Source organism: Leopardus geoffroyi, chromosome B4 (assembly GCF_018350155.1).
Source record: "Leopardus geoffroyi isolate Oge1 chromosome B4, O.geoffroyi_Oge1_pat1.0, whole genome shotgun sequence".
NCBI lineage: Eukaryota > Metazoa > Chordata > Mammalia > Carnivora > Felidae > Leopardus > Leopardus geoffroyi.
Genome location: NC_059341.1, coordinates 115,555,099 through 115,611,755, shown reverse-complemented (window position 1 = coordinate 115,611,755; position 56,657 = coordinate 115,555,099). Strand labels below are relative to the sequence as shown.

Sequence of the window (56,657 nt, the reverse complement as noted above, 5' to 3'; positions counted from 1 at the left end):
TTGTTGATGACATTGCTATAAACATTGGGGTACATGTGCCCCTTCGAATCAGCATTTTTGTATCCTGTGGATAATTACCTAGCAGTGCAATTGCTGGGTCATAGGGTAATTTTTTAAGTTTTTTGAGGAACCTCCATACTGTTTTCCAGAGAGGTTACACCAGTTTGCATTCCCAACAGCAGTTAAAAAGGGTTCCTCTTTCTCTGTATCCTCACAAACATCTGTTGTTTCCTGAGTTGTTAATTTTAGCCATTCTGACAGGTGTGAGGTGATATCTCATTGTGGTTTTGATTTGTATTTCCCTGATGATGAGTGATGTTGAGCATCTTTTCATGGGTCTGTTACCATCTGGATGTCTTTGGAAAAGTGTGTATTCATGTCTTTTGCCCATTTCTTCAGTACATTATTTGTTTTTTGGGTGTTCAGTTTGGTAAGTTCTCTATAGATTTTGGATACCAACCAATATGTCATTTGCAAATATCTTCTCCCATTCCATCAGGTGACTTTTAGCTTTGTTGAATGTTTCCTTTGCTGTTCAGAAGCTTTTTATCTTTTTTTTATGTTTCTTTTTTTTTAACCATTTTTTAATTTATTTTTTTAATTTACATCCTAGTTAGTTAGCATATGGTACAACAATGATTTCAGGAGTAGATTCCTTAATGCCCCTTACCCACTTAGCCCATCCCCCCCACAACCTTTCCAGTAACCCTCTTTTTGTTCTCCATATTTAAGAGTCTCTTATGTTTTGTCCCCCTCCCTGTTTTTATATTATTTTTGAGAAGCTTTTTATCTTGATGAGGTCCCAATAGTTCATTTTTGCTTTTATTTCCCTTGCCTCCACAGGTATGTCAAGCAAGAAGTTGCTGTGGCCAAGGTCAAAGAGGTTGCTGCCTGTTTTCTCCTGTGGGATTAAGTGTCTGACTCCTGATTTCAGCTCAGCCCATGATCTCACAGTTTGTGAGACTGAGCCCTGTGATGATCAGAAGCCCCCTTGGGATTCCTCTCTCTCTCTCTGTCTTTCTCTCTCCCTCTCTCTCTGCCTGTCCTCCACTCGTTCTCTCTCTCTGTCAAGATAAATAAATAAGTTTAAAAAAAAAAAAAAGATTCTTTTGGTTATAAGTAACAGAAAGATTCATTCAGATGGGCTTGAGCACAAAGTTAATTTTTGGTTCAAGTAATTAGGCGTGGGTTCCTCTTTCTCTTTCAGCTCTGTGTCTTTCAGGCTGGCTCCGTCCTCAGACAGAGAATCCCTTCATGCTTATGAGATGGCTGCAGAAATCCCAGCCTCACAGACCCTTAAGTTCATATTCAAGGGAGAAGAAAAATATATCTGCCGGTAGCATTAACAAATATCCCGAAACGTGCTCGGACTGTACTGGGTTAGGTGAAGTACTTACCTCCGGAACACATGTGCAGATTGTCTTGGGCCTGGGTCATGGCTCAGGGATCTTGAACTTGGGCTCTGATACAGGGATCATAGTGCACTGAGATCTCATAGACTCAAAGTGGGGGAAAGGTCAATCCCCAGAAGAAAACTAGAGGATAATTCTGTAAGGAGGGGCTGGCAAAGAAAAACTATGGAATGCAATGACTAACAATGCATCGAATGCATTGAGTGATTATAAGCACTGAACCCTAACCAGATTCTTTTTAAAGTACAAAGCCATTAGCCAACTTGGATAGCTGTCCTTGAATTCTGCAAATGCCTGGGTAAACATAAGGATTAAGGCTTCTACTTATCCTTACGGACTAGAAAAGCTAAAGAGTAGATAGTAAAACCTGTCAAAATAACTCTTCAGTTATGGAAAGTGTAAGTTTGAGTAAGCACTTGGTAGGTTGTAACTAAAGGGGTGAAAGATAAGAAAGTATACATACTTTCTCTTACAAATCATTTATTTCTTGTTGCTTTAGAAATGGGAGATTTAGGGGCACCTGGGTGGCTCAGTCGGTTAAGCTTCCAACTTCGGCTCAGGTCATCATCTCACAGTTTGTGGGTTCGAGCCCAGCATCGGGCTCTGTGCTGACAGCTCAGAACCCGGAGCCTGCTTCAGATTCTGTGTCTCTCCATCTCTTGGCCCCTCCCCTGCTCATGCTCTGTGTGTCTCTCTCAATAATAAATGTTAAAAAAAAATTTTTAAATGGGATATCTAACAAAGTAACAAGATAATATACAATCAGTACAATAAAGTGCAGAAAGTGAAAAATAGAAAATACAATTTAAATTAAGGTTGTTAATAAGAAAAAGATCCTTGGGAGACCACCTGGGATAGAGGTTCTACTATTAGGCATAAGTAGGAAAAAAAATCATTTTGAACAACTTCTGGGATGCACAAGTACGGGAGGGGCAGAGAGAGACGGAAAGAGAAAGAATCCCAAGCAGGCTCTGCACTCTCAGCAGGGCTCAAACTCCCTATTGTGAGCTCATGACCTGAGCCAAAGTCAAAGTTGGATGCTTAATGGACTGAGCCACCCAGATGCCCCCCAACTGCTGCTTTTATTAGGAAAAACGCAATAGCCATTTGTGGTTACTTTACTTCTTACTATTTGAGTGGGTTGTTTGAAATCCTTGTCAGAATGAAGTTAACTTCATTTTAAATGATAAAGGATAAAGGATTAAAGACCTAAATGTGAGACCTGAAATCATAAAAATCCCAGAAGAAAACATAGGCAATAATTTCTTTGATATCAGCCATAGAAACATTTTTCTAGGTAAGTCTCCTCAGGCAAGGAAAACAAAAGCAAAACTAAGTTATTTGGACTATACCAAAACAAAAGGCTTTTGCACAGCAAAGGAAACCATCAACAAAACAAAAAGAAAACCTACTGAATAAAGAAGGTATTTGCAAATGACATATCCATTAATAGGTTAATATCCAAAATATATAAAGAACTTATACAACTGAACACCAAAAAAAAAAAAAAAAAAAAAAAAGATACAATTAAAAAATGGGCAGAGGACCTGAACAGACATTTTTCCAAAGAAGACCTACAGATGGCCAACAGATGCTTGAAAAGATGCTCAACATCACTCATTATCAGGAAAATGCAAATCAAAACCACAATGAGATATCACCTCACACATGTCAGAATGGCTAAAATCAAAAATAGAAGAAACGACAAGTGTTGACAAGGATGTAGAGAAAAAGGAACCCTCATGCACTTTGATGGGAATACAAATTGGTGCAGCCACTGTGGGAAACAGTATGGAGTTTCCTCAAAAAGTTAAAAATAGAACTACCCCATGACCCAGTAATTCTACTACTGGGTATTTATTCAAGGAAAACAAAAACACTAATTTGAAAAGATATATGCACCCCTATGTTTACTGCAGCATTATTTACAATAGCCAAGATATGGCAAGATATGGAAGCAACCCAAGTATCCATCGATAGATAAGTGAATAAAGATGTGGAAAAAGATGAATGGATAAAGATAGATATAAGTATAGATATAGATAGATATAGATATAAATATAGATATACACACACATATATATAATAGTGGAATATTACTCAGCCATAAAAAAGAATGAGCTCTTGCCATTTGTAACAACAAAGATGGACCTAGAGGGTATACTGCTAAGTGAAATAAGTCATACAGAAAAAGAAACATACCATATGATTTCACTCATATGTGGAATGTAAGAGACAAAACAAATTAAAAAAAGACAAACTAAAAACATACTCTTAAATACAGAGAACAAACTGGTGGTTGCCAGAGAGGAGGTAGGTAGGGGGAGGAGTAAAATAGATAAAGGAGATCAAGAGTACACTTACTTTTGATGAGTACTAAGAAATGTACAGAATTGTTGAATCATTATATTGTACACCTGACACTAATATAACACTGTATGTTAATATACTTCAATTTAAAAAAAGGGGTGGGGGATGAAGTTAACTCTTGACAGTATCAATGAAGTCATAAGCTTCTGACAATACAAATTCAAATGAGACTTATTTGAAATCGTTGTATGAGTGAGATCTCTCTCTTTTGGTGAAAAGTGACTGAAACTCGAGTCAAAACTAGCTTAGGCAAAAAGGAATCTGTGTTAGCAGGCTCCTCCAGTTCTGAGATGGCAAGAGTGCACCTGGGCCTCACAGACAAGGGATCAGAGAGATTCAAATGCCACTCAGAGTGGCATCTCGCATCTCTGTTTCTCTTACACTGGCTTCTTCCTGGGAATTTTACCACAAACAAATTCATGCTCCACCTCTCTGTCTGACAGGGGGAGTAAGCCTCTTTCCCAGCATCAGTTTTTCAACCCCCAAGAAAGGACTCTCATTGACCTGGTTCAGGTCACCTGCTCACTCAGGACCAAAACACAGTATTTTGATCAGCCCTACTTGTTGTGGTTACTCATCTTTAGTCCAATAACTTCAGCCAGGAGTTGGGATTCCCTATGTTTGTGGTAAGAAAATGGATATTTTCTGGAAGAAAGAGAGGTGCAATACTTGGTCAACAAAACCAGAGATGTTTATACCAATGTCCAATCCTTTTCTTAATGATAAAGAATATCTAAAGTCAATAAACATAATTATCACCTTAATAATTAGAGAGCTACAATTGCACCACTAAAGCCCATATGCCAGGAAAAATGGTTGGCACAGGAGATAACCCAAATATTTCACAGGTGGCTTCAAGCTTTGTTTTGGTGTGCAACCCTGGCAGATGGCCTCTCTTAATGCATGTTGAAAGGCAGAGCTCCACGCAGATTCCTAAAATGAATCCTAACCTTTGGAGTTCTATATGCCACTCCGGGACTCAAGGTCAAATCATCCTTATCTTGCTTCTCACCTTAAGCTTCAGGTCTGATAATCAGATCTCTGGTTTGCTCATCCTTACTTAAGCCAAGTTTCCCCCTCTCTCCATCCTTTCATTCCCCCATGTGACCACCATATAGCCATTGGCCTTCACAGACAAGCTTCTTAAAAGGAATAATATCCCAGATCATGGTTTCTAAATACCATTTTCCACTCAAAGGAAACAGGAGTTCTTAGACAAATGGTTGATGCTAGGGTTAGGGTAGGGAAGAATAAGAGGAACGTGAGACATCTTATTGTGCCAGAAAGTAAAGAGGTGCTCAAAAAAATAATGGAACATGTCAGATGGCTTGAAGGGCTCCTTATTTCACTTGTCTTCTTAGCAGCATATAGAACTAATCTCATTGTTCTTCTTAAAACTCTCTCCTTCTCTAACTTCTGGTCTTTTTCCACTTCTGATTCTCTTCTTAATGGCAGCTTCCCCCAAGAGTCTTTCTGGGCATCTCATTTTCTGCTCACCTCATAAATATAGGTGTTCCTCAGGGTTCAGTCCTCAGGCTTTTCTCTTTTCATTTTCTCCCTCCCTGCTGACCTTGGCTAACCCCACAGCTTCAATTGTTATATAAACAATGGCTCTCAAATATATATTTCTGAGTATACTTATGTATGGGTAGAGATGAGAAATAGATACATTCAGCACAGGCATCTCACTTAGGGGCACCTGGCTGGCTCAGTCAGTAGAGCACGCGACTCTTGATCTCAGTGTTGTGAGTTCAAGCCCCACACTGGGTGTAGAGATTATTTAAAAATAAAATCTTGGGGTGCCTAAGTGGCTTAGTTGGTTAAGCATCTTGACTTCAGCTCAGGTCATGATCTCACGATTTGTGAGTTCAAGCCCCACGTTGGGCTCTGTGCTGACAGGTCAGAGCCTGGAGCCTGCTTCAGATTCTATGTCTCCCTCTCTCTATGCCCCTCCCTCCCCCGCTTGTGCGCTCGCTCTCTCTCCCTCTCTCTCTCTCTCTCAAAAGTGAATAAACATTAAAATAATAATAATAATTAGTAAAACCTTTAAGATGAGCCTGGGTGGCTCACTCAGTCACTTAAGCATCCAATTGTTGATTTCGGCTCAGGTCATGATCTCACAGTTTCTGAGACCGAGCCCTGAGTCGGGGTCTGCGCTGATTGTGTGGAGCATGCTTGGGATTCTCTCTCTCCAATCTCTCTTCCCCTTCCCCACTCACACCTACCCCCTCAAAATAAATAGGTAAACTTAAAAAAAAAAAAAAAAAGAAAAATATTTTTTTAAAAAGACATCTTTCTTAAGCCCCAGAGCCATATATCCAACCAAAAGCCTCCTAGATATCCCCACTGAGATTAAACCACTATTATTTCAAAGATAAGCTGTTAAAAATTGAAGACATTACCTTCCTCTCATCTAGTATTCTTTATTTCTATACTAAATAAAGTATACTTTATTTCTATACCTATTGTCCAAGCAAGAAACTCTGGAATTGTTCTTAATGCCCTTCAGCTGGAGACAACCAGGAACCCATCTCTAGTTGAATGAGGTGAGTTTATGGCTCCTTTGCAGTAAAGAATGCACAGCATAGGGAACCATAGAACTCAGTATGAGAGCATCAAAAAGAACCCATTATAGGATTTGCTATTTGCTTGAGTAATTTGAGAAAGAGTCTAAGGAAGCATATTCTAGATTGAATGCTGTCAGAAAGGGGAAATTTTATGATAGTGATCTCAACACATCTTCTGTACAGGAAGGAGAGCCCAGAGCAAGGACAATGCTATAATTGGTAAAAAGTACCATCACTCATTTCAGTCAAAAGAAGCGGGTGTTTGGAATTTTGTAGATGGCACAGTGACTGCTTTTGTCTACACTTAGACAAAAGCATGGAGTGGACCTGTTTTGTCTCATGTTATTATGGCCTCAGAATAATCTCATCGGATAGTATTCTGTGAAGTTCTTACGCCCGACAGGAAATAACATGGCTTACCTGTAAATGCCAGGTCAGCTTCTAAATGTCAGGAGCTGCCATTTCCCCCTTCCTCACTCATTACTCTGTCATTTCCATATAAATTAGTTATCAAGTCCTATTAATTTTTATTACTCACATATCTCTGGGTTCTGTTCCCTTCTCTACATCTTCTTTGTTTCTTCTCTAACTAAGGCCATTGTCATTTGTCATCTGAGTTTCTATATCAGTCACTGAACAGTTTGTCCAACATTTCATCTCCCTCCTGTTCCAGTTCATCTGCTACCCTCCACCCTTTACCCACAATGATGTTTCTAAATATAGCACCCCTGCTTAAAATCTGCTGTTACGTTACCAGCCATGTTGCTAATATTTAAATGGAAAAATTAAAAATCAGTGAGGTTAGAAATGAAAATTAACTTTTTTCTTTCCTCCCGAAAAGGAATCAAAAAAGGCAGACAAGTGTATTTACACAAGGAATCAGCTGAATATGGAGACTATTTTGAAGTTCTGATTCCCTCTTAAGAAATTATGACTCATTGTGAATCAACAGAGTGACAGGACTGCTAAAAAAACTTACTGCATTATTGGCACCATTAGCAGAAGTATATTTATTGTCCAGAACAAGAAATTCATGATCCATTTAGTTCTGGGTAATACATTTTAAGAAAGACAGTATTAAAAGAGTATGTCCAGAAAAGGGCAATCAGGACAAGGAGGTTCTGGAAACTGTCATATGGATAATCAGAAAAAGTGAGGCTTAAAGAAAACTAAAGAGGGATATGACAAGTGTTTTTGAATATCCAAAGATCTGTCATACATTAAAAGGGAGTAAATTTATGTTGTATAGTTCCAGGGGCAGGATCAAGTCTTAGGATTACAAATCATAGGAAGGTTGATTTCTACTCAGTCTAAGAAAACATTTTCTAATAATCAGAACAGTCCAATAATGAATTAGCTTCCTAGAAAGGTAATGAGCTCCTAGTTACTAGAATGGTTCAAGCCAAAGCTGAATAATTGTCTGGAAAGTATACTATAAAACACGAGTTGTCAAATCTTCTGCTAAAGGGACAGTTCCTTCATCTCTTGTGGTCTAATACTTTTATAAATTACAATAAAATGAAATAAGTAGAAATGAAAAAAATTAGAAGTCCAAGCTTTATTTTTTTTTATTATCTGACTCAATGAACATTACATTTCAGCAACTAGAATTGGAACAAAGATAAAAGGGAAAAAGAGTGATTGATAAAAACTTGCTCATTGTTCCACTCTAACCACTGTTATTCAACATAGTGTTGGAAGTCCTAGCCTCAGCGATCAGACAACAAAAAGAAATAAAAGGCATCCAAACCAGCAAGGAGGAAGTCAAACTTTCACTCTTTACAGACGACATTATATTCTATGTGGAAAACCCAAAGGACTCCACCAAAAAACTGCTAGAACTGATACATGAATTCAGCAAAGTCTCAGGTTATAAAATCAATGTACAGAAATTGGTTGTATTTCTATACACCAATAATGAAGCAGCAGAAAGAGAAATCAAGGTATCGATCCCATTTACAATTGCACCAAAACCATAAAATACCTAAGAATAAACTTGACCAAAGAGGTGAAAAATCTATATGCTGAAAACTATAGAAAGCTTATGAGAGAAACTGAAGAAGACACACATTAAAAAAGGAAAAATATTCCATGGTCATGGTTTGGAAAAAGAACTATGCTAAAATGTCGATACTACCCAAAGCAATCTACATATTCAATGCAATCTGTATCAAAATAACACCAGCATTCTTCACAGAACTAGAACAAACATCCTAAAATTTGTATGGAACCAAGAAAGACCCCAAATAGCCAAAGCAATCTTGAAAAGGAAAACCAAAGCTGGAGGCATCACAATGCCGGGCTTCAAGCTGTACTACAAAGCTGTAATCATCAAGACAGCACGGTACTGGCACAAAAACAGACACTCAGATCAATGGAAGAGAATAGAGAACCCGGAAATGGACCCACAAACGTATGGCCAACTAATCTTTGACAAAGTAGGAAAGAATATCCAACGGAATAAAGACAGTCTCTTCAGCAAGTGGTACTGGGAAAACTGGACAGCGACATGCAGAAGAATGAACCTGGATCACTTTCTTACACCAGACACAAAAATAAACTCGAAATGGATGAAAGACCTAAACATAAGACAGGAAGCCATCAAAATCCTAGAGGAGAAAACAGGTAACAACCTTTTTGACCTCGGCCACAGCAACTACTTACTTAACATGGCTCCAGAGGCGAGGGAAATAAAAGCATCAAGATAAAAATCTGCACAGTGAAGGAAACAATCAGCAAAACTAAAAGGCAACCAAGGGAATAGGAGAAGATGACATATCAGATAAAGGGTTAGTATCCAAAAATCTATAAAGAACTTATCAAACAACACCCAAAAAACAAATAATCCACTGAAGAAATGGGCAAAATATATGAATACACACTTTTCCAAAGAAGACATTCAGATGGTAACAGACCCATGAAAAGATGCTCAACATCACTCATCATCAGGGAAATACAAATCAAAATCACAATGAGATACCACCTCACACCTGTCAGAATGGCTAAAATTAATGACTCAGGAAACAATAGATGTTGGTGAGGATACAGAGAAAGAGGAACCCTTTTGCACTGCTGGTGAGAATGCAAACTGGTGCAGCCTCTCTGGAAAACAGTACGGAGGTTCCTCAAAATATTAAAGATAAAAGTACCCAATTGCACTACTAGGTATTTATCCAAAGGATATAGGAGTGCTGATTTGAAGGGGCACATGTACCCCAATGTTTACAGCAACACTATTGACAATAGCAAAAGTATAGAAAGAGCCCAAATATTCATCAACTGACAAATGGATAAAGAAGATGTGGTATTTACACACAATGGAATATGATTTGATGATCAAAAAGAAAAAATCTTGCCATTTGCAGCAACGTGGATAGAACTAGAATGTATTATCTAAGCGAAATAAGTCAGTCAGAGAAAGGCATCATATGATTTCACTCATGTGGAATTTAAGAAACAAAACAGATGAACATAGGAGAAGAGAAGGAAAAGTAAAATAAAAACAGAGAGGGAAGCAAACCATTAGACACTTTTAATACAGAGAACTGAGGGTTGCTGATGGGGTGTTGGGTGGAGGGATGGGCTAAATGGGTGATGGGTATTAAGGAAGGCACTTGTTGGGATGAGCATTGGGTGTTATATGTAAGTAATCAATCACTAAATTCTATTCCTGAAATCATTATTACAATATATGTTAACCAACTTGGATTTAAATTAAAAAAAATAAATACATAAATAAATAAAAAGTGGTTCTCTATGAAGCAATCTTCCCCAACTAATCTCTTCTCCAGTGACTGTTTCTTTTCCTGAACCTGAATGATGGTATAAAATTTATCAATTGATTACTTAATGTCTTATATTGGTCTCCAATTGTTAGGCAGACAATACTGCCTTATTGTTTAGTTCTGCCCCCCTCCCAACCCTTAGCTACCTAGTGTGTGCAGAAGAGAGTGTTAAAATATATGAATTAAACTAATAAGGAAATTATTAGTTGTTGAGTGTATCAATGAGTGATCATTCAAGTAGAGATGGTTTATAAGTAAGGGTTATTAATTTCCTTTAAACACTGGAAAAGAAAACTCTAATCAATTTCTTTTTTAAAATTTTTATTATAAATTTTTTTAACGTTTATTTTTGAGAGAGAGACAGAGACAGAGTGCGAGCGGGAGAGGGGCAGAGAGAGAGAGAGGAGGAGACACAGAATCCGAAGCAGGTTCCAGGCTCTGAGCTGCCAGCACAGAGCCCAGTGTGGGACTTGAACCCATGAACTGTGAGATCATGACCTAAGCTGAAATCAGACGCTTAACCTGAGCCGAAGTCAGATGCTTAACCGACTGAGCCACCCAGGCCCCCCTAATCAATTTCTGATTGAAGGTCAACCAGGCCATGTACACTCATCTCTGTCCCATGGACGTAACGATCTAAACCTTAAAACAAATCAGTAATGGAATGGCCACACTATTTGGTGTTTCTCCCTTCAAAAGGTAGAGTCTATTTCCCCACTCCCTGAACTGGGATGGACTTGTGGAAGTAATGTACCAGTTTGGAGACTAGGCCTTAAGAGACCTTGTAGTTTTCACTCTGTACCCTTGAAACCCTGAAGCCATGTGAACAGGCCAGGTCTGACTCACTGGATAGTGAGAAACACAAAGTTCCCCTTATGGCTTCAGCCAACAGCCACTCTATCACTGGACATATGGGTGACACCAGCAAAGACCAGCCAGCCTCATCAACCCAATTAATGGGTTGCATTAACAACCTCAGATGCATGGACAAACCCTGTCAGGATCAGGTGAGCCCAACCTAGACAAGATTTAGCCAGAACCGTAAACTATAGGGTTTTTTTTTTAATTTCTTTAAAAAAAATTTTTTTAATGTTTACTTATTTGAGAGAGCGTGCTTGTGTGAGCGGAGGAGGGGCAGAGAGAGAGGAAGACAGAATCGGAAGCAGGCTCTACATTATCAGTGCAAAGCCCGACATGGGGCTTGAACTCACAAACCATAAGATCATGACCTGAGCCGAAGTTGGACACTCAACCAACCGAGCTGCCTAGGCACGCCAGGTTGTTGTTTTAAGCTAATAAGTATTTGGGGAGATTTGTAACCTAACAATAGATAACTGATACTCAGGGATTCATCCAAAGTTCTCTTAATAGACAGACCCTCAAGTAGTTTTAAACACTTACTAACAAGTTATTAAATCCTAAAAACAAAACAAACAAAACAAAAACACCTTAAAGTGAAGATTAAAGCTGACATGTGCAGGGGCACCTGGGTGGCTCAGTCGGTTGGGCGTCCGACTTCGGCTCAGGTCATGATCTTGTGGTCGCGAGTTCGAGCCCCGCGTCAGGCTCTGTGCTGACCGCTCAGAGCCTGAAGTCTGTTTCGGATTCTGTGTCTCCCTCTCTCTGACCCTCCCCCCGTTCATGCTCTGTTTCTCTCTGTCTGGAAAAATAAACAAACATTAAAAAAAAAAAAAAAAAAACTTAAAAAAAAATAAAAATAAATAAAGCTGGGGCGCCTGGGTGGCGCAGTCGGTTAAGCGTCCGACTTCAGCCAGGTCACGATCTCGCGGTCCGTGAGTTCGAGCCCCGCGTCAGGCTCTGGGCTGATGGCTCAGAGCCTGGAGCCTGTTTCCGATTCTGTGTCTCCCTCTCTCTCTGCCCCTCCCCCGTTCATGCTCTGTCTCTCTCTGTCCCAAAAATAAACAAAACGTTGAAAATAAATAAATAAATAAATAAATAAATAAATAAATAAATAAATAAAGCTGACATGAGGAATCATTTATTTCCTCATGGAAATATTAATCAGAAAATAAGGTAAAGTGTCTCTGAATGGATAACTAGAAAAAGTAAGAAAATGGTCAAATGTTTTCATTGTAAATACATGATTTCAGGGGCACATCCAGTGGAATGCTAGAGCTGGTTCATAGCAACCTGATAGCAACCTGATATCCAATTATTAAATTTTCAGAAATTTTGTGAGCCAGTTGTTAAACTTTTGGTAGATTAAATCAGCCATGATGAGAATATGTGCACCATGGAAATTGGCAAACATCACCAGGCAGAGCCAGAGTTCACAGTATATCAATGAACACATCTGTTGTTGCAGACAAATTTCATCAGTATGTGTGTGCGTAAATACACATATAAAAATATCCTTAATATTTAAAGACATTGGTTCATTCTGCCATGCTGTGATCTTGGGCAAGTCAATTAGTCTTACTGAATCTCAGTTCCCCTATCTATAAAATCAAAGTATGTGCCTCAAAATCATCTTTAAGGTGATTTTCGGGTCTACTATTTCTATCTTCTATGATCCTACTGATGGTAGTTATACCTGGGTGGCAATGATGAAAAAGAACAACAGGATTAATTAAAATTGGCACACTGACCATGTTACCAACCACAATTTTTGCTCTAATTCAAGATAAATTAAAGAGGGCAATACATTAGTAATTCAATGTGCTTTGGACTATGGAGAAGGAAGAGGTGAATTCTGACTAGAGGGAGTTAGGAAAGGTCTGGGCAAGATATTCTGTCAATCAGGAACAAGGTCTCATCTTTGAATATACAGTGGCTTGAACTCTACAAGTACTTAATAAAATGTGCTGAAGTAATTATATACCTGGAGAGAAAATTGGAAAGAAAATACAATCTTGTTGAATTAAAGACTGACTCAGGATTCTACTTGTAATTTCCATATGTAATTGTGGAACTCTGCCTCAGCTTCTCCATCTAAAAATGTTTATAAGCAACATTATAAGAATTCAGGCAATCATAACTGTGAAGCATGTCAGGAATCCTACAGGAAGATGCTACATAAATATGAAGATGATGTGACTAAATCAAAGTAGATGCCTTTGTGCCAAACTAGAAAGCACATTACATACATATTCTACCTGGGCATTTCTTCCCAGCGTGTTAAAATATCTTTTCTTTCAGAAGGTTAAACAGCATATTAAAAACTAGTAGGGGGCTGATGGCCAAACTGTAATTGGGACAGTATTTGCAAATTATTTTGCTAAGAATATTAGCAAGTCATTTTGAACTTCTGAGAAAAAAAATCTAAGAAATCATTCCCTTTCCCTGTAAGCAATGAAGACATTTATTTATGCGTTCAGCAAATAAAATAATTTGCTAACCTCTTGGGCTTATGTGCTGATACTTCAGCTGATTCCTTTCTGAAAATCATAAATACACAACTGAAAAATATTCCGTAAGTAAGGGTTTGCATACATTGCTAGAGCTTTCCAAAATGGAGGTACATGCTGTCTTGTTTTCTTCTGTTCTTAAAAATGCTTGGAATCTAACTAAGGTTGCTTTCTTAGAATATGTGGAAACCAGACTTTCTATCTTGCATATTAACAGCACTCCAGTACTAATGTTATTATGTACTTAGCTGCAGGCAAGTAAGAACTAGGGCATTATGTGCTACAGCCTTTAATGAATTGAAAAACAACAGATTCTATCCCCAGGAAAACACACAGATATATATTCTCAAAATTCTACACATAGATATCACCTGTCCCCAAATCCCATTTGTAAAATTCTTAGGTTAAAGTGCTCTGCACTACAGCAAATCTTTTACAACATCATGTTTGTGGTTATATGAATGTACCAGGCCATATTAGGCACTAAGGACACAGTGGTAAACAAAGCCAGTCAGGGACCTTGCAAATTATAGAGCTGAGTTTAGTAGGAAAGATGGATATTTATCAAATAATCACACACACACACATACACACACACACACACACACACACACACAAATGCTTAATTAAAAACTTTGATCAAGTGCAACAGAGTAAGAATTACATCCAACTTCCTTCAGATACCATGTAAGCAAGAAGAGAATAGAGGGAAATATTTAAAGCATTGAGAGCAGAAAAACCCACCAACCTAGAATTTTGTACCCTGTAATACTATCCTTCAAAAGTGAAGGAGAAATAAAGACTTTGTCAAACAAACAAAAATGTAAAGAATCTGTTGCCAATAGACCTGTCTTGTAAAAACTATTAAAAGAAGTTCTTTAGAGAGAAGGAAAACAAGACAGGTCAGAAACTCAGATCTACATAAAGAGCAGTGGTGAAGGATAAGTGAAGACAAAACCCAAACTTTTTCTTACTCTTCACTGATCTAACACAACAGTTTGTTTAAAAAAATAACAACAGTGTATCTGATTATATGTATATACGCTTATGCATGAGAAATGAATGACCACAATGATACAAGAGACAGGAGGGAGGAATTAGAATTATCTCGTTTTTATAAAATACTTGCACTGCCCATGAAGCGGTATAGTGTTGCTTGAAAGTGGACTCGGCTTATTTGCAAATGTATATATGCAACCACTCTAGGGCAACCACTAAAAAGGATTTTTAAAAAAGAAGTATATTACAACAGGGCCTGGCAAGTAGGAAGGCCTTAAGGGAAAAAAGGTGTAACAGATGTGCTAAGAAAGGAGAGAAAACAGAGTCACATAAATCAAAACCATAAAAGGCAGAAAAAGTAAAAAACAAAAATAGAATAGAAACAAAGAACAAGGGCAACAAATAGGAAACAGTAGCAAATATAGTGGAAAATAATCCAACTATCTCAACAATCATTTTGAATGTCAATGGTCTACAGGCACCAATTAAAAGACAGAGATTGTCAGATTAGATAAAAAAAACAAGACCTAACTCTATCTTGTCTGCAAGAAACCCATTTAAAATATAAAAACACATACAGATTAAAAATAAAGAAAGAAAGATATACTATAGTAACACTATTCAAAAAAAAAGGAGCAGCTATATTAATTTCAGACGTAGCACACTTCAGAGCAAAGAATGCTATCAGGGAAAAGAAGGACATTACATAATGATAAAATGATCTGGGGCGCCTGGGTGGCGCAGTCGGTTAAGCGTCCGACTTCAGCCAGGTCACGATCTCGCGGTTCCGGGAGTTCGAGCCCCGCGTCGGGCTCTGGGCTGATGGCTCAGAGCCTGGAGCCTGTTTCTGATTCTGTGTCTCCCTCTCTCTCTGCCCCTCCCCCATTCATGCTCTGTCTCTCTCTGTCCCAAAAATAAATAAACGTTGAAAAAAAAAAATTATCTATAAAATGATCAATTCTCCAAGAAGACATAACAACTGTTAACGCATATGCACCTAACAACAGAATGCCAAAATATGTGAGGCAAAAACTGATGAGACTGCAAAGAGAAATAGATGAATCCATTATTATAATTGTAGACTTTAACCCCCTCTATCAGAAATGGACAGATCCAGCAGGCAGGAAATCAGTAAAGACATACCTGAACTCAACAACACCATCAATCAAATAGATAAAATGGACATCTATAGACTACTTCAACCAACAACAGCAGAATACATATTTTTCTCAAGTTCACATGAAACATTCACTAATATAGACCACATTCTGGGTCATATAACACAACTTAACAAATTTAAAATAGAAATCATACAATGTCTATAGCCAAAGTATGGAAAGAGCCCAAATGTCCATTGATGGATGAATGGATAAAGAAGATGTTTATATTTACAACGGAGTATTACTCAGCAATCAAAAAGAATTAAACCCTGCCATTTGGAACAACATGGATAGAACTAGAGGGTATTATGCTAAGTGAAATAAGTCAGTAAAAGAAAAATATGACTTCACTCATAGGTGGAATTTAAGATACAAAACAGATGAACATAAGGGAAGGGAAGCACAAATAATATAAAAACGGAGGGGGACAAAACATAAGAGACTCTTAAATATGGAGAACAAACTGAGGGCTGCTGGAGGGGCTGTGGGTGGGGGGATGGGCTAAATGGGCAAGGGGCATTAAAGAGGACACTTGTTGCAATGAGCACTGGGTGTTATACATAGGAGATGAATCACTGGAATCTAAAAACATTATTGCACTATATGCTAACTAACTTGAATATAAATTAAAAATTAATTAATTAACTAAAAAAACCAGAAATCATGCAATGTCTGCTCTCAGATTACAGTGGGATTAAACTTGAAATCATTAATGGGAAGCCAGCTGGACAATCCCAAAATACTTGAAGATTAAACAATACACTGCTACATAACACGTGGGTCAAAAAAGAAATATCAAGAGAAATTAAACAGTACTTTTCACTAAATGAAAATGAAACACAACTTACCAAATTTGTGGGATGCAGTGTAAGCCACAAATGCTTAAAGGGAAATTTTAGCATTGAATATACATGTTAGAAAAAAAAAGAAATATCTAAAACCAACCATCTAAGCTCCCACCTTAGGAAACTAGAAAAAGAAGAGCAAATTAAATCTAAAGTACGCAGAAGAAAGGAAATAATAAGAATTAGAGTGGAAATAAATAAAATTGAAAACAGGAAATCAATAGAAAAATTGATAAGATCAAAAGCTCGTTCTTTATAAAGATAAAAAAAATTAATAAGCCACTAACCAGGCTAACTAAGAAAAAAAGAGAAGGCACAAATTGCTAATATCAGAAATGAAACAAGGGACATTTTTACAATTCCCATGGACAACTAACTCTATACCCTCAGATAACTTAGATAAAGGGCACCAATTCTTTGAAAGACACAACCTGGCAAAATTCACACAAGAAACAGACTACTTGAATAAGCCTGTATCTATTAAAGAAATTGAATCAATAATAACCTTCCAGAATATAAAGCACCAGGCCCAGATGGGTTCACTATGAATTCTACCAAACATTTAAGAGAGAAATAATACCTATTCTCTACAATCTTTTTCATAGAATAGAGCAGAGGGAATACTTCCTAACTCATTCTATGAGGCCAACATTACCCTGAGACCAAAACCAGACAAAGACATTACTAGAAAACCACTAGCTAGTATCTAAAATGAATATAGATGCAAAAATCCTCAACAAAATACTAGCAAATCAAATCTAAAAAAAAAAAAAAAAAGGTGTAAAAGAGAATTATGCATCATGATCAAATAGAACTTATGCCAGGTGTATAAGGCTAGTTCAACTTTAAAAAATCAATTAATGCAATATACTAGTATTGAAAAAGAACCAAGTGAGAGGACTGACACTGTCTGATTTCAAGACTTATTACAAAGCTACAGTCAAGGGAGTGCAGTACTAGTGAACAAGCAGACAAAATATTTCAACAGAACAGAACGGGAGAGCCTAAAAACAGAACCACATAAATACAGTCGACTGATTGTTGACAAAGGAGTAAATGCAATACAATGAAGCAAAGAGTCTTTTCAACAAATGGAGCTGGAACAACTACACATGCAAAAAATAATAATAATAATAATCTAGACAATGACTTTACATCCTTCATAAAAATTTGCTTAAAATGGATCATACACACACACACACACACACACACACACACACACACACACACACAAAGGGTCACAGACTTAAAGGTAAAATGCAAAACTATCAAACTCTTAGAAAATAACATGGGAGGAAGTTTAGATGATCTTGGGTTTGATGATAACTTTTCAGATACAGCATCAAAGGCATGATCCATGAAAGAAAAAATTAATCAGCTAGAGTTCATGAAAATTAAAAATTTCTGCTCTGTGAAATGACAGTGTGAAGAGAATGAAAAGGCGAGCCACAGATTGGGAGAAAATATATGTAAGAGGCCTACCTGATAATAGATTAATATACAAAATATAAAAAGAACTCTTAAAACTCAACAATAACCCAATTAAATAACCTGATTAAACAAATAACCCAATTAAAACAACCTGATTAAAAAATGGGCCAAAGACCTTAACAGACACTTCAATAAAGAAGATACACAGTTGGCAAATAAGTATATGAAAAGATGCTCCACAGTCATGCATCAAAGAAATGCAAATTAAAACAATCAGATACAACTACACCTATTGACCTATTAGAGTGGTCAAAATCCAAAAACACTCACATCACCAAATGCTGGTGAGGATGTGCAGCAACAGAAACTTATTCACTGTTGGTCTGAATGCAGAATGGTCCAGTCACTTTACAAACAAACGTGGCAGTTTCTTACAAAACTAAACTTACTCTTACCTTACAATCCAGTAATCATGCCCCTTGGTATTTACTCAAAGGAGATGCAAACTTATGTCCACACTTGTTTATAGCAGCTTTATTTATCATTCCCAAATTTGGGAATGACCAACAAACTATAGCAGATGTTTATAGCAGCTTTATTTATCATTCCCAAATTTGGGAGTGACCAACAAACCTTTCAGTAGGTGAGTGGATAAAGCATGGTATGTCCAGACAGTGGACTGTTGTTCAGCGCTAAAAAGAGATTAGCTACCAAGCTATAGAAAGACATACTACTAAGTGAAAGAAGCCAACCTGAAAATGCAACATTCTGTATGATTCTAACATATAACATTATGGAAAATGCGAAACTATGGAGACAAGAAAGATCAGTGGTTACCAGGGGTTAGGAAGGAAAAGAGGATAAATAGGCAGACACTAATTTTAGGGCAATAAAACTATGCTGTAGATAATATAATGGTAGAAATATGCCATTCTACATTTGTCAAAATCCACAGAATGTACAATACCAAGAGTAAACCCTAATGTAAACTATGAACTCTGGGTGATGATGTGTCAATGTAGGTACATCAATTGTAACAAATGCATCATCCTGGTGGGTGATGGTGATAACAAGAGAAGCTATGCATGTGTGGGGACATGGAAAATACCTGTACCTCCCTTTCAATTTTGCTGTGAACCTAAAACTGTTCTAAAAAATGAAGTCTTTTTAAAAAAGGAAAAATATCCACTAGAATGTTTTTTTTTTTTTTAATTTTTTTTTCAACGTTTGTTTATTTTTGGGACAGAGAGAGACAGAGCTTGAACGGGGGAGGGGCAGAGAGAGAGGGAGACACAGATTCGGAAACAGGCTCCAGGCTCTGAGCCATCAGCCCAGAGCCCGACGCGGGGCTCGAACTCACGGACCGCGAGATCGTGACCTGGCTGAAGTCGGACGCTTAACCGACTGCGCCACCCAGGCGCCCCTCCACTAGAATGTTAATAACAGCATTATTTATGTTTTATTTTATATTTGAGAGAGAGAGAGAATGCAGAGAAGGGGCAGAGAGACAGAAACAGAATCTGAAGCAGGCTCCAGGCTCTGAGCTGTCAGCACAGAGCCCAACATGGGGCTCAAACTCATGAGCAGTAAGATCATAACCTGAGCCAAAGTCAGATGCTTAATCAACTGAGTCAACCAGGAACTCCAACGGCATTATTTATAATAGGGAACAAAGAGAAACAATGATTATGTCTAAAAGCAGTGAGGAAGTTAATTATGACATCCAGATTATAGAATAATATGCATTCATTAAATCAGAGTATTTAATGATATGGCAAAAAAATTCTATTAAATGAAAAAAGCAAGTTATAAAACAGCATGCATAATTAATACTGTTTTTACTCTTTGAAATATATTTATGCAGTGAAATAAGCGGGAAGAAGGGAAGCAAAAATTGAAGTGTTATCTTTACAAGGGACAATTATGGGAAATTTTTATTTTCTATTTATTTTTTAATTAAAAAATAATAATGCATTATGTTTATGGTTTATAAACATTATAAGGGTGCCTGGGTGGCTCAGTCAGTTAAGTGTCCAACTTCGGCTCAGGTCATGATCTCACAGTTCACAAGTTCAAGCCCCGTGCCAGGCTCTGTGCTGACAGCTGAGAGCCTGGGGCCTGCTTTGGATTCTGTGTCTCCCTCTCTCTCTGCCCTTCCCCCACTCATTCTCTCTCTCTCAAAAATAAATAAAAAGTTATAAACATCATTATAAAAATTAAGTGGCTCAGTAGATACTAGTTAAGTAGATATTATCATCCTTAAGAAGGGACCATTTTTTGCTGTTGGCCTAGCAAAAAGTATAATCCCTCTTCAAATGTATTAGGGGTTTGGTAAATCCTTGACGACTAGATCAACAGAATGAATAATGGCCTCAGAATATCTCAACACATAATTTCACTACTCCCATTTATCCTACTAGACATTCTTACCTAAAGAACATCCAAATAGTCTCTGGTAATTAAGCACATTGTTACTGCCTTTGGGTAAGCAGTGTTTGAATTGAACTCTAAGAGTGCCCTCTGGTGGCTCACTGACAATGCTTTTATATCAGCTTGAGGTGTGTTAATGCACCTCATCAATGGAAACATGCGAACTGGAAAATTTTTCACGACTGAATGAATTCCCTTTAAAGGACCATCCCACCTTATGCAGTTTTTAAATTTCTAGAAAAAAGGACACAAGTAAGTGGACCTTTGCTAAAATGTTTGTGATGGTGGATAAGTTACTACCTCTGGGGTAGAGAATGGAAGGAGCAGAGAGAAAGGAGGTGATGGTGGTGATGGAATATGTACTTACTTAGCAAACTAACAGCAATCCATGAAAGCCAAAATTCTAGCATCTACAGTATTAACCTGTAGTTCCAGTACAATAAAATCAAAGTTAATTCTCCAAAGCATTGACATGTGGATGTGTGGTTTGGGCATCTTACAATCAAACAATCTCTATTTAGTACATCTTTGTACTTAGAAAAAAAGTTTTTAATTAATTTAATTATTCTTTATTCTTCCTACTTTTATAATGTGGCATATCTCAATCTTTGTAAAAATTTGGATATAAATCAACCGGAAAAAAATCTAATCATTTTTCAAAAATATGTCACTGAACATGGCTGGTAAATATTTAAAATTTCTGATTCGTAAGTTCTATCAACCTGTTTTTCTTTGCTCTTTCCCCCACATTAATATATTAATGATAAAAGGAAGCCACTTAAAAACATTTCCTTTTGGTAACAGAGGGTGGCCATTATTACTTCCTTAATCCTTTCCTATTTATTATTCCTTACATTTTTACTAAATACTTGAAACTTCAGAGAGAGTTCCTCTATTAAAAGAACTAGATTAAAGAATAGACTTTTTATTTTATTTTTTAAAAGTTTTTATTTATTTTGAGAGAGAGAGAGCACGTGTGCACATGTCGGGGAGGGGCAGAGAGAGAGGGAGACAGAAAATCTCAAGCAGCTTCATGCTGTCAGTGCAGAGCCTGATGTGGGGCTCAAACTCATAAACTGAGATTTGGGATTATGACTTGAGCCAAAATGCAGAGTCAGACACTTAACCGACCAAGCCACCCAGGCATCCCAAAATAACAGACTTTAAATGAAGTTTTCATTTCAATGAATTTCATTTCAATTTTACTTCAATGAAATCATTTTCCACATCAGATTTTAAAATATCACAAATATTTTACAAGTTTCAATAAAGCACCTTTCCACCTTCTTAAAAGATTCCTCACGTCCTAAACAGAAATCACAGGGGCAGCAATGCCATTAAGGATCACATATAAGGTGGTAGTGACAACCAACAGCAAAATAATCAATTAACATTCTCATCACACTAGTGATATTAACATTTTAACCACAGAGTTGCATGTGTTCTGAAGCTAGCATAATTTCTAAAACAGCCAGAAAAAAAAAATTTAAAACAAATTCTGTAATATCCTTTCTAGGAAAGTACATTCTTGGGTAAAAGAAAATAACCCTTTGTCACTGTAATGCACAGTAGAAAGGCTCTGGAACCAGACCATTTGGGATCCTGGCTCTCCCACTCCACTTGCTAGGTAAGTGGAGTTCTAAGTCACTTGGCCCTACCTATAAAGTAGGAATGATGATCTTTCTTCAAAGGATTATTGTGAGAATTTAATAATAATGTATATATATGTAAAGGACCTAGCAAGCAGTAGAAACTAATTAAAATGTAACTACAGTTAACCCCTGAACAAAGGGGTTAGGGGTACCAATCCCCATTGCAGTCAAAAATCCATGTCTAACTTTTGACTCCCCAAAACTTTAATTACTAATAGCCTATGATGACTGGTAGCCTCACCGATTAACATAATTGATTAACATGTATTTTGCATGTTATATGTATTTTATATTATTATATTGTTACAATAATGCTGGGGAAAAGAAAATGTTACTAAGAAAATCTTAAGAGAAAATACATTTACAGTACTGTATTATATTTATCAAAAAAAAAATTCTGTGTATAAGCAGACCAGTTCAAACTCATGTGGTTCAAGGGTCAACTAGAATTTATTTCCTAGAAGCCACAAGAAAGAAAACATCATAACATTTATTTTCTGGGTGGACCCCATGAGTTTCTTTTCAAAGACAATTAAAAAATCTCCCTGTGAAGGAGAACCATGCACATTTTTATGGATCATATTTGTACTACTAACAATATTTGGCTGATAATGTAAAAATACTTAATCACAACTAGATACATAAAAATAAATGGTATACCTTAATATCTCAAAGGCAAGATAAGATGAAGTAGGTTTCCGCATATAAGAATGTCAAATCCACAATTACCTAAGATATATAAAGAAATTGACATTCTAAGACATTCTAAGACATAAAAAGACATTTTATTATTGTTTTGCTACATAACAGTGAATGCACTCAATTGCATTTTCTCAAATGGCAAATAAGACACAAGATAACATCTCTTTGATTCCTGAAAACCTCAATATCATCTGTCTTTTGGAGGATCCAGTTTCCTTCGACGTCTATGATACCTTGAAAAGAAGAAAATATTTAAGATATTATTTTAGTAAATGTTAACTCTTCCTGATAAAAATATAAAATTTCTATGATTAGTTTGCTGTTCATTAGCACTCAATGAAATCAACAAAACCTAATACATATATATATATATATATATATATATACACACACACACACATATACGCTGTTAGATATAATTTATACATACTTAGCTAGATAAATATTTCTTTTTTTTTTTTTTAATTTTTTTTTTTTCAACGTTTATTTTGTATTTTTGGGACAGAGAGAGACAGAGCATGAACGGGGGAGGCGCAGAGAGAGAGGGAGACATAGAATCGGAAACAGGCTGCAGGCTCTGAGCCATCAGCCCAGAGCCTGACGCGGGGCTCGAACTCACGGACCGCGAGATCGTGACCTGGCTGAAGTTGGACGCTTAACCGACTGAGCCACCCAGGCGCCCCGATAAATATTTCTTAATAGGAAGCCACATTTCCCCACTGTGGGAATTGTTTTCTACTAATTAAGCATTTTGGAAAGGATTTTGCAGCTGTTGAGGTTAATTTCAATATGGTAACCTGGGTAATTAATCCTTAATTAAAAACGAATAATTGTCTTTATCGTAAAGAAACAGCACATCACGAACGTGCTGAGCATGCTCTATTAAAGTTTTATTCAAAAGGGAATGTCTTCCCCTACATGGAGCCCTCTTAAGCTACAAAATTATATTTTAATATACAATAGGATACAATCAGTAATATGTTTACAGAAAAATGTACAAGGTCACAACAAAATGAAAGAAATGCAAATTCTAAGTGAGGACACTTTTACTTGTTTTTGCAATCACAAATATTTTAAAAAATCATAATTCCCAACCCAAGCACAGGTGTGATGAAATAAGCACCATCAGACATGATTGGTTAAAGTATTAATTGGTAAAATACTCAGGGAAAAGCAGTGTGGCAATATATATATCAAAAAACTTTTTAAAATAGTCTTTACTTTTAATCTAGTAATTCCTCTTCTGGAAATCTATTCTAAAACACATAGAAAAATAGTTAAAATATTAAATATTTTAATGCTAAAATATATTAAATATTTAAATATTAAATATTAATCAGGGAGGGGGAGATACAGGATGCACATTTACATATACAGTAGGATTAAGACCATATAAAAATAGGCAAACTAACAAAACTTATTAAAAGAGAAATATGAAATGCATTGTTACCAGTGATTGAGTCATTTTACCATGAAGAATTTTTCTTTTTGCTTCTTTGCATTTCCTTATTTTCTTTCTTAAGAGAATTTCTGCATAGAGTACATGTGTTTATGGTGATGAGTTCTCTTCAAAAATTCCCTTTAGGCCAGATTTTGGCAAGTTGGCCTGAGTTATTTACTTTTTTGCTAATGTGGAAACCCAATGTAAGGATTTCTATACCATAAATAGTAAGACATGTATCTTGCACTCTTTAGCTGTGATTAAGATAAAAAAAGCATTCTTTTTGCTTATCTTATGGTTTCATATGGGTAAGTTTCCTATACGTTGTTTTTTTTATACTGATTTTTTGAAAACTGACAAAACACAGAAATTACGTTGATAAAATGAAGTGCATCTATCTACAAAAACACAGAACATTAAGTTGTAGAATAATATACATATAGTGTAATATACATATATTTTCTACATGTACTTATACTGGCACAGAAAAAAACTCACCATTTTCTTAAGCTCTCCAGTTATATGCCAGATAATCAAGGTTTTACTAGTGCCACCCTGAAAGGTGGGGTCTCTCAAAGCAACCAGTCACCAGAATAGGGGTTTGGGAAGTCACAATTTCTTAGGATGCATGAATTTCAATTTCTGCTACAATCACTAGCCAGAAGCAAGCACCTTGATTATAGGGTGCCCTTATAACTTACCATTCGGACCTGGACTCTTGAGAGAATTAAAAACCCACCCTATTAATAATTAACAAAACAACGAAACCAAGACTCTTCCTGGAAAACCAAGACATATTGTTACCCTTCTGCAACTACACAATGATTCAGTGACATCTGAAATACTTGTCCACAGTTCTTAATCGAGAGCAGAACTTTATCTCCTGGTTCACACCACAGCTGGATGTTCAAATCTGTTTCCTACTGATGGTAGTAACTAATTTTTGTGGGCTCCATGGAAAAATATTAAAATAGTTATTTAAATAAAGTAGTACTGCTATTCATATATTTATAGGATTGCCCTATATTTTGAGAAATTTCAAATTATTTTCCAAATCCTTACTTTCCCTCCAGCCTTCTTTCAATCCTTCCATCCTTCTTTCTTTCAACATAACTTGACATCTAGTAGTGCTGTTAGCTTACTATCTTCTTTTTTAAGAGGTATTATGAGAATGAGTATCATTTATTCATTCATTTATTTTTAAATATGTGGACATCTACTATGTGCCGGGCACTACTTCTAGGTGCTCAGAATTCTGTAGTACACAAAACAAGACAAAATCTCCACCCTCATAAGGCTGACATTCCAGTGCAGGAGACAGGAAAACAAGTAAGTTAGCCAGGGAAGGTTTCAGAAAGAAAAAACCCAAAGTGAGAAAGCTAGCTTTGCTGATACCAGCAAGAGAATTCTACAGAGACTGAACAGCAAGTATAAGGGCTTTGAAGGAAAGGCATGTTCAAGGAACAGCAAAAAGGCCACATGGCTGGAACAGAGTGAACAAGGAAGAGAACAAAAGAAAATGAGAATGGAGATGTAATGGAGGATCAGATCACACACGTTCTTATACGTAATAGTTAAGGCCTTTAGCTTTTTTTCTGGGTAAGATGGGAAACTGTTGGAAGGTTTTCAACAGAAAAATTATAAGAACTAAGTGAAATTTTAACAGGGTTACTCTGGCAATGTGCTAACAACAGACAGTAGGGAAGCAAAGCAGAAGCAGGGAGACTAGTTAAGAAGTGACTTCAAAAAACCACGCAATGGGGCGCCTGGGTGGCACAGTCGGTTAAGCGTCCGACTTCGGCCAGGTCACGATCTCACGGTCCGTGAGTTCGAGCCCCGCGTCAGGCTCTGGGCTGATGGCTCAGAGCCTGGAGCCTGTTTCCGATTCTGTGTCTCCCTCTCTCTCTGCCCCTCCCCCGTTCATGCCCTGTCTCTCTCTGTCCCAAAAATAAATAAACATTGAAAAAAAAAATTAAAAAAAAACAAAAAACAAAAACAGGCAAAGGGTGGTCACATGGAGCAGGATGGTGGCAGAAGGAATGGTGATAAATGGTCGAATGTGGACACATTTTGGGAGACAGAGCTAACAGGATTTGCTGAGAGACCATACGCTGGGTGTGAGACAAAGAGAAGAATCAAGAATGGCACCAAGGTTTCTGGTCCAAGCAACGAGAAGAATAGAGCTAGCATTAACTGAGATAGGGAAGGCTGCAGGAGAAGCTGGTTTGTGGCGGACCATTAGAAGCTCAGTTAGAGACATATTAAGTTAGGGTTGCCTATTAGACATGTGGATATACAGTTGGAGCTGGATATACAGTTCTGGAGATCAAGGAACAGGGCTTGGCCAGAGATTAAACTGGGAGCTATCAGGGATGCCTAGGTCACTCAGTCAGTTAAGGTCAGACTCTTGATTTCAGCTCAGGTCATGAGTCTCAGGTCTGAGTTTGTGAGATTGAGCCCTTCATTGGGCTCTGCACTGACAGCATGGAGCCTGCTTAGGATTCTCTCTCTCCTTCTCTCTGCCCCTCCCCCACACAGGTGCTGGTGCTCTCTCTAGATCTCTCTCAAAATAAATAAATAAAGTTAAAAAAAAAAAAAAAGAATTGGGGCTTTGCAGACGCCACCACCCTGGAGCCGCCCATGCTGCCCAGCCATGGTCAACCCCACCCTGTTCAACATCTCCATGGATGGTGAGCCCTTGGGCTCCATCTCCTTCAAGCTGTTTGCAGACAAAGTTCCAAAAATGGCAGAGAACTTCCATACTCTAAGCATTGGGGAGAAAGGACTTGGTTATAAAGGTTCCTGCTTTCACAGGATTATTCCGGGATTTATGTGCCAGGGTGGTGACTTCACATGCCATGATGGCACTGGCGGCAGGTCCATCTATGGGGAGAAATTTGATGATGAGAGTTTCATCATGAAGCACACAGGTCCTGGCATCTTGTCCATGGCAAATGCTGGACCCAACACAAACGGTTCCGAGTTTGTCACGTGCACTGCTAAGACTGAGTGGTTGGATGGCAAGCACGTGGTGTCTGGCAAGTTGAAGGAGGGCATGAATATTGTGGAAGCCATGAGGCATTTTGGGTCCAGAAATGGCAAGACCAGCAAGAAGATCACCACTGCTGACTGTGGACAAATCTAAAAAATTTGACTTGTGTTTTACCTTAACTACTAGACCATTCCTTCTGTAGCTTGGGAAAGCACCCCTCCACCTCCATCTGTCAAAATCTCCTATAATCTTTGTGTTCTTGCAGCAGTTTCACGGGTTCCATGTTTTCCTTATTCCCCTCCAAGTCTAGCTGGATTGCAGAGTGAAGATTATGATAATGAAATAAAAGTTAAACAACAACAACAACAACAAAAAAAAAGAGAGTTGGGAGCCATCAGCATACAGAAGGTATTTAAAGCCATGAGTCTGGATAAGATCACTATCTTGGAAAATGGGACAGAAAAGAAGAGAGAACCAAGGACTGATCTTTGGGCACTCCAAAATTTATTGATAAAGGATATGAAAAGGAATCAGTAGGAGAAACTAGGCTAGTATATGAACTTTAGATATATATAAATAGTTTCAATGAAACTATTAAGGTTGAATTAGTGAGAAAAATAACAGATAACCCAAATACAACCATTAGGGACTCTGTAACACTGCTAAAATGATGTGTTTTGGAAAGAGTTATAACAGAAAGAATGTTCCATCACTTCTGATGTTTTTCATGCCAACTGAGGAAGACTGAAAGAAAGGAAAAACATCCTGTACACAAATGCTATACATAAGGGCACAGATGACATACTTGCTTCCTGAGTACTAGCAACCCTAAAGGCCAACAGGAGATACTGCAGGGGCTGCGGTGCAGGGCAAAGCCACTCAGAATCAGGTCCTCAACAACTATTTACGAAGGAGATATCTAATGCAAACTGCTGTTGAGAATATGGAAAAAAAATGGATTTGCATAATGGGTATCCTTCAAAGAACATGTTCAAAGCCCCATGACTTCAGGTGAATATGATGTAACAGCTAAGCTAGTTTGTTTTCATACCTGTAATATTATCAAACAGGAAGTAGCAGGAACCACATGGTTATCTATTAAAATCAACCTCGGCACAAATGAATATAAAAATAGTCATTCAGGCAAAGGCAAAACATAAGGAACTAAAAGTTCGATTTAACTGCAAACCCAGTGTCCTGGGTTTCCTCATTATCTATCTCCCACACTAAAAATTTAAATAGTTCTGGCACCCAATCTCAGCATTAAGCTCACACCTAGGAAGAATCTTTGAATTGCCTTCCCAAAGTAAGTAGGATCACCAGGATCAGGAAAAGGCAAAAAGCAATTCACAAATTTCACAGTAACAATATTAACTTTAGATTTCCAGACTTGAGATAATCTAATCACCAATGTTTTTGGCCACTGGGCTATTTCGGCATCGATTGCATACAGTCACACTACCTACACTTCCAACCCACCCACTTTGGGGGAGGCCATTAATTAAATGTATGTAGGTTCAGGACTGAATGAAGTGAGGCAACACCCTGGGATCATAAAGCCACTGCTGACCTTGATTAAGAATTTGATAATAAGAAACAACTTACTCTACCTGTGACCCTATCAAATAAAATGAAAATTGAATAAACTCACATAACTTGATAGCTAAACTCTGGGAATAAAACTTCTAAGAATCACTGAGAAATTTACCAGTGGACCATCCCCAAAACTACCATAAATAAAGTACCAAAGAAAAACTGAACACCTTCAAGAAGCTGTGGACATAATTAGTAAGATATATTTCGTCAGACAGCAACTGAGTACCCACACGCTGTATTAAGAATACTGTATTATATAGATCATGTGGAAAACTACAAAAGATGTATTCCTGATGAAGAGAAAATAGTCTAGAGCAGGAGATGTAGACAAAAAATTACCCATAAATACAAATATAACATTAACATATATCCAGCCATCTATGGTTATATATAGTTGTGCTAACAGGGAAACTATTAGTTGTGTGTGTGTGTGTGTGTGTGTGTGTGTGTGTGTGTGTATAACTATGTGCTATAGTCAAAATGACTATAATCAAATTAAATTTCATGGAAAAAGTAAGCTAAGAGCAAATGGTAGAAAAATGAAAGTACCAAAAATCAAAGGAAACAGCATTTAAGATGGCTTGACTGAAATGAAAAGTCAGATTGGACAAAAAAGTAAAATCCAAAAGTAAAATTCTACTTCTAAGAAACCCACTTGAAATATAAAGACACAGGTTAAAAGTCAAAGAAAAGAGGGGCACCTGGGTGGCTCAGTCAGTTAAGCATCCAACTCTTGGTTTTGGCTCAGGTCATAATCTCATGGTTCATAAGCTGGAGCCTCACATTGGCCTCTGCTGACAGTGCAAAGCCTGCTTGAGATTCTCTCTCTTCCTCTCTCTCTCTCTCTCTCCTGCACTCTCTCTCTCTCAAAATAAATAAATAAACTTAAAAAAAAAAGTAAAGGAACAGAAACAGATCATGTAAATGATAATCAAAATAAGTCTGGATAGGCTTTATTAATACTTGACAAATTATCCTTCAGAATAAGAAATATTACCAGCAATAAATAAGAAGACTTCAGGGGTGCCTGGTTGGCTCAGTCAGTTAAGTGTCCAACTCTTGCTTTCAGCTCAGGTCATGATCTCACTGTTCATGGGTTCAAGCCCCACATAAGACTCGGCGCTGAAAGTACGGAGCCTGCTTGGGATTCTCTGTCTCCCTCTCTCTCTGCCCCTCCTCTGCTCTCCCTCTCTCTCTCAAAAATAAGTAAACATTAAAAAAAAAAAAAAAAGACTTCATAAAGATAAAGGTGTCAATTCATCAAGAAGCTATAATAATTACAAATGTATATACAATTAATAACACAGTTTCAAAATATATGAAGACAAACAGAACTGCATGAAGAAACAGAAGAATCCACATATATAGCTGTAGATTTCCATATCATTCTAATAATAACTGATTAAATAGAAAATTAGTAAGGGTATAGAAAACTTGAACCACTTTCCCAGCCAAGTAGACCTAACTGATATTTTTAGAATACTACCAGAGGCAATGGCAGAATATACACCTACTTTTCAAATGTATGTGAAACATTCACCAAGACAGACCATAATCTGGGCCATAAAACAAATCTTAATCAATTTAAAGACTGAAATCATATAAAGTATGTTTTGTGATCACAACAGAATTAAACTAGAAACCACTAACAGAAAAGTAACCCATGGTTCAAAGAAGAAATCATAAGAGAAATTAGAAAACATTTTGAACTAAATGAAAGTGAAAACTATCAAAATTTGTGGGATGCAGCTAACGCAGTACTTAACAGGAAATTTATAGCATTAAAAGATTAAATTAAAAAAGAAGACAGGTGGGGCGCCTGGGTGGCTCAGTTGGTTAAGCATCCGACTTCAGCTCAGGTCATGATCTCACGGGTCTGTGAGTTCAAGCCCTGTGTCAGGATCTGTGCTGACAGCTCAGAGCCTGGAGCCTGCTTTGGATTCTATGTCTCCCTGTCTCTCTGCCCCTCCCCCGTTCATGCTCTGTTTCTCTCTGTCTCAAAAATAAATAAACATTAAAAAAAAATTTATAAAAAAGAAGACAGGTTTCTAAACAACAAGCCTTTAGAAACTAAAAAAGGAACTAATTACATCCAGGGTAAGCAGAAGGAAGGAAATAACAAGGGTCAAAAATAGAAAACAGAAAGACAACAGAATCAATTAAACCAAAAGCTGATTCTCAAAAACCTCAACAAAATAACAATACCAGGAATGAGAGAAGTGACATCACCACACACTAGTGTAGCAGTGTGTATAATAAAGGAATATTATAAACTATGTGCAAATAAATTCAGTAATTTAGGTGAAATGGGCAAATCCCTTGAAAGATACAAACTACCAAAGCTTACTCAAAAACAGAGAAATTAAACAGCCCTATCTATCAAGCACAGAAATTGAATGCAGTGAGAAATCTTTTCACAAAGAAAATCCCATATCTAGATGATTTCACTAGTAAATTCTAACATTAAGAAATAATACCTATTCTGGGAATGCAAGCTGGTGCAGCCACTCTGGAAAACAGCATAGAGGTTCCTCAAAAAACTAAAAATAGAACTACCCTATGACCCAGCAATTGCACTATGTGGCATTTATCCACAGGATACAGGTGTGCTGTTTTGAAGGGACACATACACCCCAATGTTTATAGCAGCACTATCAATAGCCAAAGCCTGGAAAGAGCCCAAATGTCCATTGATGGATGAATGGATAAAGAAGATGTGGTGTATGTATACACACACACACACACACACACACACACACACACACACACACAATGGACTGTTACTCAGCAATCAAAAAGAATGAAATCTTGCCATTTGCAACTATGTGGGTGGCGCTGGAGGGTATTATGCTAAGTGAAATTAGTCAGACAAAAATCATATGACTTCACTCATATGAGGACTTTAAGAGACAAAACAGATGAACATAAGGAAAGGGAAACAAAAATAATATAAAAACAGGGAGGGGGACAAAACAGAAGAGACTCATAAATATGGAGAACAAACTGAGGGTTACTGGAGGAGATGTGGGGGGGGGATGGGCTGAATGGGTAAGGGGCATCAAGGAATCTACTCCTGAAATCATTGTTGCGCTATATGCTAATTTGGATGTAAATTTTAAAAAATAAAAAATAAAACAAGTTAAAAAAAAAAGAAAAGAAATAATACCTATTCTAAGGTATTCTTCCCAAAAACTGAAGAGGAGGGAATACTACCGAACCCACTCTGTTGCAAGCATTACTCTGAAACCAAAACCAGACAAAGGTATTATAAATCTATAGGCCAGTATCCCTAATAAACAAAGATATAAAAAATCCACAACAAAATTTTAGCAAATCAAATCCAAACAATACATTAAAAAAAAATAATATATCATGGGGCGCCTAAGTGGCTCAGTCGATTAAGCGTCCAACTTCGGCTCAGGTCATGATCTCGCCGTTTGTGAGTTCGAGCCCAGCATTGAGCTCTGTGCTGACAGCGCAGAGCTTGAGCCCGCTTTGAGTTCTGTGTCTCCCTCTCTCTCTCTGCCTTTCCCCTGCTCATGCTCTGTGTCTGTCTTTCTCTCAAAAATAAATAAACAATAAATAGATAGATAGATAGATAAAGTAACCATAACCAAGTGAAGTTTAGCCCAGGAATGAAAGATTGGTACAACATTTAAAGTCATTCAATATAATTCATTATATGACTAAAAAAGAAAAACCAAATGATCATCTTAATAAGTACAGAAAACAGCATCTAACAAAATTCAACACCCATTCGCGATAGAATCTCTCCATACCAGGAAAAGAAGGATTTTTCTCAACCCGATAAAGGGCATCTATTAAAGACCCATACTGAACATCACACTTAATGTTTAAAGGCTCAATGTTTTCCCTCACTAAAACTGGAAAAAAGGCAATGATGTCCATTCTCAACACTTCTATTGCAACATTGTATATAAGATCCTAAGCAGCACACTAAGGCAAGAAAAAGAAATAAAAAGCATAAAGATTGTAAAAGGAAAAGTAAAATTGTCTTTATTCAATGATACATGATCATCTAAATAGAAAATCCTAAGGAATATATTTAAAAAGCTACTAGAACTTCTCAAGATCACAAGAGACAACCTCAGTAAACAAAAATCAACCACATTTCTACAACAAATAAAACTGTATTACAAACAAAAAACCTTGGAAATTGAAATTAAAAACCCAATACTATTTATAATGGCATTAAAACTACGAAATATTTGAAATAAATTTAACAAAAATGTAGAATATTCATACACTGGAAAATTATATAAAACACTATTAAGTGAAAAAATTTTAAAGACCTAAATAAATGGAGAAATACACTATTTTAACAGATAAAAAGATTCGATACCATTATGACATCAATTCTACTGAAATTGATCTAGAGACAGAATACAATCTCCTTCAAATCCCAGCAGGCTTTTTATCAAAACTGATAACCTGATTCTAAAATTTATATGGAAATCTAAGAGACCTAAGGTTGCTGAGACAACTTTGAAAAAAAGAACAAAATTAGAGGACTTTACCTGATTTCAAGACTTCCTTAAAGCTATTTAGCCAAAACAGAGTGGTATTGAAAAAACAAACAACAGACTAAAATAAGAGAGGCCAAGACCCACATATATTGTCAACTGAGTTTCAACAAAGTTGCTAGGGCAATTCAGTGGTGAAAGACAGTGTATTTAACTAATGGTGTTGGAGCAACACACACACACACACACACACACACACACACACACACGCCAAAAATATGAACGTCAAGTTATACCTCACACCATATATAAAAATTAACTGTAAATGGATAATACATCTAAATATTAGAGCTAATTATAAAACTTCTAGAAGAAAACACAGGAGAAAGTATTAGTGATCTTGGGTCAAGCAAAGATTTTTTTAAGTCGTATGTAAAAAGCCTGAATTAAATGGAAAAATTTGTAAACTGGATTTCATCACAATTTTAAAAACTTGATCTTCAAAAAACACTATTAAAGAAATAAAAAAGCAATCCACAGACAAAAATATTTGCAAGACATATATCTCACAAAGGACTTTGATCCACAAGTTTTATACCATAGTAAGACAATTAATCTGCTCTTTAAAAATAGCCAAAAGATGGGGCGCCTGGGTGGCGCAGTCGGTTAAGCGTCCGACTTCAGCCAGGTCACGATTTCGCGGTCCGTGAGTTCGAGCCCCGCATCAGGCTCTGGGCTGATGGCTCAGAGCCTGGAGCCTGTTTCCGATTCTGTGTCTCCCTCTCTCTCTGCCCCTCCCCCGTTCATGCTCTGTCTCTCTCTGTCCCAAAAATAAATAAACATTGAAAAAAAAAAAATTAAAAAAAAAAAAATAGCCAAAAGCTGTTTATAGATATTTCACCAAAAACAAACAAATAAACCCCCACCCCCCAAACAAACAAAAAAAACCCCTGCCAAATGTACATATGGCCCATAAACACATGAAAAGATGATAAAAATCATTAGCAGTTAGGGAAACATAAATTTAAAACACAGTGAAATGCTACTACTTATCCAACAGAATGATTAAAGTTAAAAAGACTAGTAATACCAAGTGTTGGGGAGAATGTGGAACACTAGAACTGTCAGTGGGAATGAAAGATGGTTCAGCTACTTTGACAGTGTCTTATGAATTTAAACATGTCCTTATCCTATGACCAACTAATCCTAACCCTAGGTATTTACCCAAGAGAAATGAAAATATGTCAATACAATGACTTGTACTTGAACATTTATGCAGCTTTATTCAAAGCAGCCCCAATGGAAAGAATCCAAAATGTCCATTAACTGGTGAATAGATAAAAAAAATTGTGGTTTATCCATACGAGAATGTTATTCAAAAATAAAAAGGGATAAACTATTGGTAACATAACAACAAAGATGAATCTCACAAGCATTATAATAAATGAAAAAACCCAGACTTTACAAAAGGCTCCAGACTGTATAATTCCATTTACATGAAATTCTAGAAAGGGCAAACATGAAATTCTACAAATTCAGGAAATTTTAAAAAGTGATAGGAAGGAGATCAGTGACTGCCAGGGTGGAGATTAAAGGGAAGACAGTGACTGCATAAGAGCATGAGAACTTTTTGGGGGTGATGTAACAGTCTTTATTATGCTCGTGGTAGTAATCATACAACTGTACATAAATTTGTCAAAACTCATCACAGTGTATACTTAAAACCAGTGAATTTTTCTGTACGTAAATTATACCTCAAAAGAGTTTATCTAAGACAAAATGCTTTAAAAAGAGTTAAGAGGAAAACTATGAGTAGGAGACAATATTAATAATTGTCATTACCATATTATCACTAAGCATATATTATATGCCAGGTGTTTAACTTATATGATCATATTTTATCTCAAAACCACCATGCAGTATTTACCCAAATATAAAAAACACTAACTTGCAAAGATATATGTACCCCTATGTTTACTGTGACATTACTTACATATCCAAGTTATAGAAGCAACCCAAATATCTATGTATATACAGACGAGTAGGTAAAGAAGATGTAGTATATATATTTTCAATGGACTATTACTCAACCATAGCAACAACATGGATGATCTACAGGATATACACTGCTAAGTGTAATAAATCAGAGAAAGAAATACCATATAATTTCACTCATTATGTGGAATTTAAGAAACAAAACAAACGTACAAAGAAAAAAGAGATGAACCAAAAAACAGACTCTTAAACAGAGAACTGATGGTTACCGGAGGGGAGGTGGAGTGCGGGGCAGGAGGGGGATGGGGGAACAGATGAAATAAAGGGGATTAAAAGTGCATTTACCATGATGAGCACTGAGTAATGTATGGAATTGTTGAATCACTATATTGTACACCTGAAACTAATATAACAATGCATTAATTATACTGGAATTAAATTAACTTTTAAAAACCACCAGGCAAATTAGGCATTATTTCTATTTTCTTTAATAAATAACAAGATTAAATAAAGAGCTAGTAACTAGCAGAGGGAAGATGATTTGAGTAAGCCAAGGCCCCTTTAAAACAAAGACATACACTCAGAAAAGAGTTTTATTTTACTAGAGTTTAAAAAGCACAATATTGAGTATGAGATAGGTCTATTCATATAAGAAGGGTTTAACAGTGCTTACCTATGGGGCACAGGACATGAGTAAGTATAAAGAAAATTTCTACCTTATACTTTAAAATAATGCATTGTTTAAAAATACTTTAAACAAACATTTTATATCTGTTAATACACACTTATTTAAAAAGATATTATATACCCCTAATTATTAAATTCATAATGGGTCCTAGTCTTTTGATTGCCAAAACCTAAAAATTGTGAAATATTTAGTAAAATATCCTTCTATACATGCCTAATGTTTAAGAAGAGCTCAATGACATCTAGAAATCAACACTTGAAAAATGGCTTATGTTAATCCAAAATAAATATTTAGACAGCAAATAAATACTTGTTGAATGATTAGTGATCACACCTCAGCTTATTTAAAATTTGAAAGATGATGCATCACACAAGGACAATGCCTACAAGTAAAAATTTTCTTTATACACATAAGCTAGTATCTGAAGTTTTTCTGCTAAACTATTAGGAGAGGGGCACCTGGGTGGCTCAATTGGTTAAGTGTCCAATGTCAGCTCAGGTCATGATCTCACAGCTTGTGGGTTCGAGCTCCATGTCGGGCTCTGTGTTGACAGCTTGGAGCCTGGAGCCTGCTTTGGATTCTGTGTCTCCCTCTCTCTCTGCCCCTCCCCTACTCATGCTCTGTCTCTCTCAAGAATAAACATTAAAAAAAAAAACAAAAAAAGTAAACTATCAGGAGAGATATTGGGATAATCAACTGCATCTAATTGAAGTCTGCTTACAACTGCAGAACCTAGTAATCCTGATGGGACAAGACATACCAGGAGATTAAATTAATTAGCAGTCAAAAGCTAATTAGCGGTAATGATTAAAAAAGTAAGTAAGATTAAATATAGGCGGGATACTAGACATAAAAGTATGAGGATAACATGCATGGTTTTAAGATTCTGTACTGGTCTTCTTACCTTCAATTTTGTCCCCTTCAAGTCCCCTTTACAAGATTTTCATTAACTACAGTAATTTGGTTTTAAACAAAAGATGCCAAAAGATTACAGCAGTATGGAACATGCCGGGAGAAAACAGGTAGTGAAAGCCATTACAGAAGAATTTCAAGATAGGGCCTGAACTAAAATATCTGGATGATGAGACAAAATAAAAGATAAACATGAGCGACATTATGAATCATGGAAAGAAATCTTAGAATACAGTAATGACACACATATGGGGCTAAGAAATGGTTTGCTAATTTGTTTCCACATACCCTAAATTACAATTACAAAGACATGAAAAAACCCACAGAGAATGTATAAACAAAGTAGGTACTAAATAAGAAAAGAAAAACCAAAGAAGAGAATAAAAAACAGAAGTAGGTTGGGATGCCTGGGTGGTTCAGTTGGTTAAGTGTCTAACTCTTGATTTTAGCTCCGGTCATGATACCACGGTTGTAGGATGGAGTCCCACATGGGCTTGGGATTTTCTTTCCCCCCTCCCTCGTGCCATCTCTCTCTCAAAAATAAATAAACTTTAATTTTTTTTAATGTTTATTTATTTTTGAGAGAGAGAAAGAGACAGAGCATGAGCCAGAGAGGGGCAGAGAGAGAATCCAAAGCAGGCTCCAGGCTCTGAGCTGTCAGCATACAGCCCAATGCAGGACTCGAACTCACAAACCGTGAGACCATGACCTGGGATGAAGTCAGATGCTTAACTGACTGAGCCACCGAGGCACCCCAAAACTTCAAAAAAGAAAGAAAGAAAGAAAGAAAGAACAGAAGCAGGAACTGAAAGACAGCACGGTGGCCAAAATATTGCAAATTTCTTCTTGAGAAACTGATACAGAAAGATCACTTTTATTATAGAATGATTATTAAAAGAGGAGCTTTTTTAAGACAGAAAAAGAAGAGCTGTGTTTTTGTTATAATGAATTTAAAACTTTGGACAAGATACTTAGTTTGAAACTTCTAAGGACAAATACTGGGAATAAGATCAAGGAAATAAAAGAATGTATAATGGAGCAAGTTGCATGTCATCTGTATAATGAATATAATTAAAGCTCTTAGAATGATTTTCAGCAAGACATGGAGTGTGAGACAAAGCCTCAAGGAATCTCTATTTTAACTAAGAAAAAGGGAGGATCTTCTAAAGAGAAACTAAAAAAGCAAACCAAGCCCCAGATCCATACATTCATTTGTTTTCAGACTTGCTCCCTACCAAATGGATCCACTGACCCTTCAGACTCAGTATGACCAACAATGGGTTCATCTTCCTCACTGTCAAACCTGTTTCCCCATGTGTATGAATGGCACCACCATCCACCCAAACACCTCTGTCTGTAACTTGAGAGGCCACTTGTCTCTTCCCATGCCTAATCAGTGACCTAGTGCTGCTAATTAAAATTCTTTTATTTTCCTCCTTCCTCCTTTTACTTCCTCCTTTTATTATAGTTCTTTCTTTTATGTTCCCCCTTTCTATTCCCATTGCTGGTCCTTTCATTTAGGCCTTCAACAAATTTCACCTAGACTATTATAATAGTTTCCAAACAGGCCCCCCTGACTCCAAACTTTCCATAGATCACCTTATCCCAATACAGAACCCACTTAATGAATTTTTTTTTAATGCTTATTTATTTTTGAGAGACAGAGCACGAGGAGGGGAAGGGCAGAGAGGCAGACACAGAATCCAAAGCAGGCTCCAGGCTCCACGCTGGCAGCACACAGCCCGACACAGGGCTCTAACTCACAGACTGTGAGATCATGACCTGAGCCGAAGTCGAATGCTTCACTGACACACAGGCGCCACCCCCCGCCTTGATTTTTTAATGCATAAACCTTTCTTCTTAAAATATGGCAATGAGGGGCGCCTGGGTGGCGCAGTCGGTTAAGCGTCCGACTTCAGCCAGGTCACGATCTCGTGGTCCGTGAGTTCGAGCCCCGCGTCAGGCTCTGGGTGGATGGCTCAGAGCCTGGAGCCTGTTTCCGATTCTGTGTCTCCCTCTCTCTCTGCCCCTCCCCCGTTCATGCTCTGTCTCTCTCTGTCTCAAAAATAAATAAACGTTGAAAAAAAAAAATTAAAAAAAAAAAAAAATATGGCAATGAAAATAAAACCTAAACTCCTCAGCACAATACAAAATCCTTCATAAGACCCTTCCTACATTACCTCATATTCTGGGTTCCCTCCATGCTGAACTACTTGCAATTTCCCCAGCATACTCTATGACATCCTGTTCTCTCTGCCTACAGAATCTTTTCAGAATTCCTCATGGCTAACTCCTAACCACTCTTCAAGGCTCAATCACTTGATTTTGTTTACCCTCTCTCCTTGACTATAAATAACGTGCGAACAAGGATTGTGTTTGTGATCTCCCAGCACTTACTTAGTAGAGCAGGTAGATGAATGTATATTCATTAATTCCATAAGCATGTCCGTCAGAAAATATGCTTAGTTACTGGGTGACAGGTGACTGGTGACTAGGTAAGAACAAAATTTGCTCAAACATAAACGATTAAAAACAGTCACCTCTCAGTTTTGATAGGGAGTAAGATAGATATAAAAGAAAGAAGAATCAAAAGAAGAAAAAAAAACTAAAGCCAGAGTCAATTAGGAGGTTAAAGAACAATCTACATAATAAAATATGAGTACAAGCAAACAGAGGGACAACTAGTTTCTAAAGGAACTGAGAACCATATATACTGCCCAATCATTTGCTGTACCCCAATTTTTTTAACGATAACTCAAAATCTGTTAAATAAATGGATAAAGGGCCAAGGACAAAATTAATTATTTGGCAGGAGGATGAATAAAAACAATACAGCAAATGACTGTATCACAGAATAGAAAAAGTTTCAAGAATTCTTACAAAATTCACTGAAAGTCTGGTTAAATTCCCCCACTCAAATAAAAGAAAAAAGAAGTATTATTTCATTTTAGCTACACTATATGTACATCTAAAACTACAATTTACTAGGTAATCATACTGGGTGTTAATTTCACCACACAGAATATAACCTCAGAAGTTCGTTAATGCAAGAAAAGTTATGTATTCTTTTAGCTGTCGAGTGGGAGTTAAGAAAAGAAAATAGAACTCACTGTCCACGAGGATACCAATGGTGCTTAGTAGTAAAGAACATTTTGCTAAGTTGTTCTATCATAGGTCCTTGCTCCAAGGGTTCATTTTTTTCTTCTAATCTGGTTTTCAGCACTTGATCATGTGTTTCTTCATTATTACACACAGGATCTGGCCGTGGGATAGGCTACAAAATAATAAGTAACGAACAACATCAAAAGGTAGGAATGTTAGCCAGCAGTAGATTGAGTTCACAATACAACAATACCCATATTCAGGAATCTATTACAGTACCTCAAGGTAAATAAGTTTTCAGAACAGAATTCTGCTTTAGTTGCAGAATCAGAAATACTTTTCCTCTCCAATCAAGTTTTGGGTTTCTTTTCCAATAATAAATTTCTTTATTTAATGTTATTTTCCCCCCAGTAATAAAGTACTTATTATTTTAATTTCTATTCCTAAAACTATAAATTGTACCCATTATTTTTTAACTTAAAAGTTTACAGTCTCGGGCACCTGGGTGGCTTAGTCGGTTAAGCATCTGGCTTCAGCTCAGGTCATGATGTCACTGTATGTGAGTTTGAGCCCCACGTTGAGATCTGTGCTGACATCTCAGAGCCTGCTTCAGTTTCTATGTGTCTCTCACTCTGCCCCTCCCCTACTCATGCTCTGTCTCTCTCAAATATAAATAAACATTAAAAAAAAAGTTTATAGTCTCTAACCTTGCTTATCATTAAAGTGAAATACAATGAAAAACATTAAAAAAAATTTTTTTTAATGTTCATTTATTTTTGATAGAGATAGAGAGACAGAGTGCGAGCAGGGGAGGGTCAGAGAGAGAGGGAGACACAGAATCTGAAGCAGGCTCCAGGCTCTGAGCTATCGGCACAGAGCCTGACACAGGGCTCAAACTCATAAACTGCAAGATCATGACCTGAGCTGAAGTTGTACACTTAACTGACTGAGCCACCCAGGTGCCCCACGGTGAAAAACATTTCACTGAAATGGTATTTCTTATATCCAAAGGAAATTTTAAAAATTTCAATGTTTTCATTTACGTGACTGAAATGTCATCAAATGATGCTTTATGGTAACTTGAGAAATTTTTTGCCCAAAGACATCAATTACTAAAATCTCATCTCCTCTACAACACATTATGAGTGATATGACATATTCCCATCAGTAACACTAGCTCATTAAAGCCTTAAAGAATCACTGTCTTGGGGGCACCCGGATGACTCAGTCAGTTAAGTGTCCAACTCTTGACTTCAGCTCACATCATGATCTCGCGGTCGTGAGATTGAGCCCTGAATCGCATCAGGCTCTGTGCTAGGTGTGCAGCCTGCTTGGGAGTCTCTGTCCCTCTTGGTCTGCACTCCCCAACCTGTAAGTGTACTCTCTCTCTCTCAAAAAAAAAAAAAAAAAAAAAAAAAAAAAAAAAGTCACTGTTTTGGAAAGTGAAGTCATGTATATTTTAAATATTAAATGACACTGTATGTAACAGAAGGTGGGAACATTGCCTTGCTTTACAGATACCATATATATTACAATACAATGAAAATCTGAATTTACAACCAAAAAGGAAACAATTCAAACGTAAGAGTCCTCACATTCATACACTATTAATGTCAACTACAACATTCTACCATTGTTAAATGTTACAGCATATACTTATATTTGGTATATGCACATGACAAAATAAGACTTCTTTAAAAAGCAGTATGTACGGGCATGAAGGTGACACAACTGACTTAGTACTACAGAAATGCAAAGTAACAAAGCTATTAGTGAGAAGTAGAATAGGAGCCAAAGTCAGAACTTTGTCAGAGTGCAGAATATATTCTACAAGGTATAACAAATATTATGAGTAAAGGAAAGTAGGTAAGAACATACAATAGGGATAAGCTTTAAAAATGGATCTTGAGAAACCAGATTATGAAAGGTCTTCAAATTAGATTTACCAGTAACAATTTGAGGTAAGCAGAAATAAGGAATCACTTACATAGTGTAGGAGAAAATAAGGAAGTAGAATAATAAAAGAAGTTAAGGACTTGAGCTTTGGTCTCTAATTCTGCCACTTACTAGCTCCTGACCTTGAACAAGTTACTTAAGGTCTTAATTTCTATTTATGTAAAACCAGAGAAATAATACCTACCCAATAAGGGCTTAATGAGGATTAAATGAAATAATCATATATAATATGCTTAGCTGTCCCTCGTCCTCTTTTTTTTTTTTAATGTTTATTTATTTTTGAGAGTGAAAGAGAGAGAGCACACACATGAGCAGGGGAGGGACAGAGAGAGAGGGGGACAGTGGATCCTAAGTGGGCTCTGCACTAACAGCAGAGAGCCCAAGGCAGGGCTCAAACTCATGAACCATGAGATCATGACCTGAGCCGAAGTCAGACGCTCAACCAAATGAGCCACCCAGACGGCCCTGTCCCTTGTACTCTTAAGAGTTCAATAATGGTAGGTAGCTACTAAGATTTAAGGCCTCAAACAGAAAAATTTAAATTTATAATTTAAAGAAAAAGCTCTCCTTGGACATTTAAAGTAATTTTAAAAGATCATCACCTGTATGTAAAGTAAAATATTAGTATCTTTGCAAGCTACTATCAGACCCTCAGGGATCTAGCAAACACAGGATTAGAGCCTATAATAATTTTCTCTCTTTTAGGTTACTATACTTGATGCTAAAGATTAAATGTTTTTAGTATTATCAGAAGTTAAGTTGTTTTCAAGTGTTAATGAATGTTCACGGTCTTTCTTCCTATTCCCAAGCAGGCTCAATTCTAACATATCACAAATTCTCTCTGCTTTGTATGATTAAAAACACTTCTTTACCAGGCACATAGATAAAAGACATTGGAATTAATGGATTCTTCGAGTCTATACCAAGAGCCTCTGGCTGACTCAGAATTGATTTTTAGGTAGTATCTGATCTCCTTAACCAAAGAAAGGATATGTGAATGTTTCAGTAAAAAAGAAAAACTAAAATAAAACTGAATGTCAACTTTGAAAACTATTCAGAACTATCATCCTGAATTTCCCTTGTTTCTCTTAAGGATTTTCAAAATTTGACTTTTGAAATTTGCCACTAAATCAGCCACTAAAAAGAACCGTCTAGTACTTACATTTTACTTTATTTTTCCAAGTCTTTATTTTTTTACCCTTGGAATTATATCTTTATTTTCCTAAACTTTAGAAATTTAGAAATCAATCCTAAATTCTAGAAAAACATTTTTAGAATATTAGTACTTTTAATAAAGTATATACTCAGCAAAAGAAGAAAAAAGGATCTCTTTACTTAGATCTATGGAAAACAATCAACATGTTTTGGATTCAAATAAATTACCAGAACACCAAAGATGCAAATCAACTTAACTTTCTTAAAGCCGGTCTCAGTAGGCATATCTACACATGACTAGGATCTTTGCATGCAGTATGCTTTCCAGGGCCTAAAGAATGAAAGGGCCTGCTGGAGTTGCAGCCCTACCTCCTTGAGAAAAGAAAAAAAATCAATACTAAAATTGAAGTCATGTTTGAAGATATTTATTTACTATCATGTAGTACCTGCATAAGATTTGTAAATCTAGATTCAAAAAGAACACACTGTATTCTAACAGTAACACGTTTTCAAGAATGTTTCTTACTATGCAGCCCAATCTATAATTTATCACTTGAGAAACAAAAAAATTCCATGTTTCCCTATATGAATGTCTCTTAGCCTTAAAACAAGAAACCCATAAGCATGAAGAGGGAGAAACAAATGTATTCATTTAATCAACAAATATTATACACCTACCAAATATGAGTGCTATTCCAGATGCTAAGGGTATAGCAGAGAACAAAACACACAGAGCCCTATCCTCCTGGAGCTTACATTTTGGTGGTGGGAGACAAACAAGAAAATATCTATTGTGCCAAAAATGATAAAAGCTATTGAGAAAAGACAACAGGAGTCCAGGGGCAGGGGTACTACTTTAAATGCAAAAGTTGCTCACTAGTTAACAAATAAGGAAAGGAAATAAACTATGAGGTTTCTAGTGGGGAAGCATTCCAGGTAGAGGAAGCAGGAACTACAATGGCCCAGAGGTAGGAGCCTAATATACTTGAGTAACAGCAGGGGAGCAGTGTGGTTAGCAGTGAAGTGATTACATGTAAACTGATAGGAGTGATCTTCTAGATGAGAGAGGAATATTGAGGATGCAGGAGGGGAAACAACTGCTACCACACAGAGACTGCAACAGAAAAAAAGGAGGCGGGGAGCTGGACATGTATGCAAGGAGTGACTGCAAGGATGGACCACAGAATCTACACCAGGTAAGAGAAGTGAGGATGTGTGAGGTGTGTGGCAGCTGTGATAAAGGGGTTCAATCAACGGATGTAGGTCTCGATGAGGGGATGAAGAATTCTTGGAGCTGGGACTGGGGGAATTCTTGAAATCTAAATTGGCAAGAAGGAGGAGGAGGAGGCATTTGTGATTAGAACATCTCTAGAGTGCAGCCATGGGAGTGGGGCTGATGATGTTGGGAAAAAGACAAGACAGAGGCCAGGATATTAGATTATCTATATAGATACTGAAATAACAAAGAATTAGAACAGAAACAGTATTGGAGGGTGTGACAGTATATCTAAAATCTTCAAGGAAGAGTGAAGGGATGGGGGGAGGAGAAGTGAACTGAAAGACAGAAGATAACAGCAACAAAAAAGGGAGTACATGCTACAGTTTAATGACACAAACTACAAAGCTAGAAATTGTTAGGAGGGAAAATGGTCTGGATATGACAACAAGGAGCTACAGGGACTTCTACTTCCCCTGGAGGTCCAGTAGTAAAAGGGAATAGGGAAGAAAACATCAATCACTGAAAAAAAAAAAGAAAAAAAAAAAAAAACTGTTGGCAAAGCAATGACCCCAGGTACAGCCAGGTCTCTGGTAGAGCCAGAGGTGAAGGCAAAATTCTGGATGAAGTTAACATCATGAGAGATTTTAATGATGATGGTAAGTTCTAAAAGTACAGTGGAAAGTTTGAGAGTTAGGAAAGAAAGGAAAAGTGTCAGATTCAGGGATGTAAAAAGCCGTATATGGATGAGAGTCTGAGGTTGAGAAATGACTTTGCAGTCATGGTCTTGGTAGAACTGCTAAAACAGAGATAAAGCACATAACCAGAAATATAATTCAAAATAACAATGAGGGAGGGAACAAAATAGCATGTGCTGGAGCGTTTACAAGATAAAAGTCAGTGACTTACACCTATCTTCTACACATTGCCCCAAGAAATGAAACAAAAGAGGTACTGGATTATCGCCTATGATGTCTGGCTAGAATACAAAGCAGTATAAAGCAGGCAGACAAAATGGTGAGGTTAAAAAGGGAATAAAAACTAGCAAAATAACAATCTATTTTGTCAAATCAACCAGTATTCTAGCCCTAATGATGATTTTTAAAAACAGGCACAACTAGATGCATCACATCATGATTTGAATTATCTAGTTATTTTCTCCTCAAAAAGTACACCAAACATTATCAAATATGGTAAAAGAAGGCTTAGAGACATAGGAGAAAGCATTTCAAATAAAGATAAATTAACAAAAAGACTTGGGTCAAGCTAAAATAAATTGTATTGAGGGGCACCAGGGTGGCTCAGTCAGTTAAACATCAGACTTTAGCTCAAGTCATGACCTTGCTGTTGGGAAGCTGGAGCCTCGCATCTGGCTCTGTGCTAACAGCTCAGAGCCTGGAACTTGCTCCAGATTCTGTCTCTCTCTTTCTCTGCCCCTCGCCTGCTCACGCTCGATCTCTCTCTCTCAAAAAAAATAAACATTAAAAACAATTTTTTTTAATAAATTGTATTGAAAACAAAAAACCTCCTCTACCTAGTGTGTGGCTTTTGAAGAAATATGGAAAAAAAACTAGTCCTTGAAATACATGTCCATGTTGTCCCATTAGAAAAAGCTAACTGGAAAAAAAAAAAAAAGGAAATTCACCAAACATTAAAAGGATTATCAGATCCTATTCAATATAAAAGGTATAAAACAGCATTCTAAAATATAGTGCTTCATGACTTATGACAATATAAAGTAGTATGGGACAACGTGTTTTGTAAATTTATACTATGCAAAAATCTACCAGATTTTAGACCAGAAAATTGATGCTATGATTGCATTTAAATGGTTCACTTTGTGTAGAGAAAAAAGCTTTTAAAGAAAGAACATGGGAAAGAAATGAGAAAAATTGAAATGGTAAAATTAAAAAAACAAAAAGATCTACACCATATAAAGGAAATCAAACAGTTCTATTCTCTTTGGATACTGTAAGGAAGTGTGAATACTTCTAACAGCAAATTAAAAATTACAAGAGATTTTCTCATACATACTTTTGTATGTTCATATGGAATGTCCACAGAAGGGTGGTAGCATACTATTGTCCTGCCATCAGATGTCAAAGCAAGCTCTACTTTGCTAAAAAAAAAAAAAATGTTTTAGAAAGAGTTATACTGTATTCAAGGCAGAATGATTTTCTTAGAGATAAAAGTAATTAATCCTAAACCCCTGAAGAATGATGCTATGGCACCTGGTACCCAAATCATAGAGGACAACTTGACCATCCCACGAAATATGTCAGCTTAACTACCACAACAAACCCTTAATGCGTTACCCACTATCGTATCTAAATTATTCTTCAGATTATTTATTTGTAGACTATCCAAATATCCAAATCTTTGGAAGAGATTTTCATGTTTACTCATCACTATTATTAGAACTTTTTCCCCTTATCTAAAAACTACCTTCAAAAAGCTGTAAGACGTACATTACTTGGTTGAATTATTAAAGATCAACAAAGTAAATAATCTTCCAGGCAAAGGATCACCTGAATTTCCAATCATAAGGTCTATAGCTGAGCACTTTTTCTAGATTAGCATTTCTCTAAGTGCCTTTGGTGGAACAGTGCAACTGTAAGAAGCCTCCCATAAAGAGTTCTGAGGTCAAATAAATTTCATAATTACTGAATAGTATCACTTCCCTCCATTAATATTCCTAGAAAAACACATTTTGGGCAATACTCCTCCAAATATTTTTTCCAGGAGTGCTGTGGCTGGATCTCATTCAGGTACCAACTGACCACGCTGGTTTGTCAAAGACCACAGCAACTACTATTATACTTAGATCCATATACATTCCAAAGAGAACAACTTTCAGCTTTCATTAATCTTATATGTTTTCTACACATCTATAAATATAAGTTTCTAGGACTTCAATACCAAGCAGATTTGAACCAGAGTGGCAATTAGACACTACAACGTCTTTTAGCTAACACAGCATAGGGTATCAAGTTGTTTCACCACGATTTTAAGATGGAATAACGTAACACAGCTATAACGAACATTGCATCTACCCAATGATTTTGGATGAAGAATGGAGTTTTACATAATACAAAACACCTGTAAGACTGAATCTTTTCAGGTTCAGAAAGTATTACCTATTACCTACTCTAATCTCATCACTATCTTAGTACTTACTAAATATACACTTAAAACTAAAACTAGTGTCAAGAGGGCAGAAAATACATTTTTACCAAAATCTGCAATAAAAACATAGCTTAAGAAGATATGTTGCGGTTTCTGTACATCAGACTCTCCTACAGAGAAAAAAAGCCAACATCTTATTCACGTTATTCCTAGTTCTTAACATAGTGACAAGAATTAAATAAATACCAAATAAATTGTGACTGCATTAAATTATTTGTAATTTAGGATTATTCTTCATCAAACAAAAGATAAATAATCGCTTAAGCTAACAGCTATGAACCCCAAGAGAAAAAAACTATAAAAACTAATTAACTTTTCTATAAAGCTAAGGAAGGCTTTGGGATAAAAGACAGCATTTCTAACAACATGTCTTACAACAAATTAAGTATTCACTGAAACACAATGATAATGATTTCTATTTAAAATATTTATGAGCCCAGATACTGGGTAAATAAGACCACTGAAATAATTTTTAAATACAAAATTAAAGAAAGAATAATCAGAAAAGAAAGCAGAAAATACCAAAAGGAGAAATAAAATTAAATCATTTCAGATACAACAAACAGACTGTTATTTTTTCAATTGAATTTAAATACATACCAATTATAGTCATCTGGAAGAGGCGAATACGTAGATTTATGACAAACACAATATAAAGCTCCGTCTGCAAAAAAATGGATTTAGTTAATTTCAGCATACGTTCTCACATAAATGTAAAGCTAGTTTCACTCATTCAGCCAACACTTACTGCATTTACAGGAAACAGGGCTGTACTAGAGACCAAGGATTCAACAACAAGATCTAGTCCCTGCTTTCAAAAAGGGTACAAGTCTGGTGAGAGATAATTCCAATATAAACAAACAATTCCAATATAAACGATAAGCCTGTTAGGATGGGTAAGCACCACGAGAGGGGCACCCGGACAGGTTACAAAATAGGACTGTGCAGGTTTAAGAATGCCCTTCCAGTAGAGATGATGTCTACAGTGCTCTAAAGGATGGAGGAATAAGCAGGAGTTGGTACGGGTTGAGTACAATGATCTTTGCAGAGAGTTATAAGTACTAAGGACAGAGGTAAGAAAGAACATGAAGTATTTAGCTGGTCTAAAAAACGTCTGTAAAAAAAATAAATAAATAAAAGCTTTTGTGAGACCAAGTGCACAGTTCACAAAGGGGGAGTGTTAGCGATGAAATATAAGATAAATTGTTCAAAATTAACTTTTCTTAATCAAAAAGCTCACATTTCATAGAATATTTTCCCTTTTTTAGAAAGCCTACAAATTCAAAAGCCATAACTACTTTAAGTTTGTTAAGTATGTTCAGAGAAATGATGTTTTTAAATATAAAGAAAAAATGTAAATGTAGCTCAGTAAACTTAAAAACAGTTCTGAACACAGTAGTCCTCCCTCCTGCCACCTCCACCTTATCCGTGTTTTTGCTTTCTGCGGTTTCAGTTACCCAAGGTCAACCTCGGTCCAGAAGCAGATGATCCTCCTTCTGACATAGTGTCAGGTCAACAGTAGCCTAAAGCTACAGGACAATGCTAATGTCATCCACCTTGCTTCATCTTAGCACATACACATTTTATCTCACGTCATCACAAAAAGAAAGGTGAGTACAATACAATAAGCTATTTTGAGAGATCACATTCACATAATTTTTATTACAGTATAATATTAAAATTATTCTATTATTAATTATGGTTATTAATCTCTCTTACTGTGCCTAACTAGGAAGTTTAACTTTATCACAGGCACGTATGTATAGGCAAAAATGTAGTATTCAGTACTATCCACAGTGTCAAGCAACCCTGGGACACTTGGAATGTATCTTTCAGGGATAAGGGTGAACTACTGTGTATGTTGGTTAAAGCCAAGATCAACTTCTTTCAACCCCGCCTCTGGATCTTCAGTATGGAGTGAAATCCCCACTTTGTTCAAATACCACTCATCCTTCAAAGTCAAATGTTACTCTTTCATGAAATCTTTTTTCCTCTCCCTGCCCCACAACCCCCAACACAGAGAAAAGAGTGGTCTATTTTGCATGTCCCACAACCTACGTTTCATATGACATTACTATAACTTCTGTGAGGTCCTTCTTGTTTTTTTCTGCGTCAGTTATTTATACGTACAAAAGATGTGTAAAAAAGGTGTATTTTCCATCTTTGTATACTTCTTTCCCCAAAGACTGCATATACTTATAGATCTAAATATAAATTCTTACTCCAAAGCATAAAAAGTACCTTAGCAAAACTCTTTTATCATAAAAGACTGCTCAGCAAAATGTCAATGCCAAAATTCTATTGATGTAAAATAATAAAATACAAAGAATTAGAAATTTAACCTCATCTCTCAAAAGATTTGATTTTCAATTATCTGTGCTAATATAGAGAAGCATTCAAAAAGACAAATCAGAGGACAACATAAAAACCACTTACACTATTTTCTTCTCTGACACTGTTGGGGGTCTTCCTAATCATCTATGAATTAATTTTAAAAGAAGTCTGTCTTCTCCGAATATAAACGAGCTAGGTGATATATACGTTCAGTGAAACAAATAGGGTTGGGTGGCAGAGGCAGGACAGACAGACTTAAGTGTTTTTAAAACAGGCAGGAAGGGACGAGGCGCCTGGGTGGCTCAGTCAGTTAAGCATCCGACTTCAGCTCAGGTCATGATCTCTCGGCTTGTGAGTTCGAGCCCCGCGTTCAAGTCGGGCGTTCGAGCCCTGTGTTTGAGCCTCGCATCGGGCTCTGTGCTGACAGCCCGGAGCCCGGAGCCTGCTTCCGATTCTGTCTCCTTCTCTGCCCCTCCCCTGCTCACACACTCTCTCTCTCAAGAATAAACATTAAAAAATTTAAAACTAAAAAAAACAAAATAGGCAAAGGGGAAACTCAAGACAATGGTATTTCAGGTGAACAAGAAACACTTGTTAAATTTCTACCCTACACTTGTGCAGACATTTGTTTGTGCCCTCATGACATACATTGCCTTCTACCTCATATTCCAGGTATTTCTTATTTTCATAGATGTCTATTTCACCTACAAGCATAAATAAGTTCTTTAAGGCCAGGAACCAAATTTTGATCATTACTCTGTCCCCTATAGTGACTACTAATAAAAAAGTGATCCCCAAACTGCCTCTAAATGTTAACTTCTTAATTAGTACATAATTTAAAAAACTAATTTGACACTTTGTCAAGAGAAAAACTCTAGATATGGTAAATATCAGAGGTTTTTAACATGTAACTAGAATTAATGCCAAAGTTAACATCAATCAACTCAATGCACTAAAAAGAATTTCAGAGAGTCAGCTCTCCATAACTTACAAGCTATTCTTGTTATGTATACATATGTTCAATTGCTTTCTGCTAAGATCTATAAGAACTAATAGTCTTGCCTAACTTTCAAATACTCAATATTTTAAGTTAGTACAGGAAAGAAGGTACAGGAGAAAGTGTATCAGGCTAAACAAGATGGGAAGACCTAAGTTTTGATTACGGCTCTCATCTATCAGATATACAAACTTGATTAGGTTTCAGAGAGGTCAGAGAACTCAACTTCCTTCACCTTTATTAAATACCTAACATTATTCAAAGTTGTAAAATTCAAAGTTGTAAAGATCAAATGACTTAGTACACTTAACAAAACTAAAATATTCTACATTCCCATTTTGACTACATATTTTTAAAGGTTTTAAAAGTTCCTTCTGGCATATGGGGAGGCCTTTTTATTTCTATTCACTGAACTTTCTCCCTTAATCATGGTTTTGCTTTGCCTCTAATCTTAATGTTCTTCCTTTTCATATAAAATATCAATAATAGTAATACTTTACCTTCAATAATAGTAATAATAGAACTTGTGTAGAATAAGAGGCTTCAGAATGCAAGAAGTGAGGTATTCACTAAATACTAGGATGACTGAGTGAAATGGATTCATTTACTGGGGTAATGCAAATTAATTCTTAGTTAACTACACATTTTGACAACTCCAATCCATTCAAATCAGTTCAACCACTTATCATCTATCATGTATGAGAGGTACCGAGGAAACCAAAATAAATTAGATATTACAAATTTATAATCCAGTGGATAAAGTATATATGGAAAATTTTCACTTATCGAGGGGCATATTAACTGGTTTTCACACTAACCTCAGCGAGGGCTCTCTTTCAGCACATAGACCACGGAAAAATGGATTAGGTCTGATTTCCCATCAGCCTTCAGGCTGGGTTCTGGTCAAGGCAAAGGGGAGGGTAAACAGCAGAGGTCTCTCCCAATTCTCAACAACTAAAATGCTCCTAAGTAATCAAGAGCAAACTATAGTTTTGTTTTGTACTCATTCTGATTTTAGTTTATATCTAAAGTCTCTTAGCAATCTCCTCCTTCATTTACTTGGTTAATTATACTTTTACTCAGTTTTTACCCTAGTCTTCAACTCTTTCCCCCTAACTCAATAAACCACTGTTCAATTACAAATTGCAATCAATAGGAAACATGAAGGAAGAGATTAAGGTCAGCCAGAGATGTGTAAAAAAAATTTGGCTAGCATAGCTAAAGATGAAAATGCAAACCTATTATAACAGTATAACCATGTTTGTTCTAGAAATGGAAGAAGAGAGTTCACAGACAGAAGGAAGGGAGAGCGAAAGCAAGACCAGTTGGGAAATAAGATTTTAATAGTCTACTTATTTATATGGGTCAATATTTTGACTATCAAACATGTATTAATAGGCTCTGAAGAAAATATTAGACTACCCACATGTCTTTAGAAAAAAAAGGTACAAATTATATATTATATAAATTATAAAATTGTAAAAGTAAGCTCCATGCCCAACATGAGGCCTGAACTCATGACCCCAAGACTGAGAGTCACAAGTTCTACCCAATGAGTCAGAAAGGTGCCCCCATAAATTATAAATATTTTATGTATTATAATACATAAAACATTTTTATATTATACGTAAATATATTTTTAAATGGCTTAGTACATAGAAAACACAAACTGAAATCCAAAATATTAGCAATGATTTTTATAAGATGGAATTGTAAATTTGCCCTTTATTTGTTAATTTTAAGAACTAGTAAAAAAGTAATGTGTGAAAACATAGTAAACATAAGTGATTCAGACCAGAGAAAGTTCCTCTTTGTCAATCCCTCACTTGCCCTCAGCTAAATTCCAGTAGTGGTCTACACAGATAATCTCTTTGGTCCACATCTTTTACTCTGTATTTATACATACATATACACACATATATGGTAGATCTTCTTTAAAATGCATAAATGGGGTCATACAATAGATACCGTTCTGTGACCTACTTTTACCCCTGCTATTTAGAGATCTTTTCATGTTGGTAACAGCTGTATGATATTCATAGTAAAGATATGCCATAATTTATCCATCCCCTTTTGATAGACATTTAGACTTTCTCCCCTTTTCCATTATTGCAAACATTCCTGCTATTAAGAGCATATACAATAAACATTTTTTTATTAATAACTAGACACTAAATTTTCTACAGTGAACAAGGATTTCTATAATATTTGAAAAATTTTAAAACTCTTTTTAAACATTAAAAAAAAAAATCTCACTTTGAATCGGAAATAAATGTTTCCAGATAGTTCTGTTTGATATCACCCGTTTTACTGCTGCTAATACCATGGTGACTCAAGATGCTTATCCGGTGGTGTGAAAGATGACCTGGAGAAACTGCTTTTAAAATCTGCTTCCAGGCATACCTATTTTCATCCCTGCGTAAGAGATAAAGAAAAATTAGTGCTACCTATGGTAAATTAAAGTGGTACAATATATTGAACACTATAAGAACAAGATAGGAACCACTACCTAGAACTACAGTCACAAGAAAAACTTTTAAACAACTTTAAATTTCCCTGTGATATAGGACAAAGATCAACACCAGAATATAAGACCTAAAGCCTTAGAACTATGTCCATTACTATTTTTCTTACATGCAAACTTCTTGGCACTTACTATAGTTCTTTCCATTTAGTGAGCATTCAGCAAATGCATAACTCCTCTTAGAAACAGTCACTCACTGGCACAAAAACAGACACTCAGATCAATGGAACAGAATATAGAACCCAGAAGTGGACCCAGAAACGTATGATCAACTAATCTTTGACAAAGCAGGAAAGAATATCCAATGGAATAAAGACAGTCTCTTCAGCAAATGGTGCTGGGAAAACTGGACGGCGACATGCAGAAAAATGAACCTGGACCACTTTCTTACATCATACACAAAAATAAATTCAAAATGGATGAAAGACTTAAACGTAAGACAGGAAGCCATTAAAATCCTCGAGGAGAAAGCAGGCAAAAACCTCTTTGACCTCGGCCGCAGCAACTTCTTACTCAACACATCTCTGGAGGCAAAGGAAACCAAAGCAAAAATGAACTATTGGGACCTCATTAAAATAAAAAGCTTCTGCACAGCGAAGGAAACAATCAGCAAAACTTAAAGGCAACAGACCGAACGGGAAAAGATATATGCAAACGACGTATCAGATAAAGGGTTAGTATCCAAAATCTATAGAGAACTTACCAAACTCAACACCCAAAAAACTAATAATCCAGTGAAGAAATGGGCAAAAGACATGAATAGACACTTCTCCAAAGAAGACATCCAGATGGCCAACCGACACATGAAAAAATGCTCAACATCACTCATCATCAGGGAAATACAAATCAAAACCACAAGGAGATACCTCATACCTGTCAGAATGATTAAAATTAATCACTCAGGAAACAACAGATGTTGGTGAGGATGCGGAGAAAGAGGATCTCTTTTGCACTGCTGGTGGGGATGCAAACTGGTACAGCCACTCGAAAACAGTATGGAGCTTCCTCAAAAAATTAAAAATAGAACTATGCTATGACCCAGCAACTGCACTACTAGGTATTTATCCAAGGAATGCAGGTATGCTATTTTGAAGGGGCACATGCACCCCCATGTTTATAGCAGCACTATCAACAATAGCCAAAGTATGGAAAGAGCCCAAATGTCCATCGATGGATGAACGGATAAAGAAGATGTGGTATATATATACAATGGAGTATTACTCGGCAATCACAAAGAATGAAATCTTGCCATTTGCAACAATGTGGATGAAACTAGGGGGTATTACGCTAAGCAAAATTAGTCAGAGAAAGACAAATATCATATGACTTCACTCATACGAGGACTTTAAGAGACAAAACAGATGAACTGAAGGGAAGCAAAAATAATATAAAAACAGGGAGGGGGACAAAACATAAGAGACTCTTAAATATGGAGAACAAACAGAGGGTTACTGGAAGGGTTGTGGGAGAGGGGATGGGCTGAATGGGTAAGGGACATTAAGGAATCTACTCCTAAAGTCATTGGCGTACCATGTGCTAACTTGGATGTAAATTACAAAAATAATAATAATAATAATAATAATAATAATAATAATAGAAAGTTTTGTCTCAAAAAAAAAAAAAAAAAGAAACACTCACACTTGCTACACAAAACATCCTCCCTCATAATATTAATGTGTCTGTGTACAGCCTCTCAGGTGCCATACGCAAGATCTTACTACATCATTTGAAGTAGGATTGTTTCTGATTAAATTTAAACAAGTCCTATCTTTGGCCTAGTAAATACTGATTTAGGGGAACACATATAAACTCTCCGAAGTCCCAACTAAAATTTCACCCTCTTATACATGTACAAGGTTTTTAACTTAACAATGTGCTTTCACTGCCATTTTATTCTATTAATCACGGGAGGTATCTTTATTTCCATTCATGAGGAAACTAAAGTACACAATTTAAATGATTTGCTTACAAGAACTTTATTATCAGTCACTCATAAACTGGGAAACTTTGGGCCCTTTGTTTCTTCGAAGGTAAAACGGGGAAAACCACCACAACCTCCATGGCTTTTGTAAGTAAATGACTTCTAACCATTGCTACATCCCTTGTTTTTAAATGGCCTCGATAACTGTTGGTTCCCTTCCCCCAACAGTGATAAAATGGAATGGGGACATAGGCCGCACAGTCTTATACGCTGGGCTAACCTATGCAGGGCGATTTCCTTGCACGGTGAGTACATGTGTCTACTTTCCCTGAGTTCATACACTGTGGTTTTTGCAGTTCACGTTTCTCTATACGATATATGTTCTATCACAAGTCTGTGAAGTAGGCATCTCCATTTTATACATTGAGAACCGAGGCTCAGGGAGGTCAAAGGATTTACTTGTCCACTTCTACCCCTGCTTTATAGGTGGCATGGATGGAAAGCAATGCCATGTTTTCTGACCACAAACCAAGGAACAAAATATCTGGAGGAACATCAGGTCCCCTCAATCCGGGACAAGCACCCCCAGCGGGAAGCCAGATTACTCACTCCAGGGCGAGAAATTCAGGTAGTCAATTCCTTGGCCCATACTTCAACCCCGAAACAAAAGCTGCGGGAAGCCTCGGAGGACCCGCGGTCTGAGAAACAGTCTACCAGGAACACCGGGACTAGGACCCAGGGACAGATCCAAAAGACTTGGACTGGAAGGGTCCCCAAGTGACCCACCCAGGCACGAGGAAAGCCCCACAAGCGCACGGCCATTATGCCAACCCTTCTGCAGGATGGACCGCGACTGGTGATACCAGCTTTATCCTACCGCGAACGACAGGTAGGGGACCTCAACATCTCTCCATAAAGCTTCTGAGCCTGTCTAGCTTCTAGGAACTCCCTGACCAGAGGAGGAGAAGGCAGCAGTTACCTGACAGACGCTCACCGCGAGCCCGCCATTTTACCTCAATCCGGGTCTTAGGAGACACCGCTTCACGCACCTCCCTGGCCCGCGGGGCAGTATGGGAAATGTAGTCTCCCAGGGCCGAGCGCGGGTCCACTGAACGGGCTCTCGCGTTTAGTTTTAGCAGTTTGGCTAAACTTCGGCGGCGTTACACCCCCAAAAAACAAAATCAGTGCCTTACGCACACATCCTTAGAAAGAAACAAGCGCTACCTTTTTTTAAGGTTCATACAAATTAATAGATGAGCTCAAGATCGCTCCTAGGTGGATGAGTTAAGGTTTCCTGGAGGAAGAGGTATTTCAGAGAAGCTCTGACGGCCGGTGGCTTGGATCTGGCGTTTGAAATGGGGAAGTGGGGAGGCCCTTCCACCCGAAACCCCAGCACTGTGTTCTGAGAATTGTGCTGAGTATTCATTACGGAAGAAG

The 56,657-nt window shown here is 36.8% G+C and overlaps 2 protein-coding genes across 4 annotated transcripts; one reads left to right on the top strand and one right to left on the bottom strand.

The window, feature by feature from the left end:
* Window positions 1-22,785: 22,785 nt before the first annotated feature.
* Window positions 22,786-56,328, bottom strand: MRPL42 (mitochondrial ribosomal protein L42). 3 transcript variants are annotated; one of them, XM_045462997.1, is made up of 7 exons: window positions 56,234-56,328; window positions 53,032-53,190; window positions 48,045-48,108; window positions 46,293-46,377; window positions 39,940-40,103; window positions 36,822-36,991; window positions 22,786-22,954 (listed from the first exon to the last, which is right to left on the bottom strand). In XM_045462997.1, exons 2-6 carry the CDS (start codon window positions 53,099-53,101, stop codon window positions 36,868-36,870), a joined length of 507 nt encoding a protein of 168 aa, XP_045318953.1. In that variant the 5' UTR covers window positions 53,102-53,190; window positions 56,234-56,328; the 3' UTR covers window positions 22,786-22,954; window positions 36,822-36,867. The 3 variants fall into 3 exon arrangements, with proteins under 3 accessions (XP_045318953.1, XP_045318952.1, XP_045318954.1); XM_045462996.1 differs by having other exon boundaries at window positions 56,200-56,270; XM_045462998.1 differs by lacking the exon at window positions 36,822-36,991 and having other exon boundaries at window positions 56,200-56,270.
* Window positions 26,679-27,514, top strand: LOC123590132 (peptidyl-prolyl cis-trans isomerase A-like). Its single transcript, XM_045462999.1, has one exon. The coding sequence runs from the start codon at window positions 26,816-26,818 to the stop codon at window positions 27,305-27,307; it is 492 nt and encodes a 163-aa protein (XP_045318955.1). The 5' UTR covers window positions 26,679-26,815; the 3' UTR covers window positions 27,308-27,514.
* Window positions 56,329-56,657: the final 329 nt, after the last annotated feature.

What these genes read in the sequence shown, in the direction of transcription:
- LOC123590132 (XM_045462999.1), top strand. Translation starts at nt 26,816, where the DNA reads ATGGTCAACCCCACCCTGTTCAACATCTCCATGGATGGTGAGCCCTTG.
- MRPL42 (XM_045462997.1), bottom strand. Translation starts at nt 53,101, where the DNA reads ATGGTATTAGCAGCAGTAAAACGGGTGATATCAAACAGAACTATCTGG. An exon ending in TTCCATATGAACATACAAAA is followed by an intron (nt 40,104 to 46,292) that starts GTATGTATGAGA and finishes ATTATTTTGTAG; the next exon opens with CCTATCCCACGGCCAGATCC. An exon ending in CATTGGTATCCTCGTGGACA is followed by an intron (nt 36,992 to 39,939) that starts GTGAGTTCTATT and finishes CTCATCATCCAG; the next exon opens with ATATTTTAGTTCAGGCCCTA.